General features: G+C 34.9%; 2 protein-coding genes and 1 long non-coding RNA gene across 6 annotated transcripts in view; 2 read left to right on the forward strand and 1 right to left on the reverse strand.

The window, feature by feature from the left end:
- Positions 1-1668: 1668 nt before the first annotated feature.
- Positions 1669-16273, reverse strand: LOC128242994 (WD repeat-containing protein 88-like). Of its 2 annotated transcripts, none has more exons than XM_052960460.1 (10): positions 11816-11988; positions 9811-10010; positions 9042-9105; positions 8212-8350; positions 7527-7653; positions 6827-7011; positions 5680-5762; positions 5431-5499; positions 4139-4231; positions 1669-3577 (listed from the first exon to the last, which is right to left on the reverse strand). In XM_052960460.1, exons 1-10 carry the CDS (start codon positions 11903-11905, stop codon positions 3422-3424), a joined length of 1206 nt encoding a protein of 401 aa, XP_052816420.1. In that variant the 5' UTR covers positions 11906-11988; the 3' UTR covers positions 1669-3421. The 2 variants fall into 2 exon arrangements, with proteins under 2 accessions (XP_052816420.1, XP_052816421.1); XM_052960461.1 differs by lacking the exon at positions 11816-11988 and adding an exon at positions 16080-16273 and having other exon boundaries at positions 1670-3577.
- LOC128242993 (E3 ubiquitin-protein ligase MARCHF6-like) lies at positions 12164-45615 on the forward strand. Of its 3 annotated transcripts, none has more exons than XM_052960459.1 (25): positions 12164-12206; positions 18358-18454; positions 19467-19540; positions 20672-20815; positions 21040-21112; positions 21583-21733; positions 22114-22288; positions 22816-22877; positions 23272-23304; positions 24213-24264; positions 24998-25054; positions 26847-26961; positions 27721-27835; positions 29636-29839; positions 32330-32481; positions 33906-34089; positions 35367-35528; positions 35915-35971; positions 36364-36433; positions 37071-37252; positions 38693-38827; positions 39581-39670; positions 40068-40200; positions 41040-41175; positions 41497-45615. In XM_052960459.1, the coding sequence occupies exons 1-25, from the start codon at positions 12179-12181 to the stop codon at positions 41579-41581; spliced, it is 2766 nt and encodes a 921-aa protein (XP_052816419.1). In that variant the 5' UTR covers positions 12164-12178; the 3' UTR covers positions 41582-45615. The 3 variants fall into 3 exon arrangements, with proteins under 3 accessions (XP_052816419.1, XP_052816418.1, XP_052816417.1); XM_052960458.1 differs by lacking the exon at positions 12164-12206 and adding an exon at positions 16980-17409 and having other exon boundaries at positions 24998-25056; positions 26852-26961; XM_052960457.1 differs by lacking the exon at positions 12164-12206 and adding an exon at positions 16980-17409.
- Positions 45616-70632: 25017 nt separating this feature from the next.
- Positions 70633-72089, forward strand: part of LOC128242672 (uncharacterized) — a 1711-nt gene continuing 254 nt past the window's right edge. The window contains exons 1-2 of the long non-coding RNA XR_008262663.1: positions 70633-70725; positions 71066-71256. This is a non-coding gene — a long non-coding RNA (uncharacterized LOC128242672). The remainder of the gene's footprint in view (positions 70726-71065; positions 71257-72089) is intronic.

Genomic DNA, 72089 nt, shown 5'->3' on the forward strand with positions numbered 1-72089 from the left:
ATGGCACCAGCAGTGTTGCAAAAGTTTTAAAATAGATAATGCAATGTTGCTTTTTTTCAAAATTAATGACATCTTGCAACAACATTTTTCGAGAAATAAGACACACATATTTGTTTATTAAGGCCCCATGATATTTGCTTTTATATGTAGAATGTGAAACACTGGCCTCAAAGAGTTTTTCTTAAATAAAAACGCTAGGATCTTTTTTTATTCTGACATGTGTTATAGTAACAACATGGTATGAAAATGGTGTGTGCCTACTCAGGTCCTCATCATTTTCAAACTGGTAAAATTACTCCAATATTACTTACTAAAATGTGATCTACAAGATTAGGAGAATATTAGATGGTCAAGAAAATGTGCATTCTATTAATCAAAATGACCTTAACATAACAACTAGGATGTGCCATGAATGGTTGCGTTAATGACATGTTTCACTTTTTTCTCTCTAAAATTGCTGTATTTCAATAATGAAAGGACAGACTAGATATGTATTGCAATCAAGCACACATAAGAATTGTTACCACCAAGTCCGAAGAAATATTCTTTCTCAGGGGTCAAAATATGGCTGGTGTGGTAACGACTTTCAAAGTATGTACTTCTAAAAACCACCGTGATTGCTCTTACACTACATCTGTCGCAGGTGTGAGACCAGGTTTAAGCAGATTTTCCAAAATATATGTAACCAAGACTACTTAAAATAAAAACTGTAAGTATGGTATTTGTCACATATTTTCATGACACAAGACAAGATGTTTTTCTTCTTTTCGCAAATTACTGTTCCAGTTTTACAGCTTTAATCTTATTTACACAATTTCAGTAAATACAGCATTTAATGGAAATATTAAGTTAAGCATTGACAAGGGCTTTAATTTTTTTCCACAATTTCAGTAAATACAGCATTTAATGAAAATATTTAGATTAGCATTGACATTAGGAAGCCAATGGCTTTTATTGATCCTCTATCTGTTTACTGTTTATTAAATAAAATTGACATTCTGCATTTAACTGTTTTTGATTCAATAAAATGTAGTTTTTTTTCCAATTCATTTGTTAAAATAATTCAATAACATGTATTCTTAACATCACATTATGGTTGGCTCTAAAGCTCACATGTTGTACAATTGTACTCTAGCCGGCTCAAAATAAATCTTAACATATTTTAGTAATTTCTAATTAATTTATTTATATTAATGTACCACATTTTGCGGATAGCTATAATCTCCTTCAGCTTATTGTATGTACGGTAACTGGAGTGTGTAAAATAATGTAAGCTTATTTGTACTTGCCCATTCGGCAAGTGCTCTGTTAAGATTGTTTGTCATTTTAGGTTTCTTGGAGCAAAGTGCACAGACAGAATGTACCGGCAACCCTGGTTTGAGCTACCCTTGTTCTTTAACGTGTACCAGTGTAGAGCACTGTCACACAGAACCCCCATTTAACATCCCTCCTCATGTAACTGCATGAGTTGTACACAGGTTATCTTCAGGCTAGCTTGCATATAAAATAATCTGATTAGTCAAAAGTAATTTTTGGATATAAATTGACCAATCAAAAAATAGTTTGGCCAACTTTAACCAATCCAAAGACTTGACCAGTTTGAAACAATTGGCTGCTGTGGCTTTTATTTCACTAATACATGTACATGTATTTAAAACACCATCAGGGGCCGTATTCAAAATTCAACTAAGAGTGAACTTAAATTCAAGAGCAGAATCGGAGGAGTGTTTTTATTGGACTTTATTATTTACATGGTCAAGCGACTATTTATTCGTCAATCGACTGAATGGAATCACTAGTTATGTCTAAAGATAAGGATAAGAATTGTAAAATACTGGCCCCAGTTACATTCTCAAAACTTACCAAAAATAATAAATGAAATCCTTCGTGGGTACGAAAGAAATTCCAATCACATTAGCACCACATATTTTAAACATTGCAGTGATGGTCTTAATAAAATTTCACTAAAAAATACTATTAAAAATCCCCAGGAACAAATATTTTAGGACAGTTCTAGGTTTGATTTTAATGAAAATTAATCAGACTGTTTTCTTGATATAATAATATATAAATTTAAACTATCCTATCAGTCAACTAAAAACATCTTTCTTTTCTTTTATTTCAGACATTATCAACTGAAAAACATACATAACCAACATTGATGTGGTCAATAGTTGAGAGATATAGGGAATCTTTTGTAAGTTGATTGATCTGCTTGGTTGTATCACTTCGAGTTGCTTGCATCAACGCCATATTACAGAAGACCAAAGGTGGGTGTACGTTTGTGCAGCCAATGAGAAATGATTAAACCCCACAGGTCAACAGACTATAAACATAGTATTTATTTTATTTCATACCTTTAAAGGGACTAGACACCAGATGATACAATTGCAAAAGAAATTGCCAAAAACTGTCATAAAATTGTTATGGAATGTACAAAGCATGGAATCTTACTGATGTATCACATCACTAATGGCACATGTATCTTTCACAGTTTTTGTGCATCTTTCCAATTTGAAAATTTACTTGGTGTGTCTACCATGTACATTCCAGTTACTTTAAAAGTAGGTATATGTATCTGTACAACTCATGCGACTATCACATGCTAAATACACACACTATAAACTGAGAAACCATTATGCTCTATTTGTAAATAGGTTAACTCAGCTGAGACAGTAACAAAAATTATTTAAGACAAGTATAATGACATATTTTTGGCCTAAAACTAGCTCCTATTGACAACTCTAGGCTAATTTGGTGGAAATACTGTATTTGCCTGTATTGGGACCATCCTGTGTCTAGCCCCTTTAATGTACCTATTAAAAAATAGTTTTCTTGGGAACGACAAACAAACCATTATTTCGCGTAGTATTGTAAAAGTAGATTTAAGCATGCGAACAAGGCTTCTGTGTGATACAGAATAAAAACACAGTTTGTAATACTGAATTTCTGCCCATAGTCACCATACCTGGGTAGTTTATATTTAAATCATGCACAGAAATTTAACAGTTATGAAATAAGCTTCAGTTTCAGAGGGCTTTAAAACAAACTGTAACAAAAACACTTTCACCATGCATACCTTTAATATATAGCAACGATCAAACAATAAACAAATAAGGCATAACAAATAAATTGTTTGTTTCTGGTTTCCCACCTACCTACTATTTATTTTGGCATGACTCCCTTTTTTCCATTGCCATTATAACTGGTTTTTTTCTGGATAAATGAGTTCTTTAACACAAGAAAGACACGTGTACATGGTAAATTAATATATAAAAGATCTTCAAAATTCCAATTTACCTACCCTGTACTTTTAAGAAGTAAAATCGGAAAAAAATCAATTTTTATTTTTTGCCTCAACAAATAAGCACTTTATCACAGTTAAGTCACCTGAACTGTTTTGGGTTAATCAACAGCAAGTTCATGTTTCATTGTCATTCAGAGAGTTATCAGTGAGGGTGGTGCGTGATTTCTCTAGATAGAGATCAGAGGTGTGCACTCGACAGAAGACACATTTCGTTAAGTCCTGGTAGTCTTCCAGCTGTGCCATGGAGAAGGGCTTACCACAACTTTCACACTGTAAATAAAAAGAATCATTGGTTTTCCAATAAAACAACAACATGCAAATATTATTTACACAGTTACTTAACAAATTAATGATAATCCCAATGCAGCATTTCTTTGGGGTCGAAGCTCAGGGCTACTTGGCAGAACACAAATAGATTCCTAAGGTTATTTTCCTAATATAAGACTTATGTTATGGAAATGGGTATACTACATTTTAACAAGGAGGAGTAACAATCCAAGAATGCACTCTTGACCAGACAGCTTGTATATAATAAACATTACATCTAAAACAATTCAACAAATAAGAAGATTCAAAAACTTCCTGCAAATAAATCAGACTAAAGCAACAATTAAACCAACCAAAATAATTAGGGGAATGTATGTAAGTACTTGTGTTCTTTTATACCCTAAAAGCATGAATCTGTAATAAAAATGATAAAGAAGAAAAAATAACCAGCAGATTGTTAACTTTCATGAAACTTTCAAGTCACGCGTTATTTTAGGAGTCAGTCTTAAGTAAGACCAAACAAACTATGTATCAATTTGGGCCTAAGCCCCACTAATTACAAACCTTCATTATTTTAACTCCAATGGCTCTCTTCTTTTCCAGTACAATGGGAATCTTGTCAGAGTCCTCAATATTCCAAAGGCGTACGGTATGATCCTAAAGATGAATCAAGTAATTATACATAGTATAAAGGCATAGAAGCAGTAAAAAAAGTGGTATGTAAATAGATGTGATGAAACTAGATATTCATTTCTCCCACCTCAGATAAGTAGATCAAATAATTTATCCATGCTAGAAATTCTTATCTTGCCCACGGGCGAAGATAAAATGCCCGTATGGAACTCCTTTTTAATGGTCACCACATTGTAATTACCTACCTTGTTGAAGACTGTCGTCTGTAGCATCATGGAAACCTTGTCTGGTAGCAATATTTAGAACGCTTATTAATTATTTCTCGCTTCAAATGTCACCATAAAACAGTTTTCATGCACCTATCAAGAAATAATGCTTCACTCTCCTTAGAACTATTTAAAGACAGATTTGACTATTCACATAATCTGAATTACTGCGCGCATATCCATGACAACCACAAATTATCGCATATCCATATGCAATTATTTCATTAAGCACAAAAGAGTTCCAGCAAAAGATACATTTTTACTTAATTTTGTTTAACTGAGTTGGGAGAAAAAGCATCTACCATAGCTGCTCGTGTAAGATAGGTTCATCCTGACCCTCGTGCAGGGTGTTTTGCGGAAACTTGATAAACCTCGTTTCCGCAAAACACCCTACGCGAGGGTCGGAATGAACCTATCTTACACAAGTGGCCATGGAAGATACTTATAATCTATAAAAATGATTTGGAATGCGTAACTGGAAAGACTTCAATGCAAACAACATGTAAAAACGAATAAAACAAGAGCGCCACGGAGGGAACTCCAATGCTTGTCTGTTGTTTTTTTTCCAGCAAAACAATGAGCATATCACATACGGCAGAGTCATGCACGTTGATATACATGCATACCAGCATTTTGCCCAGCAAAATGTGTATTAAGTTTCATTGGATTTCTTAAGTTTTTTTATTAATGTCCAAGATTAGTGATATAAAGTCAGGGCTATGGGCTTCGGTATACATCTGTGTTTTCTCTGTAGCTATTGTACCAAGTTTCATTTACATATCCAGAATGGTTTTAGAGCGATAGCCAATGTGAACATTTTTTGCAAAATACTGCTGCCAAAGACACCAAGCCTGTCATAAAAGCCTGACTTCTTTCTTTGAAGAACAGACAAAAAGTCTTGACACTAAGCCATTGGCTTAAAGAACCTTATCATTTCACTTTGACTAACTCACTCACCCTGGCACATGACATGAGCCATCTCTGATCCTGACTGAAACACACATCTTCTACCCAGCCAGAATGACCCTGAAGAGGAATAAAAGAAGGATAAATTGAACATAAACGACTTATTGTGCATGAGCTTATGAATAAAAGCAATTTCTAAGGTAAAAAAGCTATTCTTTTTTTTTCAAATGACAACCAGTGTCTTGTTTACTGAGCTAGAATAAATAGGTCATATAACAACCTATATATTTTATGTATTACCTGTAATTTGATCTTCTGTATCTCGTTTTCTACATCCCAGACAACCAGTGTACTATCAAAGGCTCCCGACACCAACATCAGACCTGTAACATACACATGTAGTGTTAGATCTGTAACACAGAGTACGAACTATAACACAGAGAACAACCTATAACACAGAGTAAGATCTGTAACATAGAGTAAGATCTGTAACATAGAGTACTTTAAGACCTGTTTAACAGACTAAGACCTGTATCATAGAGTAAGACCTGTTACAAAGAGTAAGACCTGTAACACATAGTAAAACCTGTATCATAGAGTAAGACCTGTTACAAAGAGTCAGACCTTTGACATAGAGTAAGACCTGTATCATAGAGTAAGACCTGAATCAAAGAGTAAGACCTGTTACAAAAAGTCAGACCTTTGACATAGAGTAAGACCTGTATCATAGAGTAAGACCTGAATCAAAGAGTAAGACCTGTTACAAAAAGTCAGACCTATAACACAGAGTAAGACCTATAACACAGAGTAAGACCTATAACACAGAGTAAGACCTTTGACACAGAGTAAGACTTATAACACAGAGTAAGACCTTTGACACACAGAGTAAGACCTATAACACAGAGTAAGACCTATAACACAGAGTAAAACCTATAACACAGAGTAAAACCTATAACACCTAGCAAGACCTTTAACACAGAGTAAGACCTTTAACTCAGAGCAAGACCTATAACACAGAGTAAGACCTATAACACAGAGTTAGACCTATAACATAGAGCAAGACCTATAACACAGAGTAAGACCTGTAACACAGAGTAAGACCTTTGACACAAAGTAAGACCATTGACACATAGTAAGACCTGTAGTAAGACCTATAAAAATATTCATACTTAACATTTTGTAACTTTAAAAATTAAACTTTACGAGTAGCATTTTAAAATTAATGATGGATGGATTTCCTTTAAGTCTCTCAGTGTATATATACATATAATGTAATTAAGCTTTATGTCACTATATGGTAACTCGGTTACATGAAAATAGGCTGATCCCTGAAGAAAAGCATGTATCATTTGATCACACATACTTTTTTGAATGAATATTAAAGGTAATAACTCCAACATAATTTCTCTTAAAATATAAAACATTGTATAATACATAAGACACCCACCATCTGGACTAAACTTGCAGCAGTTAATAGACCCCTCATGTGCTGACTGTAGACGGGCAGGCCCTTTAGATCTGTATGTGCCTGTGGCTATGTCCCATATACACATGGTCTTGTCCCAGGACCCCGTTGCAAACCTACGCTCGTCTTGGGTGATATCACAGCATGATATAATGTTTATGTGGCCCCTGAATGGTACATGTATAGAAATGTGGACATTTATTTGATATGACTGAACATCATATATCCTGTTCTATACATGGTTTATCATTTTGTATATTTTTAGACTGTGCTATTCAAATGAACTACAAAATGCTCTACAACACAAGGTGTGTGTTCCAAAATAAAATAACAAATTTTTAGTGTTCTTAATATAGGATACAGAATGTATGATTAAACATAATTATCGTAAAACATTTAGACAATGAGAGGCAGACAACCGATAAAATGGGACCCATAGCAGTATTTTTCATAGAAAAAATAGCATCATAGTATATTTACTGAAATATTTTAACTTGGTTGATATAAATTCTCTTTGAAAATCCATAAATACTCTAGGTCAGTAACATTCTCTTTGGAAAATATATCCTGAGGTACAATACTCTAACGTAAAACTTTAGGGTAATGTAGGGCATATATGATCTTACATCCAACTTACAATCAACATGTCAGTAAGTTAGGTAAAATACATAAATATTCTTACTCTAAATGGATTGTGACTTTCTTTGTTTTGAGATCGAAGAATTTTGTAGTTCTATCCATTGAAGTGGTCATGATTTTGTCATCCCCAGGTGAAAATAACACACTGGTTATTGTGCTTGTATGCATATCTGAAAGAAAGGAAATGTATGTTTATTATACAATGCCACCAACCTATCTATAGGCTTAAACCCCAGAGCGAGTATTAATTTTGTAAGATTGTTGGGCATGGTACAGAGGGAGTGTAAGCCTGGTTAGAGCTACCTTGGTTTACTAACATTCTCCAGTGTATGGCATCGTCACAGGGGACCAAAATTTAACGACCCTCCCTGAAGGCAGTTAATTGTTCTCTTTGAAGTGAGGCAGAGGATAAATCCCACAACCCCAGCATTGACATTCAAGTGTCTTACCACTCAGTCCACTAGCTCTGTGGTGTAGTGATTACCACTGATATTCCAGAAGCCTGCACACCATGGATGATCCCATATAAAGTATTTTTTCTCAAGCAGGCATAAATAAAGGTCCTATTGGCAGGGTGTACAGGTTTTACAAAACATTAAAGATTACAATGTGGCAGATTGATGATAAATATACATATTCAAACCTATTTTTTATGTTAAATGTGTGCAATATTAGGCCAGCTCTTGTTATGTAAGTTTATGGTAAGTAAAATCCTTTAAGACGCCTACCATGTATATTATGCACCATTTTGCCCGTCCTGGCATCCCGTATCTGTAGGCAGTTATCAAGATCGGAGCCTGATGCCACCAGGGCCCCGTCATTGGACAACTTACAACACATCACCATGCCTCCATGGGTCCCTGTCCACTGTAACAAAATAGGCAAAAAGTATAAGCCATACCATAACACTAGCAGGTTGGAAATTGTAAAGATGATTTGAGCAAGTCATCTGACCCTCAAATTATGCCTTATTTTACATACCCAGATACTTTGGATGCCTGGAACAGTTCTGACAACAGAAATTTTGACAGTGATGGGGCTTATTAAACAATATTTACTATTGTTATAAATTTCATAGTGCACCCACTGCTCCCAACCCCCAAAAAGGTGCAGTGGTTAAAAGTAGAACAAGCCCTTTAGTCCTACACTGGGAAAGTACATGTATGCAGCTTTTTCGGGGCTTCTTCAAATTCAAATTTCATATTGCACCCAACGCCCTTATCCCAAAAATGTGCTGTGGTTAAAAGTAGAACAAGCCCTCTAGTCCTACACTGGTAATGGATATGTATGCAGCTTTTTCGGAGCTTGCTCAAATTCTGGATTTTATAAAGCAGCTAGGGCTTGTTAAAAAACTTGATGCACTTAGTATAAGAATTCAGGCTTGTCCATCCAAAAATCTAATTCAGTTGACAGTAGGTAATTAGCAGAACTGTTTAGTATTTAATAAAAATGCATAGCAATGCTAGGAAAAACATGATGCGCAGGATTGAAATGACTTATTATTCGAAGTTTGATCAATACGCTAGTTACTTATGAAATAAAGAAATAAGCCACTCACCACTACATTCCCAGTGTCTGCATCAAAGTATTTCACTGTCTTGTCAAAACTACTAGTAACAAACCTGAAAAGATTATTAACCACAAATTAATGTTATTTTCAACTTGAGAGTCTCACAACACTTAAATATGTACAATATATTGTCCCACTGTTTGCATGTTATTTAGACAACCATATACAGTCCATGTTTTTTTGAGATTCGGCCCCATTCCCTTCCTGAAAAAGTATATATTTCCTCTTAACAAAATTGTAGCAATAGCAATATAGTGCCATTCATGAATATGATGAATAAAAGGTTCGAAAATAAGTTGAACATTGTATGAATCCTGTTAGCATTATTTCCCTTTTTGCTTTTTTTCCCCTATCAAAAGGCCCTGCTACCATTGTCTTAAAAGTGAAAAAAACAAAACACTGACAGTTAAACAAAAAATGATTGTAATGCCGTTTTGCATCGAAAAAATGGTCAATCTTTACTGCTCCAAAAGTCAGGTTTAGCACTTTAAAGAGTTTCATTTGACACAGCATCTTTCATGCAAGCACAATTAAAAGCTACAATTTAATTGGTCATTTGAAGTGAAACGATTGAAAATTGAACGTGTATGGATGCTCAATAAGCCCGGCTTTTCAGTAGTGAATTTTTAGTGATATGTCAAAATACATATACCAAATCGCTGATGGCTGCAGTCTGTTTCTTTGATAGGAATTGATTTGAAATACATTTCACAGAGTATGGCAGACAATTTAAAAATGTTAAAAAAGATGATCCTACTTGGTTCTGTCCTTTGAGCCTCTAGCCTCTGTGATGATGTCTTTATGTTTGGTCTTGTAGGTCTGTAGACAGAGTCCATCTTCAACATTAAATAGCTTCACTGTCCTGTCACTGGAGCCAGTCAGAATCTTCTGGTCATTATCGAAGTATTCACAGCTGTTCACACTGTCATTATGAGCTTTGACCACTTTAATTTGCACCTAAAAATAAAAATATACATACATTTCAAACGGACCAGTATACTATATAACAATTTAATGATCTATGGTTTAATCATTATCTGAACTGCTGGTGAGTTAGCAAGGATTCTTATGAACTGTTTGAATATATTAGTGATTTTATATCACAATCAGTTACAAACATTTTCTTTGTTAAATAAGACAAAACACTTTATCATCAACATTCTCATGAAATACATGAGAAATAAAACAGGGTCAACCCCAAATGTATATGTTAAGGCTTGCAAAATCCGAACATCATCCACATAGATAACCGGTATTGAGTTCACACATGCCCTCGAGTTAAACATTTCGTAACACACTGGAGGTTGTGTTTTTTTAATGAGTCCTCTGGCCTCAGGAGGGTGTTATGCCCTATGCAGAAACTCAATATTCATCATTATTTGGTATGCATACCCTCAAAAAAGTTTAATTATTATGAGTATTAGTTACGCAAAATCTGGGAAAAAAATAAAAGAATGTTCGGTATAAGAAGGGTATGGGGTTTGATGTAATACTGTACTCACATGATAGATACTGTAGTGGCAACAGTGATAAAACTTTGAGATTTGACCACATGTTATAATTAAAGTGTAGTTTGCACATTTAATGATAGAAGTGGTTGAGTACTAAGTAGTAAAATACTTTGATACTTATTGATTAAAACTTTGGCTACCTTTGATCATACGGAAAACAGTTTATTCAATTGGCTGTATACAAATTGCAGTCCAACTGCTCATGGCTGGCAACACTACAATGGTCACTGCCACTGGTGGCTGTGAAGTCCATATAATTAAATGCCTCAGTTTTTTTTACAAATTTTGATATTAGCAAAATAGTGTGTACATACATATGATAGTGCCGTTACATGTAATTCAGTGGTGAATACAGCACAGCAATACATTAAGTCAAATGCAAAATCTTATATATTAGGCATGAAAAGTTGGGCCTTCCTATTCTGAGGTTTACGTACAAATGGTACATGTATGTATGTATGTATTTCTTTAGACCTTGTGGTCAAGGATAACCCGTGAAAGTGCAAGCACTTATTTCCAACGGGGTCCTTTGTTTTTGCTGAAGGGACAGCACGCTGAAGAGACAGTGGTGGGATACAAGGAAGTCCGGGTGCTATACCCTAGCTCTTTTTCGAAGAGACCCCTTGGTTCTTTTACGTGCTCGGTGTAAAGCACCGATACACGGGGTACAACTTTCCTGGGTTAAACCAGTACTGAGTACACCACTTTTCCAAGCACTACCCTTTAAATGCCAAGCGCCAGGCAAGGGAGCTACTTGTACCAATTTTTAACGTCTTTTGGTATGACGCGGCCAGGGATCGAACCCACGACCTCCCGCTCCGTAGGCGGACGCTTAACCACTAGGCCACGGAGACGGTTTTAATTAATTTAATTTTAATGGTCTTTTTTACATGGTGTAAACAATGAACACAGGTTTACTTATGTATTTCTTTAGACCTTGTGATCTTCGATAAGCCGTAAAAGAGCAAGCACTTATTTCCAAAGGGGTCCTTTGTTTTTGCTGAAGGGACAGCAAGCGGATTCTTTAACCACTATGCCATGGAGACAGTACTTAATAGTTTGGGGCACAGCATTTAAAGTCGGGAGTAGTGGCATTACTTTATATATTAATATTTTTTTATTTTATGTTACATAGAAACATACAAATGTCCAAATAAAAAAAAAATATCCTTAAACGCAAATAGACGCCTACTGTGGTGTATGGTGGCAAAAATTGACAAAAATCTAAATAAAATGATTGAGAAATTAAACCTGGGCTAGCTGTTCATGTTCCCAACAGGCTTTTTGTTCAGGCTCATACAAGCTTTCAATATCTTCAGCAGTGGCAATTGCATCTGCCATTTTAAAATACAGCAATATTTTTTTCTGATTGAAAACTGGCCATCTAAAAATGTAAACAACTTTTGTTGCTGGGACAAAATGCTACCGTAATCTGTCGCGCCTGTCAAAGTGTCGTAAACTATTTAACTTAGATAATTGAAATCCCCGTAAATCTCAGAAATGAAACATAATAATGGTTTATTAATTACTGCCACAATATAATTAATAATGACTGATATCAAAATAAATTTATAAAATGGTCCAGTTTGCGGCGCAGTTTACGACATATCCAAAATGGACGTCGACGATGAACATCAAAATGGTAATATTGTGGATTTCTACGGTTTATATGGCATTCTTATGCTTAAGATTCAGCCGCAATAATGCTTGCTGAATGTTCAATCAGAATATAAATCAGGTTTTTAAATCGGTTTTACACATTTCTCAATACAAATGGAAATTATTTTGACAGTTCCACTCAGTTCTTCAGCTTCAACCTGAGGACCAAGAATGGATATTTTACCAGTTTGCAGAAATACACCAAAAGAATTATCAATATCGAATAATCCATACACACGGCAAACAAAGGGTCTCTTAATCTTGTCAAGACATTGAAGGTTTTTCCTTGTTTTTTTGTGTTTTTTTAAATGTAGCAGAAATGCGAGAATCATTCATTACCTGCCACTCGATTAATATGTAAATAAGCCCTCAGGATTTGAGTGTATAACCACAATATGGCGTTGAGGGATTTTCTTCTATCAATCTGGCATTTTCTAGTATGTTTACCTGTTAGTCTAAAATAATAGAGGTGTAAATCACTGTTATACGGGATTCTTCCAATCCCTAGCGTCTAAATGGATTTGTGCAAAAACCGGTGGGGGGGGGGTGATGCGCAAAGCTATTTTGCACACAACAAGCATTAAATGCTTTAAAACACATATTTACCTTTACAATAAAACAAAACTTGACTGACAGACAACAATAATGCCAAGCAGAACAACTTGACCCAAGCGTAATAACTTAGCCACCTCCAACAAGCTTCGAGATAGACCTCGTAAATACAATCGTAACAACTCGGCCATGGCCGAAGTTTCTGATTGATGTAAAACTGTGAACTGCAGCCTTGCATGTATATATTGATATGTTTTGACAGAATGAAATGAAGAAAAACCCATCAAACTCATAATTACTCGTTGGATATTTAAGTTTTTGTGTACGGAACTTATATACAATAACATTATCTGGTAATACACAGTAGCAGTATATTGGCAAATCCAATAATGTATAATCAACTTACTATTGTGCTATCAACCTGAATAACTTTGTAACAGCCAGATGCACGAGCAATTCCAGGCAAGCATGAAGTCCCTGTCCAGCCTTCTATGATTTATTTGTGAATAACCTTAACCCTAACATGAGGGATTTCCCTGACACAATTAAACCTATTGCCTGGCACAATTTTTGAACTAGAAAGTCCCTTTTTTAACTTAACATGCATCTCTTGGACCCCAAAATAAAATGTCATTAAATGAACACTTTTATGTTCAATGTATTGGAACCAAAATAAATAATGAATTTAAAGCCCCACTGTGTCAAGCATGAGGCCTGTCACAGGACTTCCAGCTGGAAAATTCAAGGGCAAACTATTCTTTTACAATGCTGTCCGAACAGATAATATATTTAATCGGAATATATAACATTCCACATATGTTGAGTTCTTTCCTTAACCTATCAGTAGTTTTGTTATGTCACCTGCATAGGGATATAAAGATCATGTTGTCCGGATTCGATGTTGTCACATTTTCATTTCCACTCACTAACTTTTGTATTTGGTTTCCAATCTTTACCAAACTTGGACACAATGTTCAATGCCATAGAAATAAGTACCTCAGCTGAGTTTGTTGAGCAGTCAGATCACACAGTTATAGCACAGAAAACTCCAAGAGTTATGACCCATGAATTGTCAAGATTTGATCAAATTTCCTTTTGTCTAGCTTGAGCATTTCTTCTCCAAACTTTACCAAAGTAACAATGTTTTTGAGCATAATATCTAGTCTGAAGTTACACTTTCGAGTTTATGCCGTAATTGCCTTTGAATTGTCAAAAATCAGTTTGAATGCTCTCTTTAGTCTTTATTGAGCATTTATTGTCCAATCTTTACTACAGTGGGTTACAATGTTTTGGGGGCATTACATGTCAACAGTATGCAGGATCACACAATTAACTCTGTAGTTTTATATCTTTCCCTTTAATTTTCAAACTTGGACCAAATTGTCTTTGACTGTCCTCGCATCCAATCCCAAGCAAATGGGGTGACAATGTTAACTGGGATAATACGTCAATGCGTCGACGCTGCATTGCTGTGATCAACAGTCAGGGTGGACACACACGTTATTAGACTTGGTCAAATTCAACCGTGGGTGGCAGATTCTCTTTTTTTATGTTTTTTGACATTTACATTTTACGCGTCATCACATTTATTGATTTTTGTGTGTTAAATCTGATCGTTTATGAAATGTAATAAATAAAACAACATACCGTATATCTAAGCAATATTTGTTGAAAATTTCAGCCAAATCAGGCCAGTATTTACTGAGATATGAGCATATTTATACCTGTATACTTTTTTGTTTTGTTAAGTGTATATCATCTCCATTTGGTAAACAAGCAGATTGCGTTCTTTATTCCAGAGTTACAGGCTTTAAAATTGTAAAACATCTCCAAATTCACTTTGTTAATTTAAATATATGCAACCCCATGCAACGTCAGGCTATTATGTAATTTATGGCTCTCAAATCCAAAAGAGTGTTTAATTTATTTTTAAATCTCAGGCCATACCAAATGGAAACTATGATAAGCGTCAACTGGCTGGTAGGTTTTGCGCCTTGGAAACCAAAAAACAACATTATCTTTACAGTCAAAATGTTGTAAAGTTTTAATGTCAATTGAATAATGAAACAGCAGCCATCAAAAATGGACCTATGGATGAACAAGCATAAATGTCTACACTTATTAAACTCCTTCTTGGCTTCCACTATTCAACAATCCAAGCTACATGTGTATCTAAATTTAGAATTTGAGCAAGCTCGGAAAGCATTTTATCACAGAGGGGTTAAAAGGCTTGTGCTAGTTTTGGCCTCTGGAACAGGGTTAGTAGTAGTATACAGTAAACAAGAAGACTGTGAGTTGACAAATTGTGTTTATAACTTTTCTCTTGTTTCAAAACACCTTTGACATGTCAAATTTATATATATCTTAATAACTTTCATACTTGTTATTAAATCATTATTTTTATTTGTATTTGGTTTCTTAAATATGGTGGTTTATAAATGGTCCTTTCATGGTATTTTAAAGTTGCTTTTATCAACAACAAAAGTTCTATAATACATGCAGAGTTACTTTCTTTATTAATATTTGAATTTGTATTCATATTCATGATTTGTTCACAAAAGGAGGTAAAGTCTATAGGAGACGGAAGGGCCTGTGCTCTTTAGCACCTTGCCTGAAGACTGTGGAGTCATTTAAAATTCTATTGCACATTAATTTGTAAATGAATTTTAAATCAATAGTACTCTCCCTATGCTTTAACTTTTGTACCTTCAACTTCAATAATATTGTCTATTTTAAGATAATGTTTTCCTTGATATTTGAATTAAGCATTAACCCTAGAGGAATAAAATACTTCATAGCGGGTATGTATACCTGAAAAACATTAATTTTAAGTAAAGTTTGAGCTATTGAAAGAGTTTTAGAAGGGTGCTGAACCCCAACCTTGTTGACCAGCATTCTCCCCCTTCTGTCCTCACAAAATAAAGTGCTTAATAACATAATCAAATATTTATCTTGTTTTGTTAAGATATAGTGGTATGGTTATAAAGACATCTACTCTCATTTAGCTTGCAGTTAAAGTCTAAAATTATTTCATACTACAATAAATATACAGCATCCAATATCCAGTGTCAATCTTACAGTATTTAATATCTACACAGCCCAGAACAATGTGCCCTTTCTCCCTGTTCTGCATTTTATGCATTGTTTCTAGTAAATTCATATGCGTCCTAATAATTTTATGCAATACTTTTCTACTTTTATATGGTGTGGATTTTACATTAGTTTTTCTTGTTTTAAATGTCATAATATCAGTAACATTAAGCACATGGTAACATATTAGTAACAAAATCTTCTCTTAACTTACCATTTTATAAATTTCTTGTTGTTTTATTGAATTTTATATTCCTTTTTTATTTTTTATCGCAACATTTGTGGTATTAGCGTTTTCACAAACAACTCCAATATTGAACGCTCTTCAGTCACTGACTACAAATTGATAAAAGGTTTGACATAAAATTGTCATTAACACAAGCTCCTGTTCAGAATGCCTCTCAATCTTCGAGCTTTTACATGTTTTCATTAGAGGTCGGTATTGAAAAAGTTCTTTAAAAGCTTTAATAGCTGCTTACTGTAGGGTGTCAACAGTTTTTTCTGTAATCTTTATCCAAGATTATCTTTCTGAAAGTACTTGAAATATTTGTTTATTAGTGAATCAGTTATTTTCTCAGCTTGTAGTCTTTGATATTGATATCATAAACTTGACATTTTTTTTTAAGTAAATGTTTAGAAACACATTTCACTAGATTTATTGAAGTCTTATCTATAGCATGGTTTGAATTAAAATCTGTATTTCTCTCAATGCAGAATTTAAGCCCATCTTTTTGCGCCCAAAAATTAATGGAAATTTAAATGGCTAGCCAATAGCACCACGTTCTACGGTAGTTGGGATTTTAAATTTATATGGTAATTTTGTGGCAAGCTTAATTGATTCAAAATAAAATAATTGAAAAGCTAACGACCACGTTTGAGCTTTTCAAATATAATCGGATGTCAGTTTTAGCATTGAACTACTTTAAGTAGAAACCATATTGATTACAAATAATAACAATATTGATTATATTTTCCATACATTATTTTCATATTTAATAATTCAATGTGCATTGAGTATTTTTTATTAATAAATTCATAACTCTTTTTAAAATGTCTCTTTTATCAAGAGGACAGGACTGCCATTATGCTCGTATTTCATGATAGGATAAAACTATTTTATAGGATAAAACGAGGTTAGATTTGAGATTGATCTTTTAATCTCCTGAATGGTAATGTGGCCTTCACATTATGTTAAAAAGATAAAAATACTTAATAGAACTTCCTTAAGAAAAATTTCGTGAAAGCAACGTGTGACGAAGGTGGATATTGGTGACAGCATTTTAATGATAACGGAGTATTTAGAAGCTTGGGTCAATGGATTTTAATATACTCAGAAACACAACAATAGATTTAAATCATGAATTTATTTGAATGCTTTGAGCAAGTTTTCTACAAAATTTATGCAGGGAAATACAACAGTTGGTGAAATGTTTAAATAGATGTGTGTGTGTGTGGATGTTTTTTATACGAGTCGTCTGTTTGTTATGTGTTTCTGTGATAATTTAATCTAACGATGGATGATACTTCACTGGAGAATTACCAAGGTAAACATTTATGTGATTAAAATTGAAAGCTAATGGATATAAGAAATGATGAATAGATAAATGATCTTCAACAGTAGGGTCTTTGTGTCAACATTTCAGAATGCATTACTCCCAATTAAGATTTAACACATTTGATACAATTGTTTTAATATATAGAAATGGATGAACAAATGTCGAAAACAATGATTCTTATGAAGGATACCGAGTTTAATTTGAAAGAAAGGTGCAGAAAATACGGTATTGCTAACTTCGGGCACGATAGTAGACCACAGTAAATGTTTCAGCATTCACTAATCATTTAATATTTTTGAGTTTTTAGCTATTAAATACACGGTTTTAATATTGTTATCAGTAATTAATATTTTCCATAAATGCATTATTTAGTAAGTAGATAAAGGTTTATCAGTCAAAACGTATGTTTTTATACATGTGTATGTATTGATTTTGAATAGGAGTGTCACTTTAAACAATAACATATTATGTTAAAGGTAAATTATTACATGCTCAACAGATTAATTTTTTATCAGACCCAACAAACATTTGATCACTGGATGTCTTGCTGTGTGTGCAAATTTCAACTGATGAACAAACATGTACATTTTTAGGAAGTTGTTGACCTTTCTCTATATTGTATGCTCATTGTCATGTATGTACACAATGTATGTGCAGTTTATTTGGGAATGTGTACTTGATGAATATGTAGGTATTAGAGATGAAATTCTGCTCCCAAAAAACTCTCCCCTCTGACCCTTACCCCACCCCACCCCACCCCAGCTTTTGGAGCCCTTAGGACTGATAAAGGGCCTTGCACACATTAAAGGGGGGGGGGGTCACATTGTAAATAAGACTCAGTCTGACTAGTGAAATTATCTTGTGAGATTTTATTTTTATTTCTATTGTCAATTTTTTTTAATACATTTATACTTAATTATTTTCTTTACTTTTCAGACATCTGTCGGGTGTGTCGATGTGAGGCCAGCTCTGACAAGCCTCTCTTCCACCCCTGTGTGTGTACAGGCAGCATCAAATTCATTCACCAAGACTGGTATGTTGCATATTTATATAGGATCATACAATGTATTGCCATTTGAAGCTGCACTCTCACAGATAGACACTTTTGACATTTTTTTTAGTTTTTAGCTCTTCTGGCCTTTGGCCAGACAAGCTTATGCGATGGTAATGTGTACATACTGTGCATCCGTGCGTCTGTGCGTCTGTAAACAATTGCTTGTGAACACAATACAGTCTTCAGTTTTGATTGTATCTCCATGAAACTTGTACAGTATCTAGATATCCATTAGAGCTCGGTTCCTTTCAAATACCAGCCAGATCTGCCCATGCATTCCTAGATTATGGCCCTTGTTAGTATAAAAAAATGCTATTGTGTAAACAATTCGTTGTGAACACGATACAGTCTTCAGTTTTGATTGTATCTTGATGAAACTTGTACAGTATCTAGTTTTTCTCAGAGTTAGCTAATTTTGGTAGCCATGCCTTTAATTCAGTCATATAAGATAACCAACAATTATAGAACATTTCTGAATTGTTTGGGAAACTGTCGAAAATTTTATTTTTTCTCAAAGCGATAGTTAGTTGTCAAAACAGTCTATCTGTGAGAGTGCAGCTTTAAATAACACTGATGCAATATAAGAAATAGATAAAGGTTGTATTGTATTTGAAACAAGGAACACATGATATATGTATCTTTGTCAGATATTCCTGGTACTTGGTAGCACTTTGATTTGTTATCCAAAATGAGATATTAAATTTTGTAATCTTGTTTAATCTTTAAGAAAATTGTGGAAAATTTGCTGTTGAAAGAGCTTAATCTTATTGATTGCAAACCATTCTACCAACAGTTGAAAGCTTCTTGAGTGTGTTTATATTGATGCAAATGATGCTCATAATTAAAATATTATATATTCTAATCTTTAAAAAGTACTCATATTTTATAGGAACCTATAACTGCTACATTGTATGTAATCAATAAATGGGATACTAGCACGTGCATCGAAGTCCTTACATGGGCCTTAAAACATGCTGTATTTCTGTTTCAGCTTGGTACAATGGTTGAAATACAGCAGAAAGGAGTTTTGCGAGTTATGCAAACACAGATTTGCATTCACGCCAAGTAAGTATTACTCAGAACTCAAGAGTGTTAATGTCAGTATTACTTAGAACTCAACAGGGTTTTGAAAGTGTTGCTTCAGAACTCAACTGTGCTTCTTATTACATATTTGTAAGTTGCTCAGAGTACCGTAGTACTTCCAACAATGTTGTTGCTATAAACTGGCTCTGTTGTTCTTTTTAATATAGAGAAAAGATTTAGATATTGCTCTGGATTTTATTTGATACACTAATCTTGTGATCTGCTGTATTTCTAACAAGATTTGAGTCAGCTGTTTAGCTGATCTTCTTTATATTCAAACATGTCAGCACATTATCAAATATTTCACTTTTAAAAGTTTAAAATTTATAAGCATTTCAGTGGTGCCATTTACAAACCTACAATTTAAATTTTACTTGCAAGCAGTTTATTTTTTATTGTAGCTCCATCCCAGAAAACAGTTATAAGATGCAAGAAATATTTGATATATAAGTCCATTTACGACATTTCTCAGTGATTTTTTTTGGTGCAATTTACTGCCTTCTAATGGCTGTTTCCCCTTGTGAAAAAATGTCCTTTTTTCCCCAAAAATTAGAATTTTTTCCCAATTTGATAAATACACATTATGTTAGTGAATAAAAAAGAATGAATTTCTTGATAAATAAACAAAATCTTGACAAGATTAACTCCTTCACAGAATAAAGTATGCATAAAAAGGTGAAAACAATTTGCCATTATATTTGCTATTTTGATCTGATTTTGTATTTTTCCCAATGTGGATTTTTTTTTCCCAATTTGCAAGACACAGGCTGTAGAAATATTTCCAAAAAAATCACTGTTTCTGATGTCATTTATCTCTCACATAATTATTCATTTCGAATAACAAAGCCTTATAAATATAATTTCCAATATGTATGGCATTAGTGTCTGTTGAAGCCTGACAATAATTTATAGAACAAGTTAAGATTTTTATTTGGGGGGTGGTGGGAAGATTTTTATTTGGGGGGTGGTGGGGGGGGGTCAAGTTGCTCTATGTTAAGTTAGCTTGTCTTACATCATCATTCAATGTATACAAAATAGTAGAAAGTGATATTCATCCTCCTTAACACAGACTTGACAATCTTCACTGCTTATTCTATGCTCCTTTCTTTCCAGTCTACTCACCAGACATGCCAAAGCGACTGCCAATAAAGGACATATTGAGCGGACTGCTGGCAAGTGTAGGAAAGGCTGTCAGATACTGGTTTCATTACACACTCGTAACATTTGCCTGGCTAGGGGTTGTACCACTCACAGCATGTAAGTACTCAATGAAGTGTTCAATTTATCTTCCTTTAAAGCTTTTTCATTCATTAGTTTGAAAAGCGTTGAAATATACTTGTAAAGAATAAAATAATAACCAATACTTGAAAAATTTAAGGCTACAAGTGATATTTCTTCTCCTTAGATTGAAAATCGAAAGATATCAATGCTTTTGCAATACATCTATGAACATTTTTTGACCATTTTTTGTTGTGTTCCAGGTCGTATATACCGGTGTTTGTTTACGGGCTCCGTGAGTTCACTGCTGACACTGCCTCTGGACATGCTCTCTACGTAAGTACACACTGTGTAAGGTCATGGTCTAACGGTGCTGTGGTACATGTACATATAGGGTTTTTAAGTACACACTGTGTAAGGTCATGGTCTAACGGTGCTGTGGTACATGTACATAGGGCTTTAGCTGTAGGGTGCTGCACCCTGTCCCAATTCAGTAGCTCCCGTCTGCTCTCATCAATACCAGCATACGCACACTTCTGCCTTCCTAGAATGAAACGCTTTTACACATAAACATACTTGAGAGTGATTCATATCTGTGTCCTGAGCTCTCTACACAATTAGGCAGTTAAACTAAATTAGTATAAACTTGAACAACTAATTCAAATAATTATCATGATTTAAGGCTTGTTCAATATTTCATAAGCATACTAAGCTGTCACTATAATCCAGATAAAGATGATTGAGAATAAACTCAAAACAACTCCTTCATATAAATTTATGTAATCAAAGCTTGTTCAATATTTCAGAGAGAACATTGCTTCTGACTGTTTCCATGGTTGTTTTGTGGTCGCGTGTACACTGTGTGCGTTTATCTCCCTTGTTTGGCTACGAGAACAGATTCTGCATGGAGGCGGGCCAGACTGGTTAGAACAGGATGTGCCTGGGGCACAACAGAGGGTAATATAATATCCCTGCATTTGGCATAATTGGGCACAACACAGGGTAATATAATATCCCTGCATTTGGCATAATTGGGCACAACACAGGGTAATATATTCCTGCATTGAGCTGAATTAGGGCACAACAGAGTGTAATATAATATCCCTGCATTTGGCATAATTGGGGCACAGCAGAGGGTAATATAATATCCCTTCATTGGGCAGAATTGGGGCACAACAGAGGGTAATATATCCCTGCATTGAGTATAATGGGGCACAACTAATATAATAAAAAAAATGATTTAAGACCCATGTGTATTTTCTTTAACATCTTTTTCGTGTGGAATGGTTATGAATATTTAAGCCTGACGAGCTGTGCATTATTTCTATTGATTTCAGAACCTGATTGATGTGGGTGTGGTCAACAATCTGGTTGGTCTAGGAGGGGGCGGTGGGGCCGGAGCAAGGGAGCCACAAGCCAATCAGAACGAAGGTAACAACGAAGAGGCAGCCAATGAGAACGAAGAAGAGATTGAGGAGGAAGGAGGAGAGAATGGCAACAATGGTGCTCAAGGTGGGTGCTGGATTTACCTTAATTCTGACATACATGCTTGATTGAAGGCATTGAAAATAAATGTAAATCTGGTCACTGATGATTAAGTAGGGTCAAGTTGTACTTCAAAAAGAAATTAAAGTGAAAATCGAACTGTTTGAAACATTTCATATTTATAATCAATTTCCTCACACTATTTATAAAAATGCGCACAAACAAACTCCCAGCAAAAATGTATCTTCCATATTTAAGAAATATTATACACAACTGAGGGTCACATGACATTATAATGACAGGCCAGTCAGCCCCTGAAGGTGAATATGGACATAAAACTAAATTGTTATAAAAATACATATAAGGAGTGATTGTTTTTATATATAGCCTTCAAGGGACACAGTTATGTAAGGTGTTATATATCAAAATAGGGTGAAGCTTGCCAGTTTAAGGATTCTCGGTGTATGGGAACTGAATCATCAGTACAGATTTGCTTAGAAAATCCATCTGTATGTTATGATCCTTTTCTCTAACTCTTACTTTTACTTTTACAGATGATAACAACTGGAACCCTATAGAATGGGACAGGGCTGCTGAGGAGTTGACCTGGGAGAGGGTAACCTTTATTTTGGGTTTATGATTATGCCAAATATGAATCTGCATGTAAATATAGAGGATACTTGACTGTTTCACTGTAAGATCGTAATATATTTCACAGAGTGGGCACCAAAGCTACATTTTACAAGTGGTGTAGCTCACTCAGTGAAATATTTTGTGATCTTACACAGAAAGCAAAATTTTTCTTAAGGGAAACTGCATGTTAAGATGGTAGAAAATAATACATGGCAAATTCAACTTTGAGCATGATAGCGATCAAAGAATGAGAGGCTAAAATGCTAAATAGAAAATAAAACAATATTAAGCTTTATTTATAAACACGAAAAAATTGTGGGCAGTTTTTTTTTTATGAAATTACACATAGTGTAATTCATCTCAATCTTTTATTTTAGTTGCTGGGCCTGGATGGTTCCTTAGTCTTCTTGGTAAGTTTGTTTCCTTTAAATAGTATGACATCTTAACAATTAATTGAATCTGTTTCAAATGGCTATTTATTTGTACGGTTGACAGTGGTCGAAATTAGCACAAGGCCGCAAGCCCTGCACTGGTAAAATGTCTTCCGGGCTTGCTCCAATTCTGAATTTTATTAGCAGGGCTTGTTAAAAAATCTGATGCCAAGCAATAGGATAAGAATTCGAGCTTGTTCATCCAAAAGTCTAATTTTGATGACTGGGTTAAGTTATTGTTTCATATTACCGAATGATTGTCATCTGTACCGGTTGAATTTAACTCAGAAGCAATATTATTAGCATTTACAAATAAAGATCGCTCATATTGTAAAATGAGATTAATGAAAGGTGACTGCTCAACTGCTCTATTAATGAAAGTGTTCAACATATATTTTAGAAATTGAACATGTGAGTTATAATAAATTGTAAAATGTTTGAGGGTGTTTGTTTTGTTTTCGTCTATACATTAACTCCCATATTGGAATCGCAAAACATAGGTTGAGATAAATTGTTCAATAACTAGCATTCGGATAAATGACTTTGCTATTCACTTATACCGCAGCCTAGTTATTGAACATTGTCCTTGACAACACGGTGCAAGACAGTTATATCACTGACTACCCTCTTGATTAAAATTATACATTAACACTGAAGCGCTCATGTATTAGTTATATCACAGACTACCCTCTTGATTAAAATTATACATTAACACTGAAGCGCTCATGTATTATTTCAATAATTAAAGTTATTGGTCATGGGTGAAGTAACTATTACATATCTGTTGAAAATCTCTTTCATTTAATTGCATAATTATTTGAAATTGTTAAATGCTTGTACACAGTATATAATTACATGTTAACCATCTTCCTCTATCTTTATTTCAGGAACATGTGTTCTGGGTTGTCTCTCTCAACACTCTGTTCATTCTTGTGTTCGGTAAGTTCTGTTATATATCAATTTTTAACTAGTCTATTTACGAAGAAAAAACATTTGAGGGTCATAGCATTGCTGTCATTGTGCAAGGATTTTTCACTTGACTGTTACCAGTGACAAAACATATTTCTGTAGCGAGACCCTTACGTAACTCTGGTTATTGGGTTTCATTGACATCCATTTGCTGCACTTTTGTTAGTTTATAAGGTCAATATATTGTCAGTGGATGTGGTCGTTGTATAAATATTCACAAAAAAAGTGTTTACAAACAAATCAGATTTGTTGGTAAAAATTCTGTGTTAAAGTTTTCTTTCTGAGTCATAAATACAACAGCCTTTATCTGATTTTCATGAAACTTGGTCAAAATATTTGTCAGCATGTTGTTTAAGATTGAAATGAATATGGATCATCTCCTGTCAACACCTTGTTCACTAGGTCAAGTGTTAAGACAAAATTTTGTGTTCATCTTTGTATTTCTTCCATGAATTCAACAGTGTTTGTTTAATCATCATGAAACTTGGTCTGAAGGTATTTAGGAACAGTGTGAATATGGTTAATCTTGGGTAAAAAACTAGGTTGGATGGGAGTGAATGACTTTTACTTTTTCCTCTTTAAATGTACAATGAAAAATCTGACTTAAATGCAATTTCTGCATCAACCCCTTGTATAATACTTAATCAGTGTATTTAATAAATTTTTCTTACTGTAATGCCCTATGTGTTCTGTTTCGTTGCAGCATTCTGTCCCTACCACATTGGTCACTTCACCATGATTGGCTTGAAAATGGAGGACATGGTATAAGGACATTTTCCATTACTTAACATTGTAAAAAGTTAATTTTCTTTGGTGTACATTTGCATGTTATAACAAATGAAATCATCTTCCCAGTGCAATAGCACAATAACTGCCTATAGAAATATAATTTTGCATGAAGGTGACGAAATATAGATTGTACATGTACAATATAAGTACTCATTTCTGTTGAATGAAACTGCTATGTTATGACATGTGCATTTGAAAAAACATGTCTTGAAATTGTTTTTAGCTCCACTGGCCGAAGGCCATGGAGCTTATGTCGTCACAGATTGTCCGTCGTGAGTTCGTGCGTGCGTGCGTGCGTGCGTGCGTAAACTTTTACTTTAAACGACATCTCCTCTGAAACTGATAAGCGGATTTTGACAAAACTTCACAGGAATGTTCCTTTGGTGGTCCTTTACCAAAATTGCTCAAATGGTTCCGGTCCATTGCACAATATGGCCGCCAGAGCTAAAAATAGCAAAATCTTTAAACGACATCTCCTCTGAAACGGTTCGGCAGATTTTGATGAAACTTGACAGTAATGTTCCTTGGGTGGTCCTTTATTAAAATTGCTCAAATGGTTCTGGTCCATTGCACAATATGGCCGCCACAGCTAAAAATAGCAAAATCTTTAAACGACATCTCCTCTGAAACGGATAGGCAGATTTTGATGAAACTTGACAGAATTGTTCCTTGGGTGGTCCTTAACCAAAATTGCTCAAATGGTTCCGGTCCGCTGCACAACATGGCTGCCAGCGCAAAAAAATAGAAAAACCTTTAAAGAACATCTTCTCAGAAACCGATGATCAGATTTTGATGAAACTTAACAGAAATGTTCCTTGGATGGTCCTTTATCAAATTTGCTTCAATGGTTTCGGTCCACTGCACAAGATGGCCCCCAGAGGTAAAAATAGAAAAACCTTTAAACGACTTCTCCTCAGAAATCGATGATCGTATTGCAATGAAACTTGACAGAAATGTTACTTGGGTAGTCCTTAACCAAAATAGCCCAAACAGTTCTGGTCTGCTGCACAACATGGGCACCAGAGCTAAGAATAGAAAAAAACGTTAAACTACATCTTCTCAGAAACCGATTATCAGATTTTGATGAAACTTTACATAAATGTTCATCGGGATGCCCTTTAACCAAAATTCCCCAAATGGTTCCGGTCCGCTGCACAACATGGCTGCGAGAGTTAAAAAATAAAAAAAACTTTATACGACTTGTCATCGAAACCGATGACCTTTTTTCGATAAAACTTGACAGAAATGTTTGTTTGGTGCTCCTTTACTCAAATTGCCCAAATCATTTCGGTCCACTGCACAACATGGCAGCCAGAGCTATTAAAGTAAAATTTTTTTTTAAATAACTTCTCCTCAAAAATTGATGATTGTATTTCTATGAAACTTGACGAAAATGTTCGTTAGGTGGTCTTTGCTTGAACCTTTTGGCCAGTGGAGCACAGGCACTGATGTGCCTCTTGTTTTTTAAACACTTGCTTGAATTTTGACCTAACGAAAAAAGGAGACATTTTAGCATTAAGCATAAGGCTAGATGTATATAAACATTAACCAGTATTGTGAGATGTGTGAGTGCGAGCGTGCGTGCGTGTGTGTGTGTTATTTTTTGTAAAAAGTATTTAGCATTGAAATGTTTATAAAATATCATTTTCGTTGCTTTTTATGTAAACATTCGATGTAGAAAATAAATGAGAAAAAAAAACAATGTTAACCAGTATTGCCTTTCTTTACAATCTTGTTTGAGCATGTTGGTTTTGCCTGTCTATTGCAGGTGGAGGCATCCCATTTCGAGGGCCTGATGACGACGCTGATCGGCTATGTGGTGATAGCCTTCTCTCTTGTCGTGTTGTATGGAATGTGCGCGCTCGTCAGGCTTAAAAGGTACGTAACTCTTGCATTACAATATAAACGGAAAAAATAATGTTATTGCTGTCTCCAGTGTTCTGCTACCACTTAATCTTCGGCCATATCCAAGAACCATTCAGAATAGTAAAGAAAGATTCATTAACCATTCTTATAGTAGAATGGCCCTAAATACCTTGGACTCTCAGTGGTCAGAATTAGCACAAGCCCGCAAGCCCTCCACCGTTGAAATGCTTTCAGGGCTTGCTCAATTTTCTGATTTTATATAGCAGGATCTGTTAAACATTTCTTATTCCAAGCACAAGTGTAAGAATTGGAGCTTGTTCATCCAAAGTTCACAATTTCTTTAAGTGGACATTAGTAATCATGGAGCTTAGACCAACTCAGAAAAGCAGAATACTGTAGCTCACAGGGGTTCTTAAGTTCAGGATTAATCTTGAAATCAGGATTGAGAGCTTATAACTATTGTACAGTTGTAAAAAATTGTTTTTTTGCTCTGACATTTGCATGTAAAACAGTTGCAAGTACCTTTAAATTAATATAAATAACCAACAAAACAATTTCAAAAAGGGTTAAAGCCCCTTTACCCTGCTTTGGGCATGATTCCCTCATACTCGTACTGACCTCGGGCTATTTTTCAGTATTGGCAATTATCAGCTGTTAAAACACCTGAGATTAGCATTGTCATCCCTTTGCCATGCTGTGGATTAAATTGCATGTTATTTAATGAAATTTTCAAAACATATTTCTTATAACAATTTCAAAAACATAATTCAGGTTCCGTCGAGTGTTGGGGCTGTGTTATGTGGTTGTCAAGGTGAAGCTACTGGTTGTCGTGGAGATAGGTGTATTTCCCCTCATCTGTGGTTGGTGGCTTGACATATGTTCTCTGGTAAGTCAATGAGGTAGAATGACCTAGAAGCACTAGCGTGCTTCATGGAATTTGCTCGCATAACATACTGCGTTCATACAGCATAAATGCAAGGAAAAATGTGATCAATCCTTAAATAATCAGCTTTTAACGAAAACATAGGAACTATTCAATTATTAAAATAATAAACAGGACCATCCCTAAACCCTATTCTTATTAATGTAGACCAAACATTTTTTGTATGAATGAAATAGAAAAGCTTTATGAGGTATTTTTCCTATTGTATGCTTCACAATGCATGTTACAATGCACAATGTATATTTCTCACAGGGGTTGTGGGTAAGAGTCCAACTTGGGGGGCTTCTATGCATAAGAAATGAAAACAGCATAGCCAGAAAAAATGTAAAATGTGTAAAAATGACAGTACAACTTGCACACGTTTTGCTTCAAAAAAGAATCCCAATTCCATTTAAATTCAATTTAATTACCATTGACAAAAAACAACAGTTAAAACCAACACGCATTTTACATTTGAACTTTATGGTTATATAAAAAATTATTATTTTGTACTTTTTAATTCAATACATGGCAAAAGTGATACCAGGTGCACTTAGCTTCCTACATGCATCTGGTATCACCCGAGATCTAGTTATTGTTCCTGATTTTATTTTTTTTCTCCCAAACTGCGGGTAAAGGAACTTCGGCTCAATTGTCTTACTCGTGGTGCTGGGACTGCATTCCAATTAGTTCTTATTTATTTGCATTAGTTAGGTAACGCCGTGCTGTAAATGTGTTAAACGTGTCTATGTGTAAGTACGCTTGCATGCAGGTGCCGGTGCTTTGGTTCACCGACCAGACATGTGTCAAGCTTGTTGTGTCATGTGTATAAATGTACGCTTGCATGCAGGTGCCAGTGCTCTGGTTCACTGGCCAGTCATGTGTCAAGCTAGTTTCCGTGTCAGTCCCCAGACTTGCATGTGGCAGAAAACCGCGTGGTGTTTTTCTGCCCATTCAAAACATGTGTCAAGTCAGGGACGTCTGTTTGTTTTACTGTACGTGTATGCACGGGGAAAAATTTTCACTTTCGATACGCATAACTTGTTCAACTGGTGCCGGGATTTTACGTCACAAGCCACATGACCATTTACGCCACTCTGATAATCTCTTTACTATATATGTATATTGCCATGCTATGGACAATCGCATTGCTGGTGTTGTTTCGTTTTGTTACATAATAAACAATAAGTTATTGTATGGTTTGTCTGATTTATTCAAATCCATTTAATAATAAAAATTATTTACATATGGAAATAATTTCATTTATCATAAACTTCCCTTACAGTCCATGTTTGAGACCACCCTCAAAGACATAAGATGGGTTTCCACATTTTAACTTTCACATCCCTGCTTATCCACTGACGATGTGTTATCAGTTTACGTTTTCACATTTGTTAATATTCTGAGTAATACAAATTCAATGATTTTTCTCTCTTTCAGTCTATATTTTGCCCAATATGACTGCCTTTATGGAATAAGTTTTACATATGATATAATTCTGAGTACCGTTATATGATCAGAATGATATTTTTCTCTTTTAGTCTATGTTTGACGCCACCCTCAAAGACCTCATGTTGAGTTTCCATGTTGCTTAAAGCACATCGAGGGGTGAATGCGAAAAGGTTCTAAGTGATATTAAATAAAGAACAAGATAGAACCTTTTCGCTTTCACCCCTCGACATGGATGTATATTCACTTGATGTTCAAAATAGTTTGTGGTATCATTCTGAGTAATACAGTTTCCATGATATTTCTCTCTTTCAGTCAATGTTTGATGCCACCCTCAAAGACCGCAAGTTGAGTTTCCACGTTGCGCCGGGCACGTCCATGTTTATTCACTGGTTGGTGGGGATGGTTTACGTGTTCTATTTCGCATCCTTCATCCTCTTGCTTCGAGAAGTACTCCGCCCAGGGGTCCTCTGGTTTCTCCGGAACCTTAATGATCCAGAGTTTAACCCCATTCAGGAGGTAATTAAAGTTAGAGCAGATTTTTTTTTTGTTTTTTTTTCTTTTTTGGGTATTTCCATACAAATATATAGAGGATAATTGTTTGTTTCAATGTAAGATTGTAATACATTTAGTGAGCACCAAAAGCTATATTTCACGAGCAGCGTAGCCATGTGTGAAATATTTACTTTTGGTGTTCATGAGGTGAAATATTTTGAAATCATACACTGAAATGAACAATTTTCTTTTTATTATATGCTAGAAAGGGTATGAAATGACATTTTATTGCAGTTTTTAGCTCTACTGGCCAAAGGCCAGAAGAGCTTATGCGATGGTAATGTGTACGTAGTATGTGCATCCGTGCGTCCGTGCGTATGTAAACAATTGCTTGTGAACACGATACAGTCTTGAGTTTTGATTGTATCTCCATGAAACTTTTACGGTATCTATATATCCATTAGAGCTCGGTTTCGTTCGAAAACCAGCCGGATCGGCCCATGCATGTCTAGATTATGGGCCTTGATAGTATAAAAAAATGCTATTGTGTAAACAATTGGTTGTGAACACGATACAGTCTTCATTTTTGATTGTATCTCGATGAAACTTGTACAGTATCTAGATATCCATTAGAGCTCAGTTCCTTTCGAAAACCAGCCAGATCCGCCCATGCATGCCTAGATTACGGCCCTTGATACCCGGTAGTATAAAAAAATGCTATTGTGTAAACACTAAGCTTGAGAACACGATACAGTCTTCAGTTTTAATTATATCTCGATGAAACTTTTACAGTATTTAGATATCCATTAGAGCTCGGTTCGTTTTAAAAACCAGCCAGATCCGTCTATGCATGCCTAGAATATGGGCCTTGAATGTATAAAAAAATCAGTTCCTCTGTAAACAATTGCTTGTGAACATGATACAGTCTTCAATTTTGATTGTATCTCGATGAAACTTGTACAGTATTTAGATATCCATTAGAACTCAGTTCCTTTTGAAAACCAGCCAGATCTGCCCATGCATGCCTGGATTATGGGTCTTGAAAGTATAAAAAAATGCTATTTTTAGCCAAGACTACATGAGGGAAGTCTATTTTTAGCCAAGTTTATATGTAAAGTCATAATTGCTTGTGAAGGTTTGTTCAAATTATGCCCCTGGGGTCATTACAGCTACAGAAATGAAATTTTGACCACGAGTACAGTTTTGAAAGCAAATATTTTTTATCCTCAGATTACCTTTACTTAGCACATATTAAAATAGTTCATGCAACTAATCTGCTTACAACACTTCCTGTCCTCAGATGTTGAATGTGCAGCATTTTCAGCCAACCCAAACACAAAAAATGAACTATATTTTTGTTGCCTATTACTCAAACGTACATGCTCTGGATTGAAAATGACCACAAGAGCCATGCCAGTAGAGCATAGGCCCTTTTGGGCCTCTTGTTCAGAAAAGTGGCCAAATTGTTTGTGAAAAAAGTCATTTCGAAAATGACGTAGTTGAAGTTGTGTCCCAGCCCTGTGTCTTCTTATGTTTGATCCGGACGTTAGAATGGGCTGAAATTTCAAAACAGTGAAAAATATCAAATCGATATTTTCATGGTTTGAAACAGTGAAATATCATTTTTATTTCACTGATATTCTCTATAAACTACCAGAAAGCATGTAATAATATGGTGAAATTCAAGACACATTGCATACCGGTACTCTTAGCTGAAAAAATATATTTAAATATAATTTTAAGATCTTGCATAATAAGTGAGATTCTTTTGTGAGTTTGCAACTATAGTTAACATGCTGATAACTCTGCATTGCTCCAAGCCTAAGATAGGTAGCAGAAAATTTTTAAATCAGCAAGTCTGCGATTATTTAAATGGTGTCACTTTTAAACTTACAAAAAAGAGATTTAAAAACATATGAATAATAACATATGGTTTCTGAATCATTGAATATATACTGGTGAGGTTTGGAGATGTCTATTGGTAAAGATGATCAACCCTCAAACAAGGATGAAGCATGCATCATATCAGTTAACCAGGGCTTCCATTAAGAATTTGAAACTGGAAGTATGAACTTCCTTGATATCAATATTGGAAGTTTTCTTCTGAAATATGGAAGTTTATGCCTCTCAAAATCAACTATTCCACTATTGTCTAACTAGAAACTTTAAATATTAAAAGTGTAACTATAGCTTTCAAACTTAACAAAATTGTATTTAAAGAATTCATTTTATTTCATCACATTTCGAAAATGTGGCCATAAAGTGGCATTGACACCAGGCTTTGATATTCTGAACATCCAAGCTTTCACATTTGAATGTTTTCTCCAAAACAGTGGAAGTTTTTGTACTTCCAGGGACTCAATTTTAGAAGTTTTGGAACACTTTTAGGGAGTAATATACAGTACTTCCAAATTCCCTTTAACGGAAGCCTTGGTTTACAGCTGTCTTCACAAGAGGAGCTAAAATAACTTTAGTATAACTTGCGTAAGTATGTATCTTGTAACTTCATTACAGATGATTCACCTGCCAGTGTATCGTCACACGCGGAGGTTTGTGGCATCAGTCATCATCTTTGGCAGCACAGTCCTCCTTATGCTCTGGCTGCCTGTCCGTGTCATCCGCAAGGTGTTTCCAGTCTTCCTGCCATACAATGTCATGCTGTCAAGGTAAGGAGCTGAAAATGTTCATATAATTAAAATAATTTCAACACATTGATTGGGTTAGTCATTAAAAATGCTATGTTCAAAATTGCAAATTTCAATTGAATGGCTGGGCCTGAAATTGGCAACAATTCATTTATTTCGTCATAATTGATCATCGATTCAACCGGCGATTTGTTATCTTCTTTCCTCTCATTTAAAGCCAGTTTTGCTTCTGCAGCAGGGGTCTTCACCCCCTTTGACCCCATTAAGGGCCTAAAGTGTCCCCAACGCTCATCGCCAAAATGTTTTCAGCCCTTCTGTCAGGTTACTCACATCCCTGAATAGTTGTGACATAACCTTTCCAATGTTGTGGCTACTCACAATTGTTCAGCTGTAATTTGACGTTCTGCTTGTGATCAAATGCAAGTTAGGGTCTGAATTTGACACCAACGATCATGATAATCATGCATACACAGTATATCTTTTACAATGTGTATCTATAAAAAGGTGTCTAAATGAAAGAAAATGTGAGTCATCTTTACCTGAAATATATTGTGGTAGTGTTGATGGAATGTCAAACACTGCCACTGCCACTTCATCTTAAGTGCCTCTGTTGAAGTGAGTTACGCTTTAAAAAAACAACAACAAGAGTTTGGTTGGAAGCAAATTCAAGCATGAATTTTTTTTTGTGGTTCTTAAGTAAGCAATTCTTTATTTTTTCGATGAGATCTGCCTTAAATTTAATTTTGTAACTCAGTAGTCATGTGTTATTGATTTTAATAAGGTGAGTCAGTAGATTTAAACAGTGGCTGGGTTAGTAGACAAATATAATCTTGAGACTAGTGTCAGGTTGCTCTGCAATTTCTTATCCAATCTAGGTTTATACTACACTAGCTAACAGTAAGATTACAGTGGGTATAATCCTTTTTCAATCCTATAAACTCAGTGTAGGAAAGTTGAGCAACCAGCCATTAGATGGTTAAAGGGTTATTACAGGTTAGTTTGCATTTTGTAACCCAAATAAAACCATAACTTCGAAGTATTTCTCTTACAACTGGTTTTGCCTGCTTTATTGAAGAAATGTTTCACTTATATGTGGTTTAAGGGATCTCTTAGAGGCTGGGTTGTTTTGAAGGTGATGATTTAGGTGATGATTTCTCTGTTACATTGAGGCTCCAGTCAGTGAACTATCCCTCAAACTGGTGGTTTGACCTGCCTTTTTGAGCAAGGTCTGATGTGGTTAAAGGCCTTGTTAGGGGCTTGGTTGTTTTGAAGATTGAATTTGATGATTTCTATATTTCAGTTGGTCCCTTGTTAGCAAACTATACCTCAAACTAGTGGTTTTTGCCTGCCTTTTGGAGCAATATAACACATAGAAAGATGTTGTTTCAACGCTCTTAGGGGCTTGGTTGTTTTGAAGGTTGAATATGATGATTTCTCTGTTACAGTGAGGCCCCTGTCAGTGAACTATCCCTAGAGCTACTTCTCTTACAAGTGGTTTTGCCAGCCCTTTTGGAGCAAGGCCACACCAGGATGTGGCTTAAGGGGCTTGTTAGGGGCTGGACACTAGCTGTGGCCTGGATGCTCGACCTCAGATCATATCTGGTTGGCGATGTGACCCTCGCTGAAAATGTAAGTTAGTTAATGTACTTTTAAAATGTCCTTTTATTGAATATTTTGGTTTAAAGCTGCACTTTCACAGATTGAACGTTTTGACAACTTTTTTATTTTTGTCTTGGAACGAGCCAATTTTTGCGAACATCCATGGATACCAGTTATATAAGATTGCAAACAAAAAATCAGATCGCAGAATTTTATATTTAAGTTAAAAAAATTATGCATTTTTCGTTAGTAACGGTTTAAGCCATAAATCATTAATTTTTGAACGGAAATATGAAAATCAACGATCTGATTTTTTGTCAGCAATCTTATATCATTGGTTTGCAGAAATTTACGCAAAAATTTGCTCTTTCCAAGACAAAAAATAAAAAAAGTTGTTAAAATGGCCAGTCTGTTAGAGAGCAGCTTTAAAGGAAAAATATTGAACTCTTTTATATTAAACATACCCGGTAGTTCAGTTGTCAAATTTCTGTACTGTTAACGCTCTGACTTTATCTTAAGTTGAATGTTTATTATGCCCCCACAAAGTGGCGGCATATAGGGTTGCCCTTGTCCGTACGTACGTCTGTCTGTACGTACGTACGTCCCGAAGATTGTTTCCGATCTAATTCTTGAAAACCATTTGTCCAATCCTCACCAAACTTTAAACACATGTTTGTGACCATAATATCTTGATCAAGTTCGATAGTCATGGAAATCGCTTTAGTCATTTAGGAGTTACGGCCCTTTTTTGCCAAAAATACTTCAAAAATATATGTTTCCAATCTAATTCTTGAAAACTGTTTGTCCAATCCTCACCAAACTTTAAACACATGTTTGTGACCATAATATCTTGATCAAGTTCGATAGTCATGGAAATCGCTTTAGTCATTTAGGAGTTACGGCCCTTTTTTGCCAAAAATACTTCAAAAATATATGTTTCCAATCTAATTCTTGAAAAGTATGTGTCCAATGTGGATCCAACAAGTTTTTTCCTGCCTGAATGGCGCCATATAACCTATACAGTCTTGCGATGCCGTAAAACCCAACTCAACTCAACTTATCCTATATGTGCAGATTATCCTGAATAATCATTATGGCTTATTTTCTGTGACAAAAAATCGAAGTGGGGGCATCCGTGTCCTATGGACACATTTCTAGTTTGTAAAATGCATGCTAAAAGTAATGGAAATACACTGTATCAAGAAATTGCAAAGCTCTTTTAAATCTAAACATTTGCGTGAGAAAAATTTCATATAACTATTTCAAATCATACTCCTTTTGTGATAATTAACCCTTTTCTTTTCAAGGATCATGTCATAGAGGGAGACCACGTCCCTCAGCCAGCTCCACATCTAGCCCCTCAGCAAGCAGGCGATGCCCAGGCCCCTAATGCAGCCCCTAACCAGCCTCCAGCAGCTCCTCCTGCACAGGGGTTGGGGCTAGCAGCAGCTCACCAAGCCATGTTGCAGGTAAGTGAATGTTGAAGTGTTCAATATGTGCTAAATGAAATGTAATGGCCCCTAATGCAGCCCCTTACTAGGTCCTAGCGGCCCCTCCTGCACAGGGGCTGGGGCTTTAGGCAGCTCTCCAGTCAATGATGCAGGTAACTGTTTAAGTTTTAATGATGAGCTATGGGATATGTTATGGCCCCTAATGTAGCCACTAACCAGGTTCTAGCAGCCCCTCCTGTCCAATGGGGTAAGTGCCAAGCTGTGTTGCAGGTTAGTGTCTTTGAAAGTATTAAGGAATTTAATGAGAAATACTAATATACATGTAGCAATAGTTAATAGTATTAAATACATTCATGCATTTTTCCTAGTTCCTACATTTTATATACAACTCAATGACATTTCAGGGAGGAGGACCTGTTGGCTTCCAGTCATACAAAAGGCCAAACTTGTTTTATGTTAGGGTAAGTTAAAGTTATCTGCATTTTGATTTGCTAGTGGTAGATCTAAATAGTATGAAAATATAAAGATCAGTATGTTTAGTACTTCAAGAGTATCTGTGTGATCTCCAAATGTTTTTACACACAGATGAACCATACTTTTTAAATATTCAAAATTTTGGATTACATTCATTGTTCACAAAAATTCTTTGTTATAATCTTACAACAACCATTAAGGTTCCAGATCTGCCTGCTGGTCAGCCTGATGTGTCTGACACTGTAAGCTACCCTTGTGGTCTGTTTGTTGTATTTCTCTCTTGAATGTTACAGATCTGCCTGCTGGTCGGCCTGATGTGGCTGACACTGTAAGCTACCCTTGTGGTCTGTGTGTTATATTTCTCTCTTGAATGTTCCAGATCTGCTTGCTGGTCGGCCTGATGTGCCTGACATTGTTTGCTACTAGTGTGGTCTGCCTCATACTGCCAGGTAAGAAAGCTGATACATATTGTCTTTTAATGTCCTGATTGCTTATATAATGGTATAAGAGTCTGTCTTCTTTTTAAACCATGTGAAATTTGTTAAGGCAATACCAGAAAAGAGCAAATCTACATGATATAATCATGTGTAGTAAAAAAAACTTTTTGAACTAGACATATTCTTTTATTTTTTAAGAAGTTTATTAAGTATTTAAGAATACCCCCGGTACTTCAGCAAAAAAAAATAATCATGTTTGAATTAATCACTTGTTATAATGAGCTCACCAAACTCACTTGAAAAACTTCCTCTAAATCAGAACTACATGTTTTAGCATTGTATGTTCTCCATTTACCCTGATGCCAGTGTATTTTGGGCATAACCTGGCGTCTTTCTGGATGGTTGAAGACAAGGTTCACAAAATTTACACGACAGCATGCAGCCTATATGTTCATTGGTTAATTCAGCCTAATTCATAAACAAAAGTTCTCTGATACCATTGCATTTTAGGTGTAACTCGACCTCTGTTTGGATGGATGAGGCCAAGGTCTGTTTGTTAAACAAAGCAGCGTGTGCCTTTTTCTCCTCGATGGTTAATGCTGCACATCAGCACTGCACTTTATATTAACATATTTTTCCCTGATTCCAGTGTATTTCGGGCGTAACCTGATGTCTGTCTGGATGGGTGACGCCAAGGTCCATGAACTGTACACGGCAGCGTGTGGCCTGTATGTGTGTTGGCTGATGCTGCGTATCGGCACCGTGATGTACAACTGGATTCCTCAAGGGACAGCTGCAATACTTAACAAACTAAAGGAGTGGATTTTACTGGTATGAATATATACTTGACCTGATGCTGTACCACCCTGATATAAATATTCATAACTGTTAAACCAATGGAGGGATTCACTGGTCACATGATAACATGAGGCTGAACTACCCTGATATAAATATTCATAACTGTTTGACCAATGGAGAGATTTACTGGTCACATGGTAACATGAGGCTGATCCATCCTGATATATATATTCATAACTGTTAAACTTATGGAGATATTCACTGGTCACATGGTAACATGAGGCTGAACCATCCTGATATAAATATTCATAACTGTTAAACCAATGGAGAGATTTACTGGTCACATGGTAACATGAGGCTGAACCATCCTGATATAAATATTCATAACTGTTAAACCAATGGAGAGATTTACTGGTCACATGGTAACATGAGGCTGAACCATCCTGATATAAATATTCATAACTGTTAAACCAATGGAGAGATTTACTGGTCACATGGTAACATGAGGCTGAACCATCCTGATATAAATATTCATAACTGTTTAACTTATGGAGAGATTCACTGGTCACATGATAACATGAGGCTGAACCACCCTGATATAAATTTTCATAACTGTTAAACCCTGCCGGGTAATCATTGGAGCCATAACATTTTGTTCTGTGTTGAAAATGCTCCAACGCGTCTGATATGATATTAATTCAGTTAATTATTAATTTTCGTGTTATGAAATTGCTACAGTTTTTTCACAATTTGTTTCCTACTAAATTACTATTCATGAGCATCACAACCTATTCATTGGCACCACAACGTTCAGAAAATGGAGCATAGTGCAGCAAGTATAACAAATAAAGTTCTAAAATTTGTAACGCGGCAAGCTTTTGATAATAAAAAAGCCACACACATGTAATGAAAAGGCTTAAACCTAAGGTATGAGAACAATTCTCACGAAAATCCAGATTTTCACATTGTCAACACTAACGTCTAGCAAGTTAGGCAAGTTCTAGACAATCAGATATTAAATTTTATTCAGAACTTTTACCTTTAGAACAACTCATGGCCATTCCTTTGTGGAACTACATTCTCCAATTTTTTAAATTTACTCGTATAAACCTCTAAAAATGAAAAATAAGAAATCATACTCACTGTTTACATCCATATTCCACTCATTAGCACTACAACGGAAGACATGTTGGAGCATTTTCAACGTATAACAAAATGTTATGGCTCCAATGATTACCTGGCGTGTAAACCAATGGAGAGATTCACTGGTCACATGATTACCCTGGACAAACAAATGCATGTAGACTTGAATTAAATAAAGGAAAATTTAAATGGATTGTTTGATAGATAATTTATGAGAGGGATCGTAATCTGATTTAAAGGTCACATTAGAAGAACCTTGTAAGTAAAAAAAATGGAAATGTTTGATGTAGTTACAATTTGTTTTAATCCAATCTTATTTCCACATTTCAGGCTTTAAAAACATTACTGGTAGCAGTGATTCTGATGGGGCTAGTGCCCTTATTATTGGGGTTACTGTTTGAATTGGTGGTTGTAGCCCCACTGCGGGTCTCGTTAGACCAGACTCCTGTATTCTTCCCATGGCAGGTTTGTGAAACATTTTAATTGGATATATGACTACATGTATTTTTCACTGTAGTATCTGTAGTTTTCATTGATAAAAGACTCATGACCGTGTGTGCAACTGATCAAATTCGGTGAAGAACCGACTTAAGGGATGAAAACTAATATTTACATACAATTGCCTTTTCAGTTTTGAAAATTAGGTATGTTGAGAAACAGTTTTTGATACAGCGAATAATATATTTTTTTGACCATTAATACTTGTTACAAGGCAAAGACAGGCATGTTATAGTTACTTCACCCACTTCCCAGGTTGTTGAACTTATTCAGAAGCCAGAAGTGCGAGTTGTATACCTTCAACTAGAGGGTAGTGGGTGTATTAACTATTTTAAACCATATTGTCAAAGATGGCGTTCAATAACAAGTGCAGGTATATGTGAATTTGAGTTTATCTGTATGCTTCTTATTGCACGGTAAGAGCTCTGCCTGCTGATTTGAAAGCTTAAAAAAAAGAATTCAGCTTTTTTTCACATTAATACAGCTAATGATGTCTCAAGTGTCATTTATCAAATTTTGTAATGAGCTCTACGATGAGTATCATTTGTGTTTTTTAATGTGAACCATATAACTTATGTTATTGCAATTAAAAGAAACATAAGGCTTGTATGTCTTGTATGAAAACACATACATTCTTATTTCTTAGTTTGGTAGTTAATACTTTGAAAGTTGATTGACAAGGTAAAGCTTCGACAATTATTTCCTGTTTCCGTCTTTTAGGACTGGGCATTAGGAGTGCTTCATACCAAAATCATATGTGCAGTGACCATGATGGGCCCTCAGTGGTGGCTTAAAAGAGTCATAGAACAGGTAGGTACATGTCTTAACTAATTGTTAGGGACTTAAATTGTCTTGGTAGGTGTCCTAGAGGTTGTGAGTTCGAGCCCCACCAGGGGTACTTTCTCATGGCCTCTTAAAAAGGACACAGTTTCTGCCAAGGAAATCAACTCAAGAGTGATTCATATTAGCTTTTAGCTGTCTTCACAATTAAGCAAAAATAAATTTGAATGATCCAAAGGTATATTTTGACCAATCATAGTTGTAAGTACTGTGGTACATGTGAATTTAAAAAAGAAGAAGAAAAAAATGTATACTGGAAAGGCACATGAACAGAACTGAAAAAAGAAGAAAGTCGAAGCTTCCTTCCTGGTAAAAATGTAAACCATGTTTTGCATGAATCATGATGAATGTCTTTACGTGCTTTCAGGTTTACAATGATGGTTTACGAAACATGAATCTCAAGTTCATCCTGTACAAGCTGTGTGTGCCGGTGATAGCCGTGCTGGGCATGTCTCTCTCTGTCCCATACTGCATTGCCAGGACAATAGTTCCACTTCTGGGTAAGTGATTTACTGTACTGTATCCTGTACAAGCTATGTGTGCTTCTGATAACTGCGCTTGGCATGTCATTTTTTGGCTTATGCCATGACGTGATGTTGGTAAGTCAGTACTAAGTCCCATGCATGCGTCCGTAAACAATCCCTTGATAACGTGATACAGTCTTGTATCTCAATCAAACTTGTACATTAGTAAGATATCCATGAAGGCATCGGTTCCAGATCCGACAATGCATGACTGGATTGTGGCCTTTGAAATGCTGCAATTTTAGCAAAAAAAGTATACCCTAAGGGAGACAACTTGTACAGACAGCTGTGTATAACTGTAGTTCTCCCTTTGTCCCTTTTGAAGCATGGTTTATTTATTGCTTCCCTTTGAATGTGGGTTCAGTATATTGCCTAAGAGGTCATGCCAGTAGAGCATAGGCCCTAATGGGCTTCTTGTTTTAAAATATATATATATTTTTTGTGATTTTATATAAAGACTGTAGTCTTATGAAAATGCTTCAAAGATGCTCGATGGCCTAATGGGTAAGTATTCTAGCTACAGGTTTGAGGTCAAAACGTTCGAGCCCCACACATGGTTTATTCTGATATGGTCGGTTTCTAACCAAGCAGCAAGTTTAATGAATGGGTACTGATTGCCATTCTGCCAGGCGTCTGGTACCGGGTATGTAGGATACCGTAGGAATCGGGAGTAAAAGATGTAAATATAGTTGTCTTATAAGCCCAGCGGGCTGGCCCTTAATTGAAAGGGGTGACACTAAAATAAACCAACACTCTTGACAATTACATTAATCACATTGTAGTGCACTTAATCACATGTTACATGGTTATTTCAGGGTTTGATTTTGAAGCACAGAACCTCGTGTTGCGTCGCATCTACCCGTTCCTGTTGGCGTGTGTGGTGTTTGTTTTCATCTGCGTTTTCCAGGCCAGGCAATTTAAACGGCTCTACGAACATATTAAAAATGATAAGTAAGTGTGAGAGGTCTTTTTTGTTTTATTTCTAGTTTATTGATAGCATGCTTCTACACATTGTCAGTTAAGTATTTAAAGTTGTTCTAAAACAGATAACATGGATAACTTATTTAGAACCAAAATAAATTCCAAAATATATTTATTTTTTTTCAAATCATTTATGTTGTTGATCCCTCTAGTTAACTTTCTTCAAAAATAAGTTTCTTTGTAATAGTACTAAAATTTTGAAAGTTACTTTTATTTCAGAAAAAAAAAGTATTATTTTCTACTAAAAGTCAATAAATCAGTTTGTTAATGTACATAATGTTCCCATTTCAGGTATTTAGTTGGTCAAAGACTGGTTAATTATGACCCTAAGAGACGAATAAAACCACCAGTTGAAACGACGTCTACCAAAACGTGAGGGAAAGCTACGTGCATTAGGCCTTTTATGTGATAAAGAGTACTTGAAGATATGATTCCTTCTCCCTGAGACTTATTTGTGTTAAAGATACATGTGTTATTCCTTTCCTGGGCGGGGATATATTTGTGAACTTGGGGGATATGATTCCTTCTCCCTTGGGGGTTACTTGTGTTAAAGATACATGTGTTTTTCCTTTCCTGGGCGGGGAGATATTTGTCACCGAGAGGGATATAATTCCTTCCCCCTATGGGTTATTTGTGTTAAAGACATGTTTTATTCATTTCTTGGGAGTTACTTATGTTAAAGACATGTGTAATTCCTTACTGGGGGGATGGGGGGTATTTGTTTTGAAGACATGTAATTTCTTACCTGGGGGTTATTCTTGTTGAAGACATATGTAATATCTTTACTTTACTTGGGGTTAGTTGTGAACAAGAGCCATATATAAAAAAAATCTTGGGTGCTGATTGTGGATTTAGGCATATACATGTAACTTCTTCCTTGGGGGAGCAGTGGAATTTGTGACTGGTCATATCATTTCTACCTTACAAGGAGCATAATGAAGTCTTGCTCTGGGAGTTTTAGTAAACTAAAGGCATATAACACTTAAGACCTTTCCTGTGCACATGACTGCTCCTCAAATCTTCAATACTGACCTCATTCTAGTCAAACTAGAGGAGTGCTATAGGACTATGGGAATATTTTTACAGATATTCAGCATTCTTCAATAGATGGAATTAGCGTGAAAACTTGTGACCTCTTCATTTAGAGGGTAGAATGCAAAAAGGTTCTAAGTGACATTAAATGATATAGCGGATAGAACCTTGTGGCTTCCACCCTTGATTTACAATCAGCCATTGTAAAAACCTGACGGAAAGTTGGATTAAACCAAATGTATTATTTATATTTGCATATATTTGTATACTTGTTGTCTGATATCATGTTGAGCTAAAACTTGACTGGTTTGAGGGCAAAATAAAACGCTTAATTATGATTTAATTCTTAGGCAAATGCGCTGATTCTATTTTGAAAATTGAGCGCTCCTGGTCCATTATATTTGTAAATACTAGGGCTGGATTCTCCATCATGTTTTTATATAAGGATGTTATAAATACTTTAAGACATTTGTTTTTGTATTTATTAATCTTGTCTGTTGTATCGAAGAAAATCAAGATGTTTTACTGACTGGTTGTTAAATTTTGCAGCTAGTCTGACTTTATCGTCATGGCATTTATAGTCCACCAAAATGATTGAATTGTTGAACAGTAATTGTTACATGTAAGATGTATCACCATATGGATAAATTTGAATCATCCATTGCATATAAATCATTGAATCTGATGAAAGTCTATTAAATTCAGACTTCAGACGTAATACATTGCTGTTGTATGAAATTTCTTTAGGCCCCAATTTCTTGAAAGTTCTTAAGCCTAACAAGATTATACATGTAAGTAGCTTATTCTTTTAAGCCTAATTTCTTACTGAGTCTTCATTTTACTGAATAAAAATATTGAATTGTGATTATCATAAAGATTATTTCCTTTCAAAGTCCAAAATCTCCTAAGAATATAAATATGTCACAAATTATACCAAAATAAAAACGTTTAAATCTGTTATAAGGGACTTAAGATTTTTTTAAAAATTGGGACCAGTATAACAAGAAAATGGACTGAGTCATTATTAAATATATTTATAAAATACATAATTATTCTGTTTTTATACACCCATTTATAGATGGGGAGGTATTATAGTTTCATCTGTCCAATTGTCCAATCATGACCAAATTTGTTCAGAATGTGAATGGGTAAAATAATTTGGTCAGGTTTGATAACCAGCCATATTGACTCAGTCACTCAAGAGTTATGACCCTTGAATTGACAAAAACTGTATTGACAGTGTCTGCTCTCTAAATTTGGCTTAACATACAACCATTTATCACCAAACTTGGTGTCTTAAAACTAGGACACGTGTATTTTGTGACAATTGGCACTCTCGCTGGAATTAAATCAAATGTGTTTTATACCTAAAGAAACTTACTTGAAAGTACTCATGACCTTAAAAATATCATAGAATGTGTACAAGAAGTCTATTTTCAATAACAAGGAACTGTGATGTCATATTTTATGCTTACATCATATTTGCAATGAAAACTAGTTCAACCTGTTATGGGTTAAACATTAGTTTTTCAGTTGTTAATGAAGTCAATCAAGCTCAAGGGTATTAAAGGTCAGTATTAATCCTGAGATCAGGATTAAGAGCATTTAACTTAAGATTATTGTACAGTTGTAAAGTTGTTGTTTTTTGCTCAGAGAGCTGCATCAAAAACAGTATGAAGTACCTTTCATAAGGGATCTACGGTAAGCCCCTTTACCGGGCTTTGAGGATGAATCCCTCATACTCAACAGACCCCAGTAGTGACAATTTTTCAGCTGTTAGAAACCCTCTTGCGCTGAAGTTTTAAGCTGTTAATGTCCTGTGGCATTATGGAAGATCATAGATGTGCTTTGTTTGTTTAATGTTTGTTAAGGAATTATTATCAGCCTAATACTTAAATCTAGGGTTTTAGCCAGGTTTTAATAAAGGGTTGGGTGCTGCAGAAAAGGGAAAGAGTGATAAGGATGAAAAAAGCACATTGTAGCGATATATGAAGAACTTGCATATTATAAAATTGAATAAAAATGCTAGAAAAATGTTCAATTGAAACAGTTAAAGGTTTCAACTGCCAGATATATTAAGTTTGTATGTATCCAGAATCATGTCATAAGCTATTAACAAATCAAAGGAAACATTTAATAATCTTAAGCATGGTAGTTCTTTGTGGATAGAAGGGTGCCCATTCTGTTCTCTATGAGTTGCTTGGAAGGTAGCTACCAAAAAGGACAGGGTGCTGCACCCTTCTATAACACTTAAGGTAAAACCATACTAAACATACATTGACGATTGAATGCATAAATGTCGTAACCCATGAAATGAACATACATGTACAGAGATATTTTTGACTGTTAAGTGTTTGATGATTGATGTAGCATGAATTGTGTAAGACATTAAGCTTGTTGTGCAATTATTTTGTCAAATTTTTGTCTGTCTGTGTGAAATACTGCAACTAATTACATTGTACAATCTGTTTTCAAGAAAATATTTCTTTTTCTTTGAGCAAAATCCTGCCAATATTAGCTTGTCTCTTTTTAAAAGCCATGGTGTTGTTGTCAGCGATAGCATCGATGTGGTGAAAAACTTGTATGAGATATTCACATGAAACTTAGTACAAATGTTTCCAGGGACAAACTGCATATGTGTATCAAGGCACTTAACTCTGGCTTACATAAAAGTCTAGTTATGACCCTTTTTTATTAAAACAACATGGGCAACGGCAGCCTCTTGCAGTGCTCTTGTTTATATATTTATTAGAACATTATCCTTTACGTGAGAAAGAGAATAAAATCAAAGATCTCCATTCTTATGAAGGGACTTACATGTATCTGAGATTTAATTAGCTCCTCTGTTTTTCTAAGAAATATGTGATACCCTTGGTTTTGTTTTTTGTCCATGTCAGCAGCGTAATGCGTAAACTATCCTTGGTCTTACTCAAGAACTGTTCAAGACATTCAAATAAACCTTAGTATATGTGTCGCCAGATTTAATATGCACATGTACAGATACGACCATAATTCTGTCTTTAATAATAAGTGAGTTATGCCCCATTTTTCTGAAATACAACAGACAAGTGTTCACACTCTTCGTGCCGCTCTGATTGTCATCTAGTCTTACCGCCATTACATTGTATATCATATACATGTATTGTCTGGAACAGAAGTTGTTTTATAACTACATGTATATTTGTGAAGAGGTGACCTGTTATGTATGTAGAGCAAAATGTTGAGCACATTATTCAGATTATTATTTATTCCTTACTTTTATTTCATGTCCTTAAATGCCAATTTACTGTACAACCCTCATAGAAATGCTGAATAAATAATGCTTATGTTGTATTGTTATTCATGTAATGTCTTTCACAATAAAGTGATTAAATCTGATGTGTTTTATTGTTCTATTGAGTTCTCTATGTGTTCGTAAATTAGGGTTGAAATTGAGCTCTCTTCTCAATTCCATTTTTTTTTTAAAACGCAAAATTCCATAAATCTAAAAAAATATATTTTAAATAACTCCCCTCCATAATTCTATCAATGACCTGTTGTTAGTGTCTTATTGATGGTGTATTTTAGCATAACAGTCATAGAAAGTAATGTAACATGCATTGTTTCGAGCAATTTTTAAAAAAATGGCTTTTAAACAAATTTATTCAGCTATTCCTTGGCCCCATTCTCGAAAATGTCGGATAAATCTCTTGCGAGCTTTTTTGATTGGTCATTGTTTTCTGCTTAGAAAATTTTGCAACAGTTTATACACAAACTTAATGACATGCGAAAAAAATGTGCATATCGATAGAATATAATATGCCAAGATACATTTAATGTTTTTGGCTCTATCAAGTAAGGTCAAGGTTGAGTTTTACCAGTTTATAAGTTGGAAAAGAGTGACAGAAGCCATATTTCTACCCGAACCAGAATGACTATGAAATCAGTAAATTTCACGAATTTAAGATCTGGTGTTAATTTAGGCCATGCGATGATTCATTATCGGCCGTTTTGGCCTTAATGTAGGTAAGTAGGTCAAATGTTTATGTGACATTGTTTTAACTACTGCAGCCACATTTGATACACAATGACTGTGAAATAAGATAATTTCATGTTCATTATTGTAAGGCATATAAAAGGATATGGGAAACATGTTTATTAATTTTCCAAATGAGCTTCTGTTATTTGTGTTTTAAAATCAAAATGAAGCCTTATTTACATTTACTAAATATGTTACCTTATTGTTTTCAATTTATTTTGTGCATTATGTAAACTGTGATTAACATGTCATATAACACAGGGGGTCCAACGTGTTTTGCGTTTTCCAACTTTTAAGTGAGGGAAATGTGTGATGCGGAATAAAATGGCGGTGTTCGAAAAGATTTTGGTGTTTTGTGAGGATATTTCCACGTGGTAAGTAAGTTTTATCACTTTTCTCGCAATATAAATACGCCTACCCGGAGGCCACACGTGTAAGCTTCTATCAGTTTTTTAAGCTATGTTTCTAGAGGCATTAACAAAATGTAATCGAATGTACAAGCTAAACTATTGCTTGTTTACAAAGTGAAAATAGAAAAATGCGTGACTTAAATTGCATTTTGTTATCAATAATAACATGTCTTACAGCCCGTGTCTTAATTACATTTCTGTTAACGCATGCTTATTCTGATTCAACATCGCACAAAAACTGCATAAAAACTTCCTCGCCCAATATAAAAGGTGTTTAAACATAGAAAAATCGGACGTATCGTGCCCATGTAAGTGCACTTACCGTCGAAAATAATAAATAAAATAAAATTCAATGAAAAATGGCTAACATAGGTACAAGAATGGTGCACTTTAACTAAAAACAGTTCAAAGTCACGCAATTTTCTATTTTCACTTTGTTAACAGGCAATCGTTCAGCTTATACATTCAATAACGTTTTTGTTAATGCCACTAGAAACATGTTAGTAGAATTGAAAGAAGCTTACACATGTGGCCTCTGGGTAGGCGTATTTATGTTGCGAGAAACGTGATAAAACTTACTTACCAGGTGAAAACATTCCCCAAAACACCAAAATCTCTTCGAACATCGCCATTTTATTCCGCATCACAGTTTTCCCTCTCTTAAAATTAGGAAAACACAAAACACGTTGGACCCCCTGTAACATTACCCATGATTGGAAATAAATATATCTTATCTTATCTTATGTCTAGACTGGTTTGATTTTAGGCCACATGCTGTTTGATTATGGGCCGTATTGGCCTTCATGTAGATCAGAAGGTCAAATGTTTGTGAGATCTTGTTTACCCCACGGCGGCCATATTGGCTACGGAACCTTCATAACATGTTGTCAGAATTTCGTTTTGTTATCTACATGAAGGCCACGTTTTAGTACAATATATAGATAGTTAAATACTCGATCATAAAGTAAACCATTGGGGTATTAAAATGTTGAAAAAATATTTAAACTAGAGTACTCGCGTGAACGATATAATTATATAGGTCCTAATGCCACTGCTATTTTATCTTCATGAGAGTTACTGATATTTTATAAAAATTACTGACAAATGTAAACACGTTAAAACTATATATATACATATATATATGATTATAATACAAAGAAAACTACAGTGAAAAGCCCAGTTGTCGAAAATTTAAAAATAAATCCTGTTAAGGGGCACAAGGCAAGGGCCAAGACAACAATGCATAAAAGGCATAAATATATTAAGGCGTAGTACCGGTTCTTGTATCAATTCAAATACCGGTATTAGACGTTTGATTGATGTATCGTATCGTACGTTCGCGTATTTGTCAAATAGCAATCAAATAAAAAAAGCAACATTAGTTTTCTTTATTTAGTTTGTATCATTTTCATCCATGCACGCTGTGAAATTGGTTTTCCAAAATATTGTGCCGTACCGAAGCCGTCGAGTAGAAAGATACTGCTGGCTGTTTCGTCACCCAACAGTTCGTGTATATACTGTATATGAACGTATATAATGAGCGTCAACTTCAGAACTTTATACAAAACATTCTTAAAAGTACAACACTTTTGCATTTAAAACTCAAAAGCAAATGTTTTTCAAACTTTTAATCCCTATTCATAGCTTATAAATCATCTGGGAGTAAGATTACAATATTAGTATTATTGGTCCCAGAAATCATTAACAAGGCATGTCCAACTTTACCAATGATCTGGGACCAATAACAAAATTAATCCTACTCCAAGCTTAAATGTTGTGTATTAAATTATTAAAGGTTGTGACAAAAATACTATAAAGTTAATACAATCATTTTGCGATTATTCTAGATTTTAATATCAATTAAGTGGGACAAGGATGTTGAATTTGTATCGCTTGACTTTTACCATAAACGATTTCAAGATCGAAGAGCTCACTCTAAGTTGCAGTGACAGGGAAGCTCACTGCGTCCGGTTGAAAAAAAATAAATGTACGCATCGGCACGGCTTTTACCTCGAACAATACTCTTCAAATAGAGTCACAGCAATCATCGTCTGCAAATATGCCCTCTCCGAAAAGTCAAGTTTGGAAGCAATTAAACGAAATAGACAACGGTGCTGAATGAAAATTATGTTCGAAAACTGTGGTCAACCAGGGTGGCAATACACGACAGTTTTTAATGCTCATCTATGGAGGTCTCTCAAAATCGAAATGTCATCACATCATTCTGTTTTAGGTATAAATCCTACACCCAATTGTTGTTAGTTGGGATAATAGTTTTATACTGGTTGACGGTACATTTCCGAACAGGGCACAAATCCCGAACACCGGCTAAAATACGCGTTTGTTTACTGTGATCGATTATTCGAAGGTCTAGATCAATACAGAGGCTTGCCTTGGTCACATTTGCGAAGTTTCATCTTGTTTTGTTCAGTATTTATCTAAAAATGCCATTCAATGCTTATACGCTTAAAGATAAAAATGTAGCACATGGGAGAATGACGTCAGAGGGCGCACGCGCATCTTTAGGTTTTGCAGTTATGTTGACCATTCGGAACACCTCGGCCATTTTATCGAAAACAACCTAGGTTGTTTTTGAAAAAAATGGCCGAGGAGCTGATTGAAAACCTAAAAAATGCTAAAATGCAAAAATGACAGACATCCAACTGATAAGCAAAATTTGATAATTGGCATCCTACTATTCAGTATTCTTTGTTAATCTAAACGACATATCATACAATGCTTCAAAAACATGATGAAATAAATTCCGAAAGTGTTATTAAGTATTTTTTATATGGGAGTAAGATGACAATTAACATGACGCTGCCTGTCAGCCAAACTAGCTGATCAATACCCGACTGATCAATCAGCGTCCAGATTAGGCAGGGCTTATCAGTTGCCGTTGCTATCCGCCATGACCTCCGACAATCCTCACATATCAACAGTAGTGTAATTACGCTGTTATATATTTAACACAAATTATGTCTCATAATTGAGTGATAGTAAAGACAGTTTAAGAAATCCGAAATACTTATATTTTCTTTAAATGCTGCTAAAATTATAATTGATAACAAAGGACTGTTAAGTAGACTAATTCAATTCTCAAAATGCCTTAATGTAAACGTACATAATATACGTATATTTCCGTTTGAATAGCCTTAAAATAAGAAATATCATTATGAGAATTAGTGTACAATATTGATGTTATCTTGCGATTTAGTTTGATTTTGAAATGTGTCTCCTTATTGTGCGATAAGTTTTAAATCCGAAGCATATACATTTGCTTTTAAGTTTGTTTGACATATTAGTGAAAAAGACACATCAGTTTATGTGAGTTACATTTTTTATTAAATTTAATTAAATATCTGATATATAGCTTAAGGTCACAAAAAGTATATACGTATAGATAAAACAAAATCATATTTTTAAATGACGCAAATCAAAGTAAAAACCTTTGCATTTATAATGACTGTGGTCGTTTCAAAATTTCTATGCTGATTGTTAGAACAGTTTTGCATTTCATTTAAAACGGAAATTTATTCATTGAGAGAAACAATAAGGTAGTTATATCAATAATGATAATAATGCATTACACTTGTATAAAATAGGTGATTCTGAATCGAGAAAGGAAGAAAAACAGCGAAATCCACTGAGTTTTGATAATGGATCTATACAAACATCTTTTTTTGTTGATTTTCGGATAGGAACTTAATACATGTTTTATTTCCCTTTATTTGAGTTTTAAAATAGAGACTGTTATTGTACTGTAACAAAAATTCGATGTTCTTTAGAATTTTTTTTTTTTAAGTCTAGACATTTTTCTACCTGAATTATACATTGCATACAATTAATAATAATGAACTTATTTAATGTTATACTTGCTTTTATTGTTTTACCATGTTCCAGGCATTTTTTATCTGATTGTCATTGATTATAACTTTTGTATTATTATCGTCTGCTTCTGGGTATTTGCCGGAGGTCCCTAATTAAGAGATCATGTGACACTGTAGGTGTAGCCTTATCGCTATCGGCGTGGTGTCAATTGTTATTGGCCCTAGCTTCAATGTATAAAATGTTACATTTTAACGCGAAAATTAACGCACACAATTCTGTCGTTACACTGCATTTTACATGTTTTGGCAGTATGATTAATTTATTAGCTGCTCTTCTAAAAGCCAGCTTAAAAGATTTCATAAGCCAGACATAATGTTCCTTCTGTTTTCTTTATATAAACACCGACATTTGGCAATACCCTAAACCATAATAACCATGACGTATTTTCAGAAAATCTGAAAATAGTAACAACCGTCAAGTGTTTGTCTACATCGTATCTGTCATTGGTTTTGACTGAAAATGCAAGGGATTTGGAAATTCTGCCACTTGGACCCAAATCTACCTCGCTGACATTGGCAGAGGTGCACATGTCTGACGATTAAAACACACCATAGAGTGCGAAAATGGTTTTTCCCTTTCTAAATAAAGACATTCTACTGACTGGTTTAAACATTGATCGAAAGGCTATACGAAATGCGCCGAAATTCGGTTAACAGTCCATGTTGTCCGGAACTGCTCGGCCATCTTCGGCAAGCTTTACAATGAGTGTTTACCGGTGATAATCGGCTTCTTGACATCACGTTTTACGCAAGTTTAAACGTAATAAAGATTTTATGCTCAATTAACTGATGTGATATTTACTTTCTTCTAGTAGTCCGACGGACTATTGACTTAAAATGTCTTGTAGTCCGACCAAAAATCTGGTAGTCTCGGACTACCGGACTACCGCTTTCTCCAGCATACCCCTGGACATAGCCTCTAAAAACCGGCAATTTGCCGGTCTGGACCGACTTGACCGAGCCAGACCGATTTCAATTTCAAAAATTGTAAAAAAAACGGTCCGAAATGTTCTCATTTTTTGTAATTTCGGTCCAAAACGATTAAGTCAGTAAAAAATGTAATACACAAACATTCTTGGGTCATTCACACATTCAAAATTACCCCCAATAAAAATGTTCTGGTTACCATCAGACCAATGCAACCAGCTGCTTTTTCCGCTACGTTAAACATTCTAGCCTTTCTCCCGGACCGGGGGCGGACGTGGTTTCAATTGATTGGTGCATTAATACTCAGCCCTAAAATATATTAATTAACATTTGCACTAGCTACTGTCCCTCTGACAATCTGGCTATAGGAAGACTCGCTTCTTTCCCTCTGACAAGCTGCCTATAGGAAGACTCGCTTCAGTCCCTCTGTCATGCTGCCAATAGGAAGACTCGCTCCTGCCCCTCTGACATGCTGCCTGTAGGAAGACTCGCGGTTGTCTCTCTGTCATGCCGCCTGTAGGAAGACTCGCTCCTGCCCCCTGACATGCTGCCTGTAGAAAGACTCGCTCCAGTCTCTCTGTCATGCTGCCTGTAGGAAGACTCGCTCCAGTCCCTCTTTCATGCTGCCTGCATGAAGACTCGCTCCTGTCCTTCTGACATGCTGCCTGTATGAAGACTCGCTCCTGTCCCTCTGACATGCTGCCTGTAGGAAGACTCGCTCCTGTCCCTCTGATATGCTGCCTGTAGAAAGACTCGCTCCTGCCCCCTGACATGCTGCCTGTAGGAAGACTCGCTCTTGTCCCTACGTCATGCCGCCTGTAAGAAGACTCGCTTCTGTCCCTACGTCATGGCGCCTGTAGGAAGACTCGCTCCCGTCCCTACGTCATGCCGCCCGCTTCTGTCCCTCTGTCTTACCGCCCGTAGGAAGACTCGTTTCTGTCCCTCTGTCATGCTGACTGAAGGAAGACTCTCCCTTGTTCCTTTGTCATGCCGCCTATAGGAAGACTTGCTTTTATCACTCCGATATGCTGTATATATGTAGCTTTGCAGCCTATACTCTATCTCGCTTCTGTCACTCTTGTGAGCTGCTAATAATGGTGTTAAAGGGACTGTACACCAGATTGGCACAAACAATTTTTTTTTTCTGTAACGAATCTTAGGACAATTATCTAATAGAATGTGTTACGCTTTGATATCATAATTGCAAAAAAGTATCAAAACGTAAAAAAAAATGTTTTGGAGACCCGGTTCGAACCCGTGTCTTCAAAATTGCAATTCAGCATCGTATCCACTGAGCCACCACGGCTAACTCTAAATGAGAGACATTATTAAGTTATACACCTACCTCGGTAATATCACGTGATAACACCGACTAGCCAATCACGCATAAGGAATGAATTCCACCTGGTAGTCATACCCAGTAATCTTTTTTAATGGAAAAATACGAAAAAACTGCTTAACTTAAATAAATTGTTAACTATGTGGTACTTCAGTTATTAAGTTTCAATGCATATCGATGTCAAATTTATGTCAGTTTTCGACAATTTTCTGTTTTTCGCTATTTTATCATACGGAGTACAGCCTCTTAAAGGCTGTTGCACAGACCGTTGTGTTATCACTTTGTTGCGTATGTTAGCGTATCTGGAAAAATTGCCGATGGAACTCAAGTGTTCAACCCCTTAGAAACAAAATGTTGATTTTCGGCGGTCTTTAAAAGTAATCAGACGTTGGAAAACTGATAAAACAACATTTGCCACGGACATTTGGGACAACGTTCGAATATTGTTAAGGTGCACAATATTTTGTCAGAAAAAAAGAAACAAGTCATTACTGAATATTTTCTGATATGTTATCAAACCATTAAAATGGTAAACACCTATAATCAGATTTATTAATTTTGAATACAAGTATTTGATAAAACTACATTCTTTTTACTGATTAGAAATGACAATTTTTATTTGGTTTCGTTTATTGACATTTCGATAAGGTTTTGAAAATAGATCAATTGACAGGATATGTGAACGATAATTTGAATAATGCAGAATGTTATGATAAAATTAGAACAAAACAACGAACGACAAATAACCTATTTTAAATATATTCTTACAAAAAATATTCTAAACCGGGTTTAAATAGTTATGGTATGTCAATGTTATTTTTAATATATAACTTAAAAGTCAATACTTGAAGCAGGACGTTTTATTTAACCTAGCTCTTGCGCTATCACCTAGGACTCTAGGTTTAAATGTTTTAAATTTTCTTTCGGGAATTCCGGTTTGAACCAGTTGTTTCACTGACTGTGGTAAGCAATTTTTAAGCGTTGAATGTTTAATATTACGCTCTATCAGTGCAAGGGCTATTGTGGGCCATTTAGTAGAAAATAGGGAAATACGAGTTCGTGATTATCCGTGCACTGACCAATTATGCTTATACACAGAAGAACAGCAATTCTAATAGATTTAATGTTTAAATAAATAGTCATAATTTAAATTTCACATTTTCTGTGGGAAAATCAAACTACGAAGCAACGCTAAAAACCACGCCTCCAAATACATTTGAACGTAAAAGTACTGTTTGGGCAGCAGCAGAGTCATTACCCTCACTTGTTTTATCGACGTCACATTACGAAGATGTTGCATTCTTTGGATTGAGAAACCCTTTCATTTAAGGGAATGCGTTTGGGGTGCAAATATTGATAGATCGAGGCATGTATTGATGCATGTGAATTATAAAACAACTGAATAAATACTTTTGAATTATCATTTAAATGTGTCGATTTTGCACTATCAGAGATACTACGAAGGTGTTGCGTTCCACGGAGTGAGAAACACTCTCATTTTAGGAAACGCGATAGAAGAGCCGATATTGAAAGATCACTTAATCTACTAGTGCATGTTAGTTTCGAAGCGACACAATAATTTTTTATCTGAACAGATTGGTTAGCTAGATTTCGAAAAATATTATTGTTGATAGCATGCTCTTAATCGGAGGTCAACAATGTTTGTGTAAAGTTTTTCATAGAATTGCAAGGGCCTTCCTTTGAAGGAAGTGAATTAAAACCTACGGTGAACTCTGTATTGTGACGAGCATTGGAATTTTCGCAGATAACATTGCGATAAAGACACAATGAGGCGCAATATTCAAGGTTTTCGACAGATTGCAGCCGTGCGTGGGTGAAACAAGGTGTTGCAAGAGCGATGTGTCCTATTGGATATTTTTATTAGTTATTTACTGATATTTGATGGTATTAAGTTTACGTTTTAGGTTCATTTACGATGATCGTTTAGATGATTTTAGAGTAAGTATTTTAGCACAAGCGATAAGAATTGAATCCGATAATTTAGTATCACTTCAGTCATCGAAATTAGACTTTTGGATGAACAAGCCCGAATTCTTATACTATTGCTTGTTATCAAATTTTGAACACGCCCTGCTATATAAAATTCAGAATTTGAGCAAGCCCGGACAATATTTTACCAGTACAGGGCTTGCGGGCTTGTGTTAATTTCGACCACTGTCACTTTTATTCGTTCGATAAGGTCTACTGCATTGTCATCCTCGGTGTTGTTGCATATATGTAAGCTTCCTTTTCCCTTTCTAACTTGTCCTGCTGGCATTGCCCAGTGAGGATATTCTGATTGTTGTGAACAGTGAATGTCGTTTTGTAGCGTTATGTATATCTTGTTAGATCCTTGATCTTACGCAGGGTTATGATTTACGTGGGTTCAATGGCGTTCTCACATAACCAAAATTTCAGCTAGACGGAATGTTGTTGTACGTTACAACACTGTGTGCGCCGTGAAGTATTGACCAATGATTGCATCGTTAATATACAAGCAAATCTAAAATAATTCACACATGCGTTTACATCGGTTTTGACCCGCGCTGACCCATGAGGGAACCCCGTTGAAGACACGTTATTTGCGTTTAGCTAGGATTTGGCTGGGCTTGTCCATGTTATTTTTTTATTTTGCCTTACTTAACCAATAATTCGGCTTCTGAATATTTTAATGAGTAGAACAAAAATAAACTTTCTAGTGTTTGGCTCAAATGTCTCGATACTGGCCACTGCACATGCGCGGAGCGAAAAATAACACCCTTATAAAGGCCAATTACTGACATTATGGACAGTAAGCGACTGGTTTCGTAAAAACCTTTTAAAAATGATTAAACCAGAACTTGTTTGACAATTTAATTGGCGGAAACATGAGCACTAAAGTAATTAAGTAACATTCAATTGAAACATTTGAATGTGGGTGATGCCGACGCTTCAATAGCGACTTTCTATTAGGATTCTCTGCAGTATATTATATATTATGTATTAATTATATAAAATATAGTAAATTAGGTCAGATAAACTGTTGTTGCATGTACAATCGGCATAAGTCGTTTAATAAGATAAGGGGGTTGTAGAAAATTCCATAGCCACAACCTGAACATACAACAGTAACATAACCAGTAGAAACACTTTATTAAAATACATATACACATAGTGCATAGTAAATCAATAGTTATGCATTGCTATTGACATGCATTTTTAAGAAACATTGCTTTTGGTAAAGTTTCATTTAAAAGTTACAACATTTTAAGTTTTAATAGAATTTTTGTTCTCACGCAAGGGCTTTTTTTAATAAGATATGTTATTTAAGAACAAAATAAATAATCATATAGTAAAATTTTGTTTTATAACTTTTGTATCAATATATATTATATAATATCATAACAGCAACGACATTATGTTGTTTTTAAACATGTAATCCATGCTAGAATAATATAATGTTTAATCAATAGAAATTAAATATAGAAATAATCAAGATGTTAATATCTATAATGCACTCACACATTCTTGCATCCTGATGATAGATTGCTTGCATTAAATAATGATGACGTAGTGTTCAATGTACATGTTTGCAATTATTATCAACACAATCCAAGAATGTATAAAGTAACAATACATGAAGAAAAATACAAAACATATAATTAATTGTAATTCGAGAAAAAACAACAAAGCCTGCTATCATTAAAATGAACCTTTTTAATACAAATATTAAGCCATAATAGTATAAGTATCTTCTATGGCCGCTTGTGTAAGAAAGGTTCATCGCAACCCGAGCGTACGGTGTTTTGCGGAAACGAGGTTTACCGAGTTTTCACAGAAAACCCTGTGCGAGGGTTGGGATAAACCAGTCCATTTTTAAAGTACATCTTCGCTGGAACTCTTTTGTGTCTACTGAAATATATCACGTATAGATATAAAAATCAAATCGTTCTTAAATTAAATCTGAGGAGAGTGCAGCATTATTTATTGAATGCAGCGTGAACCTTTTTTGGTGCCATTTAAAGCGAAAAATATATTCATTTGGATGTTAAATATTGCCGAAAGACAAGGTTTCCATGGTGCTACAGGCGACGGACTGTAAAAAGGGAGGTAATTGTGTTATGTCAATAAACGGGTTCTTTTTCATCTTTGCCCGTGGGTAATCTGGGTTGGGAAAAATATTTATCATCAGCTTACAAAGTACACTATAACTACGATAACTCGGATAAGCGATAAGTCGAGAACTATGAATTTAAATAGGTCGTGGCTAGGTCCAGTCCTGTATTCCTATATTCATATTAAAAAAGTCTAACACTCGAGCACCATTGCCGGTCTGAATACACAAATCATACACAAAAGCCTATGATCAACTCGAAGTTGTAAGTTCGTGGTTGAAATTGTTATCTCCATTAAATACAGAATTCTAGCGTCAAAGATTTGTTACAATAAACGAATTAAAATTTAAAACAATATTTCTTATATTATTTTCGTTTAACAATATTTTCACTTTGCTTAAATGCAAGATCGCCTTTGACCAGACGTACAGATCATTACACTTTACCAATTGATGCAAACAAGTTTTTCTTATTTGAATCATGCACATTAACTTGAAATTAAAGATGATCCCGGCTTTTAGGGTTTATCTTTATAAATGCTTTGTTTAAACTTAAGACTACTGAGCTTGTTTCTGTAGAATTTGACATAGATTTTGAAAATGAATAAAATTGCTCTACTTGTTACTCCACTCAACTCCATTTAACTCTATTTTACAGGTAAAAATACAGAACATGTTAATCCTGCTGTTGATAAGCTTGGCAGGTGTGAGTATTTCAAGTGGGTCCCATTTTAGAGGCGCAATCTTCTCATGGAGACAGGGGCCAGGACAGGTATAGCTTTTATCTCTCTTATCTCTTTTTGATGACAAATGCACCACATTTATCAATCGATGGCAATTTTCTGAATGTAAAATGTTTTATCACAATTATCAATACAAATCCAAGTCATGGCGATTTATATTAAAAGTTATGTTTTTAATCTGATGTCGAAAGTATTTAATTTATATGAATAATGGGTAATAATTTAAGACTTTTTTCCAAAAAAAAGTGTATGTTAATCAGGAAAGTCATTGAAAACTCCCTAAATATACAGAATCTGCCTTTTTGGTGGCCGGATTCTTATAGTGACACTCTTATTCAAAATCAATACATACACATGTATGAAAAGATGTATTGATATGTGTTTTAGTTGTATTATAAAATTGATTGTCTGTTATAACTCTTACTAGAGTGGCAATGCACTTGTGTGTAGTGTTTGTTGAATGTACTTTTATTCATGAATGTACAATGCATTGATGAGACAGAAATAAATAAATAAATAAGTTATTATAACAAACATAAATTCTGAGTGATACTACTAGTTTCAACTACTTAAACTAAATAATGCATTTATGGAAACAATTTTATAACCGTTTTATAATAGCTGAAAAGGCAAACATATTAAATGATTGGCGAATGCTAAAATATTTACTGTGATCTACTATCGTCTCATAACGTAGAAATACCGTGTTTTCTGCACCTTTCTTTCAAATTAAACGCAGTATCCTTCATAAGAAGCATTGATTTTGGCATTTATTAATCCTTTTTGGTAAATTAAAACAATTGTATTAAATATGGAAAATCTTATTTTGGAGAACGAATAATAGTCCATCTTTAAACTAAATCTAACAATTCTTCACATTGATATAATTATTTCCTATTGTGTGACCCTGTTCATGTTTGAGCCCTACAGATTCATATCAATGGCTGACAGTGAAACCAGTTCTTAGACGCTGAAAGAATATATTGTTTTCAAACTTTAGGACACTATCACGATTGACTATCGTATATCCTGGCGACGCTCCTATAATCAAGGACTTTTTTGCGACCAAACGACAATTAATAGTGGCAGACAGATACTCGGAGAAGGGAATTTAGAATGTAAAGAAAACTGCAACTATATCACAATGAACTACCCTCTTTCGTTCGAATGCACCGATTTTAGTCTTTCTGAGGACTGGACATCGGGAATTGGTACGATCGTAAAAACGTTTCGTCGTTTGCCGTATGGAGACTTTGTTTTCGGGTAATGGCACGTTAAAATTCCGGTTAAAAGTTAGGTTGCATCATCAAACAACTTTTTAAAGATTTAAGAACTTTGTGAGATCAAAACTATATTTTTCTTTAATCTTTAAAGGTCAACAACATTTTCAAATAATTATTACTGTATTGTCAAAAATATCGTAAGCATTAATGTAGCAAAACATAATAAAAGTAATGTAAGCGAACTGTTGTTCTTCAAATCGGATCTTAAAACGGTTATAGTTTGGTTTGGACTTTGATTCAGGTTTACAGGCAATGCGTGGATTCCATTATCACAAGGAAGTGGTGGTGACTGGTCACTTCTTGTGACTGCAAACCTCCAGCCTAGGGCGGACACAGGACAAATCAACAATTCACCTAAAGCAAACATATCACCAATTGTCCGGCTGCAGAGGGGATGCAACCATACGATAACCATTCCAGGTAAATGGGGGTAGCAACAAAAACGTTATGAAAAGTAGGTTGAATACGTTTTACTATTCCTTGTGGTACAAATATTTCTAAAACTATTCTAATGAGTTGAGTGGATAGAACAGTATCAGTATATGAATATTAACATGGAACGCACATCATAACCCTTTTAACTTTCCTCAGCCTCGGGCCATATAATACTTAAGCTCCAAAAGTTGAATATTTACATTCGCACTTTATTTTCTGTACGATAAAATTTGCGTTCATGTTGCATGAACTGATCGACATCTGTGACATCTGTTGGCGGAATTCGCAAGAAAGCAACGTTTTGATCCGACGCTGATGAATTGCCGCACGTAGAGATCTGATACAATGATTAATATTTTCTTCGCGCTTCATGCAGCATGGAAGCTCGGTTGCAATTTTGCACATTTTCCAAGAAGCTTGAAGTGTTATTGCCGGACACTAAGTTTACTTAATGACTAAGTGAAACATACTAGGAGTAAAAGGGAAACGTTTTTTGTATATATGTTTATGAAACCTTTTTAAATAACAAGTAGTTCTGTTGCTGTTAGCAATTTATTTAGTATATATACACAACCATCTACAATAATAGTATATAGTATATATAATGCATAACTATATAGTATATATGTTTAAGTTTGTAAGTTCTTCTTATTTAAGTTAAATAAAGCTACTATGCATTTGAGATCAAGTGCAAACACACATTAGAAGAATATAAATAAAAATTATCACATACCAATAATGTTGCACTGAAGTATACTACAATCAGGGGTATAGCTATCACTATAATTAAATGTGCAAATATTTATCTAAATATGATGGTAAAACATTGCAAAATAATTACTCATTTACTAATAATAATCAAGCAAAACTCCCTAACCAAAAACATTGTTGAATTATTGATTGTACAAGCAGCTCCGGCAAATTGTCTGCAAACTATCTCAGTGAGAATACAGAATATATACTTATTTGATTGTTACAAAGACATATATCCCCCTCCAAAAAAAGAAAGTTGCAAAATGTAAATGATGAACATATGTGTTGTTTAGATTTTAAGGGCAACTACAAAAACTGCTTTGATTACAGAATTATCTAAACGATGCTTTCAATTAAAATAATTTGTGTCATTATGTCTAATGTCTAGACCTATAAAGGCCCAATATTTTACGACCTCTCATAACATTTTTGACATGAAGTATATTATGAATTAGGCATGGAAATTGTCAAACCAAATTTCCATATCATGGGACTTTCTTAAAGTCCCAGTATGTTTAAGATGTTTAAACTTTTCAAGATGTGATTTCAAACAAATGACTTGTAACCATCAAATAATATTTGAACCCACAGGGTGATCTAAAAAGAAATGATAAATTGCAATTACAATCAACATTCAACAGAGCTGAACATACATTCTAAATTTAGCGCCTATATAGCATATATATACAAAAAATAATCAAGTCGGTGATATTGTTGGAACAAGCCATATTTCATATATATTTGTTGAGTGTACCAGCAAATAGAGCAAGCCCAAATTTTCATTCCAAAACCATTTATATATGAAAATAATCAGAACAATTAAAATGATTATATTATATTATTTATACAGACTGCTATCATAAGGCTATTAATTTATTCATATATGCTAATATGCACAAATGAATGCTACAGTTATCTTCTATTAATATATATAGATTTATCTTAAAAAATGCTTGCAATATGTACAGTGTCAAATTATGTTAATAAAATTCAGTGTTCTCAAAAGCACAATTAATGTTTTCTGTACTGACAGCTGGATCTTAAATCTTTAACATATCAATTCAACAATATACAAATAGTGATATTTGATTCTTTGACAGTCAAAACACCATAACTACTATATACTGAACTGATTGCTTCTTGAAAAAATCATGCAAAAAAACGAACCAAACAAACAAGCAAAAACTGATAGTTTCTTGTTTAAAATGCTAAATTTGGCGTAAAAATTAACAGAACAGACTTTTGCAATTGTCTGTATGTTGCTCAATTATTGCATATTTGCTGTAAATGTAAAATTTTGTATTATTTACACAAAACAAAGTGTGACTAACATCTGCATTCTCTTGAAATATGGGACTAGCACATCAAGATCTGCAAATAAAATAAATGCAATATTTTTAACAGAATAAAAGTACTAACTACGTCTGTGAAGGTACATGTATGCCAGTTAATGACAATCATTTGAGGCATACAAAATTCTATATGTAGTCATATATTGGATATAGTAACATAGCGTAATTTTATGGATTCAAAGATCAAGACATTTTCCATTCCCTGGAGGCTGTATAAAAATTCCAGACAGAACTATCTTGAACTGCATTTTTGTTCATAATGGTCCTCTAGAGCTTCTGCAACCAGGTGGTTGTAAAAAAAGAAACAATACATTTGTGTTTTTGCAGAATGTTGAAATGTATTAAGAAGTATTGAGGGAAAGGTAAAAAACCTTGATGTTACCGACACACTTTTAATCCTTTTTATCTTGTTGATATTATAAGTTTTGTTTAACTGTTTATATAATCAGTTCTTAATGTAATGCTCAAATAGAGGCAAACAAAATAGAAAAATTGACAAACACGCAGAGGTTGTTTCATTAGATAATGACATAATATTATGGCCGCAACCGGAAATAATTTATAGCTGGCACGAAACAAAGTCATTTACGAATGAAACAAACAGAAAAGATAAACTAAAATGAATCAAATCTGAAAAAGTTTGGCTGGCTGGTCTGTCATCATCCCCATCTCCAACCTGTCGTAAACAATGACAATTTTTAAGTTACTTAAAAGATGCACTATTCTTGGTTGATGGAATTACTAAAAACTTGTTCTCATAAGACCATTCACTATTAAAAGTCTTCGATTGGGGTTGGTGAAGCTGGTGTTTAAACTAGATTGTGTTGGGGGTGGGGGGAGATGTATATTAAATATGTGTGTGTGTGTGGGGGGGGGGGGGGGGGGCGCACGAGCTATGAAAGGGTCTCAAGGGGGCAGTGGTTACAACAGACGAGTGCATTAATTGTTTATATAAGATCAAAAAGGCACATGAGTATTCAATAAATAAAACAGCAATGTATAAAATTAGGTCTAAATGAACGCTTAATAGTTTCTCTTTTTCTATCACATTTTGCAATGTTTACATGTCAATTAAAAACAATACTAAAACAATAAATAAGACTAGCCCAATTACTGTTAATTTATAGCATTCAGTAATACATTCAATCTTAAAAACATCATTGTGACTCACGTATTTAGAAAATACAGAAAGTAACGTTTCTGGTTTGTTTTGTTTGTTATGGGTCATAATGCAGATCGTTCGGAATATTCAAAATGGCCGCAGCATGACAGGATCAAATTGTTTTAACCTACTTTTTGATCTTTTTAGCAGCTTAATATCCCAAACAATCGTTGTAAAACCGATACTAAACCGTTTTCTTTGATGCATTAAACAAAAAAAAAAGAAAACCCGGAAAATAAAAGCAGAAATGGCAATATTTACATAGTGTCAGAAGCGTTGGTCACGGATGTTGGATAATTCGTACCCATTCAATATCGTACCGGTTAGCGGCTAGTGACTAATTAGCGGAAATTGCACTTTCCGCGGAAAGTGCAATTTCCGCGGAAAGTACGAAATTGGTGAATGCTCATGAAACGATAATTTAGTGGTTACTGGTACTAAATCTACGTTAATCTTGGAAAACTCGTACCTCGATTGGATCGCGGAGATAGATTAAACGTGAAGTTTCTAGTAAACAATTTTCAAAATATGAAATTCAATAAAAAAACATGCATCTCAGATAAACTCAAATTTACAGTTAAATCAGACTTATTTTCTCTCCAAACTGGCAGAAGGATTTGTTATGGCTCTATTTGTTGTTGTTCCATATAAACAAAATGGCGTCCAATGCTACCTTGAAATCTTCATCAAGATAATTGTAACGTGAAATGCGGATTAATATTTTCAAGTTTGATTCCATAAGCATTTAGTTTCAGCGATACGTAGTGAATTTATTGGATGTAATAAATGCTTAAATGACAAAAACAGTTTTGCTACTTACTGTAATTCACTAAAGTGAAACAGGCTTTCCGATTAAACGCAGAATTTTTTTTAACGCATATCCAAATATGAAAGTTCCGATCTAAAAAGTTCATCTACCTTGGGTGTTTCCGTACTGAATTTCCATTGGTTAACGAAGGTCAAACCCCGCCCAAAGCATGTACAATTTGCTTGCCGGCTTGCATGCGCTTTATATGAACAATGTATGACGAGCTTTTCAGGTTCTCATTTTCATGGTTCAGTGGTGCCAACATATTTTAATGCCACTCCGGCAAAAAGAAGTAGTCCCTTGCATACACGTACAAACCGTAAGAGGGCTTGTACAGACAAACTCGCATTTGTCTTCGTATGAATGAACTCATTGAAATAAACGACGCCTTCAGAGGGTTGTATAAAACGTTTTTTTTGTAAGGATAAAGTAAGCCAAAATATTAATTGATTGGCCAATAGTTATAAATCCAATATGTTCTATTAACAAATCAACATGTTTTAATTATGCCAATTTACAAAAATAACCTGAACAATTGCTCTAAGAACTATCTATTGGCTGCAGTAATTTAAAGATATGAACCGTATTTAATTCACACAGTGTCCGACGTAGATGGTGATATTGTGAAATGCAGACGAGCAGTAGCAGGATCATGGTGGAATTCTAGACATGACGAGTGTGCATCAATCTGCAAGGCAATTTCAAATTTGTGGCTAGATAATGTAAGTGTTTCTTGCACTTATTTATAAGAATTAACTTAAGAATATATTGTAAACAAGAGTATTGTTTATAATTACTTTAATAATGACAGATATAACAGCATGAATACGAATTGTAATTAAGAATAATATAATGTATACGAGAGTTCTATTAATAAATTAAAGAAAAATGATGTATTGAAAAACATTTGTGTCTTAATGTGTATTGCGTTTAAAGGAATACTTTTAATGAGGTCAGATCAATTAAACATTTCATTGTGTGTTTTTTAAAACAATGTTAGGCTTGTGTCAGGGTAAACACTATGATTTATTTTGTAGAACACCTGCGTTTTAACATACATGGCCACGACGAGCGGTTGGTATGCCGTGGCACTACAGGTTGAAGACTTTGCGAATGCGAACGCCAGTTCACCTTTAAGTAGCATCCCCGTCCAGTTTCTTATCAACGTATACGATTCACAAAGCAATTCGTGCCATAAACCAGTCCAATTAGTTTCGCCGACCTTCCCGGATAGGTCTTGCCTGGGAGTTGAACATGGACACACATTGTATATGGATGTTGTAGCTAGAGTAGAGAATGCGACACGAAGGTAAAATAAAACAATGAAGCCTACCGGGACAAAACAAGTAATAAAGCCAATATTAACACTGTCAAGAGACACAAAGCAAGGGTCATTACGCCACTGAAGTATGAAGATAAACGTACAAATACCACATACAGACCACACCCACCAAAAAGCTTTACCGTGTTATTATAAGAGTGTCGCCTTTAACGGTGTTTCACGAGTTCACTGGAACATAAACTCATCATTGTACGTTATTGTTTAATTTTCGCAGCATACGCGACGACGTTACGATTGAAAGTTTATTTAGAATTAGAAATTCGAACACATGTTTCTTCAAAATCGCATGTTTACATTTTTATTCTTATTTTTTTTTTCAGAATACAAGAAGTAGAAACTATATCACCTCTTGGTTTGTCAAAAACAGGCTTGCAGAATATTTCAAGTGTTGATTGGAAGATCAGCATGTCCTGGACCCCTTCGCTGAATGCTCCAACCATTAATTCCTTTACTTTCTCGGCGAAAGATAATTTTGGGCAAGCTTTTAACTTCACGTTTTTATTACTGTTTTTTAATCAATTAAAAATGATATTCAACCTAGTATTGCTAACTCGAACATGGCTACGTTCACTATTAATCAAGGTATGTGACATGATACCTATATTCTATAATATTTATTTGTACTTCTTTGTCCATGATATCAATGATGTGCTTACAGGTATGAGAGTGATCGAAGGACGTACACACTTCTAGCTGGAGGTTTGTAACGTAAATTGCCTTTCATGTATTGCATGAGAGTCAAATTGATATGATAGTTACTTACTTAGTCTTAAAATCATGGCGTAAGCCCAAACGGCCAATATATTTAAACTTTTATTGAATATCAATATACAAATAGATCAAATGAATTTATTACTGAACTGCTACTCAATTGACTTTTCAGTATCCCCGCCAACATTCAAAGACGGAACACAGACGCCGAGAGGGACGGTTTTGCCTTCTAACCGGATTTGGGAAATAGGTGTTCAAAACGAGGTCAGACTTTTCGTTTCATTCGCGTACATGTATAAACTTCACAATAGGGTGCCTAACCTAACTTCCATACATCATGGCGCTAATAAATTCAAAACAATTCTTATTAAAGAAAGCAAAAATATTGCCACATTTTCTGGACAATCTTAAAGACTGTATCCCTGTGTATACAAGGAATTAGGACAGTTTCATGGATAAGAAGTGTGTCACTTGATAACGATATTTGAGGCATTCAGAGTTGATTTATCCAGATGTAGTTTTTATTATCAGTGACACTGGTTTTTGAAACAAGTTTAAAATAATTCTGTGTGCAAAACTCTCAACAGTAAAACACAGCATGTTTAAATGTGTACACAATTTTGCTTCTATGGAAAGCTATTGGATCACTTCGGCTATTTTTCATCGAAAACCAACTCGGATGTATATGGACGGTCTACAATGTCAGAATTCTTTACATTTAACTACGCTGCAAGTACAGAGCGAAGTAATTTCAAATGAGTAATTAAGCATCGGGACTTTTTTCTTAGCGATCTGAATTGTTTATGCAATAATACACTATTTTGAACTGGGTAATACAAATGTCACATTAAACACAACTATAATTTAATATCACTATTATTAATTTTACGAACTACATTTACTCATGCATCGGCATACATCCGAGGTTGTTTTCAATGGAAAATTGCCTCGGCGTTACGATTGCGATAGAGAGATACTGATACATTACCCTAACTAGAAGGTTTGGCATCGGATAGAAAGCATTAGCATTTGCAGTGTAGCCTGTTGTTGACTGTCAATTGTCTAATTGGCGCAACGGAAATCTAAGATTTTAGGGTCATTCAAAATCGGCAATGCTTTAAAACCGCGTTAGAGTTCAAACAATGCGGTGAATGTAAAAAAGTAGGTCATGTCGATCCAGCATGTTCAGCAACTGTTTAAATCTCATTTTAATCAGCTTTAAAATCTACAAAGATGGAAAGTAGCCCATCATGGTCTGATATGGTATAACATATATGGTATAGCTTTGTTACATTGTCATGTGTTACAAACATAACAAATGTAACACTGATTTGTCACTTCCGACTTAAACTTGGTGTAAGTTTGCCTTTAAAAAACAATAGCAAACGCGAAATATTCCTCTGGTGTTTAAGCGATCAAGGATGTTGTCAGTTTTGTCGTATACAAATTAATTGAACTGAATCATGACAACCAGGCCTATCATAACATTTTCATTTTACTTTTAATTGTACAGTTAACAATTGTTATTGTTACTGGTAGTGTGTGATTGTTTAAACTATTTTTGATAATACAATATCATGACTTTGCTTATTATTTAGTTCGAGATCACACAGTACCAACGCGATATTACCTTGCATTTTCAAAATGGAACTTTAGTGGAGAAGATTTCTTCAGATGGTGTTACGAAAAAATACGGAAATTTGATCACATTTCGAACCACATCATCCTTAATCGAGAAGGAACACTACTACTTCTTATTCGATTTAGGTAAATGATGGTGTTATTGTTTTTATATGTATTACACATGTCTTTTATTATACACATTCTTTATAAATCAGTTTGATTTATGAGTAAAACTTAGGCAATAGCCATGGATATATATATTACATATAATATGTATTTGATATGTTTGGTTTAAACATATTTTATTCCATAAAAAAGGTACACATGACAACATAGTTTTCAAAACAAATATTTAAGAATATGATCAGAAGGAACAAATGACAAAGATGATCTTCAAGATATTGTCCTAATTATAAACTTTTTTGCTTTTCCTCTTAAAGGCATTGTTCGTGGAACACAGTACTGCAAACCCGAATCCATTCCAGTAACAAACGCCACTTTCTGGGCATTTAGAATAAGTAAGATGTATTTTTAACCTATGCTAATATACATATCACCTGAAATGCAGCATATTGTCATAATACTTATGACTACACCTGTATTGTTTATTATTGACAATGTTTGTTCTTTTGATGTGTATGCAAAATAAAGCCTAAATGAACCTAAGGGAACTTCATTTATCTCATTCTTTGCTCTTTCATTATTTTACTTAAGGGCATTCACATTTGTACCTATATTGATATTTCAGAGGATATAACGCCTCCTGTTATAACAGTTAGACCCTCTCCGAGATTAACCAATGCAACTTCTGAAATAGCATGGACGTCCAATGAAAACGCTTCATACGAATGCACATTATTTGCTGGAAGTTCTGTTGTATATAGAGAACATAAATGCGACACTCCATGGATAGAATATGAGTTGCATGAAGGCATTCATACACTTAGAATCAACGCAACCGACCTTGAAAACAATACTGCGACTGCTTCTCATACATGGACAGTAGGTAATGAGCCATGGTTTTACATGTTTATCATTTATATAAATAATAACGTAATTATAAAGAACGGATAAGGCAATACCAGAATAAGAAATCCACCATGTCTCTCTAGTTTCATGGGTTCCAATTAAATACAATTAGTATCAAATATGCCGAGTAAACACCCTAAGTTAGTCTAGTTTTATGGCATTAAATGCATTTCGGAAAGTTAAAATATAAGAGTATCGGTTTACAATGACATTGTCCATTGCCAGCAACGGTCACTAAAAACACACTATCAACGCCCCAATCACCGCACTAAGAGGTAAACACAAAGTAATAGTCAATTATCTTTTCTTTTTTTTGGGGGGGGGGGGGGGGAGGGTGCAATTGACCGGAATCGCCTATCCGGTGTGCAAGAATACTATATCCATGCAAGAAGGAGTCAACACAAGGGACAGTTACCAATGACAACAAATTAATTACATGAATATGTATATAAAATAAGTATACATACAAAAGTTAATCAACAAACAAAAGTAGTACCCTTTAAGAAACTGCAGCACCATATCCCATCCTATCCTATTCTAAGATATGTGGAAAACAACAATGTTTTGCACTAATTCGTTCTAGGAATACAATTTATTTGATCGAAAAATAGATACAATATAGGCGGAAATAGTAAAATGTTCAGTTGCTACATCCAAAATGGTAATAAAAACAGATAGCCCTTTGTTTTAGCGCAATATTTGTTCATTGGTAAGATGACTACTTTGTCACATATGTTTTTAGACGCAACACCCCCTGTGATAACATTTACACAAAAACCCCGACATACAAGTAGTGCCCAAACAGTTTATTTTCAATGGACTTGCAATGAAAGATGCAGTTCCGAATGCTACATTAACGAAGAAACAAAGACTGAAAATGTGACATGCGCTGTTAATAGCTTGAACTGGATAATTCCCAATACCTTTTCAAACAGGTCGTTCACATTAAATGTTATTGCTACCGATAGCGTTGGAAATAAAGGCAACCGCTCATTCACTTGGATAACAGGTATTTCTTTATTGTATATGGGTACTTTATACTGGTAATGAAATGTTTTAAAATCATTGCGTTTGTACATTCTGCAGCGTCGTATAGGTCAAGGTGCTTACACGCACTTCCACATTGTCATTTTACATATCTCTGTGTTTAGATTTCGATAAACCAAACATACATTTGTGCAAAGGAGGTCAGTATCTAGCCGTCAACTGTTCAACAGACAGAAGACCAGAACATATTTGTAATGTGACGGCCAATGACGATATTGACAACTCCCCAAGTCTACATTTCACAGATTCACTACAAGGAAATTCATGCACTATTAAACGGGCATGGATTGCCACGGATGCTGCTGGTAATACCGCAAGCGTCACTCAAAACATTTCAATAACAACCCAAGAACATATCAAAGTGCTACGATACCCCAGGTCAATGTATGTTGCGTGTGGAGCGGTGGCAAAGCTTACGCAAGTACTGTCCTCTATGTTTGTCATTGAACATCCTTGCAATTTAACTGTTTCTACAACATATAGGGACAATTCCTCTGACATATGTGATTCCGTCATAAACAGAACATGGACACTAACCGATGAATGCAACAATGCAATAAATTTGTCTCAACTGTTGTATATTCGCCAAGCAAAGAAACCAATTAATCCTTTCGATGGGTACACCGGAACAAACTTAGACACAGAGCTTCGTTGGCAGGGTTCTTCAAGCGCGGTCAGCTATGAAGTGTACATATGGAAGCGTAAAGCCAGCAAACCGGACATTCCTTTACAAATAACATCCCTGACTTACACTCATGTCTATTCGCTTGAACCAGACTCCGTCTATACTTGGTTCGTCATATTTAGATACAAAAACAACGATACCTACATCAGCCCAATTTGGCAGTTTCGTACAAAATCATTTATCGAACTAGGAGTTGTGGAAATAACAGTCCCTCCAACGTGTTATACCGATAAATGGTGTTATGTGGACTGGAAAGTACAAAATACCGGGAAAAGCACGTCATACGTTTCGTGGTACGACGCTGTATATATATCTTGGGACAGTAATTTCAAAAACAGCAAACTTGTTGCTTCTGTGCGTCAAAGAAATATCCTCTACAAGGACGACTTTTACGAGGCAAACACCCAGTTTCGGTTAGACAAAACTATTACCGGGGAAATGTATATTTTCATTTACACAAATTATCGCAGATCATTTGAAGAATATGCGTGGGATGATAACTTGAAGAGAAGTTCTACGCACATTAATGTGGAACTGACTCCTCCCCCGGATTTGCAAGTAACGGATATTTCAACATCAGATACATATGTGTATTCAGGTATGTTTGTAGGAGTTTGTATATTTATAGAACTAGTATTTACTCTAAATATTTTTTCAGCGATTAATACTGTATAACTATACTGATTGGTATTAAAATGTCGTGAAAAAATACACCTTAGACCTTAACATTCAGGCCACCGCATCTTTTTGTCATGGACGGTTGAAAATAGAGGGACAGGGTCAACGAAGGAAGATTACTGGTTAGACAGGATTTACTGGAAATTGAATGACACGAAAGGTATTAAAAACTACTTGAATAATATAAACATTTTATTTTATTTCGAGTTGACAATACAATGCTTACAGATATAATATGACATTTTAAATGTAATTTTTGCTAGCAACAATAAGGTATAACACGAATCTTGCGATACATTTGAAATATATGTTCCATCTGTTTATATATTCAGACGTATATGAAATTGAAGAATACAATTTATCTCTAAGTGTTACCATTTTTATATGCAAATGATTAAGGATATTGGGTATTGGTTTTTTATATTTAGGCGTTGATTAAAGAATATTAATACAGATAATACCATTCATCTTTCTAAAGTTTGTTATTTGATATATTTCAGGAAATAATGAGCATACGTTTGTTGAAATCTGGCACTCAGGCGAACTTCAGGCTAGCCAAAAGTATTCGGTCAATACTTCTCTACTTATACCGGAATTTACGTTTGGTAGTTTTTGGATGTTCGTCGAAACTAATTACGGAAACAGAGTTTTCGAGTATACAGGAGGCAGCAACAACATTAAAATGCTACAGGTTTAATAATATGTTCTTGTAAAATTGGGAACACAATGAAACGCCGGTTTAAGTGTTATTGATATGAATTGCGGGATTGATGTCATGATTGGGGTATGAACGCAGTACTTAAGGCTGGTGTCAAAGTGTGTGGAATCCAGGACTCCACGCGTACTTAACCAGCCCAACTGCGTTCATATCCCCGAAAATTACACCAATCACGCCATTCATTACTTATATTTACACCAAAAGTTCATATTTTCATTCAACAGGTTTTCAACAAAATCTTAATTTCATTTAAGACAACCTTACAGTTGTTATTTCACCTCCATTCTGGTAATAGAACGACCCGACCGTAGCCAAAAACAGTTATCAAATTACGTCACAATCACGCGGGAAAATCAATCACTTCACATCACTTTTAAATGTAAAATTGAAACACGAATGACAACAATACATTAACATCTCATAAATTAACACTTTCTAACATGTTTATTTAAGTTTTTCGGGGGCTGCTGACACAATACATACAACAACAAAATAAACTATTTTCAATTTACATGTACATGTATATTGTTATACGATGATTTGCGATCCGAACATATCCGTAGATGTTGCGTTCATCGGAAAATATTCGCAACTGCCGAAAAACAGTTCATTTAAAGAATGGAAGTTGAGGTGTTAATATAGATAAATTAAGATTAAGGGACATAACACATGCATTGTTACATCCAGTATGCTTGCCTTGCTTAACACACATGCAACTTTATTACTATTTTTCATATGAATTTTTTGAACTATTTTTGACTAAGGTTTTAGTTTTTGCACGGCTATCATGTCGTAACAAAGGCCAT

This window comes from Mya arenaria, chromosome 8 (genome assembly GCF_026914265.1).
Source record: "Mya arenaria isolate MELC-2E11 chromosome 8, ASM2691426v1".
NCBI classification, from domain to species: domain Eukaryota; kingdom Metazoa; phylum Mollusca; class Bivalvia; order Myida; family Myidae; genus Mya; species Mya arenaria.

Excerpts from the sequence above, each read along its gene's own strand:
- LOC128242993 (XM_052960457.1), top strand. The coding sequence starts at position 17,379 with ATGGATGATACTTCACTGGAGAATTACCAAG. Across the intron at positions 22,289-22,815 it reads TGGCAACAATGGTGCTCAAG|ATGATAACAACTGGAACCCT; the intron begins GTGGGTGCTGGA and ends TTACTTTTACAG. Across the intron at positions 32,482-33,905 it reads TACAATGTCATGCTGTCAAG|TGAGGCCCCTGTCAGTGAAC; the intron begins GTAAGGAGCTGA and ends TCTCTGTTACAG.
- LOC128242994 (XM_052960460.1), bottom strand. The coding sequence starts at position 11,905 with ATGGCAGATGCAATTGCCACTGCTGAAGATATTGAAAGCTTGTATGAG. Across the intron at positions 5,500-5,679 it reads TACAGAAGATCAAATTACAG|GGTCATTCTGGCTGGGTAGA; the intron begins GTAATACATAAA and ends ATTCCTCTTCAG. Across the intron at positions 3,578-4,138 it reads TTGGAGTTAAAATAATGAAG|TGTGAAAGTTGTGGTAAGCC; the intron begins GTTTGTAATTAG and ends TTTTATTTACAG.